This window comes from Castanea sativa, chromosome 3 (assembly GCF_040712315.1).
Source record: "Castanea sativa cultivar Marrone di Chiusa Pesio chromosome 3, ASM4071231v1".
Classification (NCBI taxonomy): Eukaryota; Viridiplantae; Streptophyta; class Magnoliopsida; order Fagales; family Fagaceae; genus Castanea; species Castanea sativa.
Genome location: NC_134015.1, coordinates 5,635,151 through 5,705,970, shown reverse-complemented (window position 1 = coordinate 5,705,970; position 70,820 = coordinate 5,635,151). Strand labels below are relative to the sequence as shown.

At 33.8% G+C, this 70,820-nt stretch overlaps 7 protein-coding genes, 1 long non-coding RNA gene and 1 pseudogene across 10 annotated transcripts in view; 4 read left to right on the top strand and 5 right to left on the bottom strand.

The window, feature by feature from the left end:
• Window positions 1-4,415, bottom strand: part of LOC142626908 (uncharacterized) — a 6,807-nt gene extending 2,392 nt beyond the window's left edge. For both annotated transcript variants that reach the window (XR_012842685.1, XM_075800629.1), the window contains exons 1-5: window positions 3,139-4,415; window positions 2,518-2,670; window positions 2,263-2,304; window positions 1,969-2,049; window positions 1,745-1,864 (exon numbers count right to left, since the gene is read on the bottom strand). Coding sequence is in view for 1 of the 2 variants with exons in the window: in XM_075800629.1 (XP_075656744.1) it covers window positions 1,745-1,864; window positions 1,969-2,049; window positions 2,263-2,304; window positions 2,518-2,670; window positions 3,139-4,284 (1,542 nt within the window). In the remaining variant the exon portion in view is untranslated. The remainder of the gene's footprint in view (window positions 1-1,744; window positions 1,865-1,968; window positions 2,050-2,262; window positions 2,305-2,517; window positions 2,671-3,138) is intronic.
• Window positions 4,416-17,129: 12,714 nt separating this feature from the next.
• LOC142629544 (calmodulin-binding protein 60 B) lies at window positions 17,130-20,851 on the top strand. The gene is made up of 8 exons (XM_075803552.1): window positions 17,130-17,442; window positions 17,560-17,626; window positions 18,363-18,415; window positions 18,735-19,225; window positions 19,423-19,583; window positions 19,688-19,891; window positions 19,974-20,145; window positions 20,336-20,851. The coding sequence occupies exons 1-8, from the start codon at window positions 17,363-17,365 to the stop codon at window positions 20,791-20,793; spliced, it is 1,686 nt and encodes a 561-aa protein (XP_075659667.1). The 5' UTR covers window positions 17,130-17,362; the 3' UTR covers window positions 20,794-20,851.
• A 160-nt stretch (window positions 20,852-21,011) lies between these two features.
• LOC142629545 (uncharacterized) lies at window positions 21,012-22,588 on the bottom strand. 2 transcript variants are annotated; one of them, XR_012843076.1, is made up of 2 exons: window positions 22,278-22,588; window positions 21,012-21,299 (listed from the first exon to the last, which is right to left on the bottom strand). It is a non-coding gene; the product is annotated as an uncharacterized LOC142629545 (long non-coding RNA). The 2 variants fall into 2 exon arrangements; XR_012843075.1 differs by having other exon boundaries at window positions 22,288-22,588.
• Window positions 22,589-28,854: 6,266 nt separating this feature from the next.
• Window positions 28,855-30,378, top strand: LOC142628268 (uncharacterized). Its single transcript, XM_075802343.1, has 5 exons — window positions 28,855-29,272; window positions 29,367-29,457; window positions 29,560-29,630; window positions 29,778-29,834; window positions 29,920-30,378. Exons 1-5 carry the CDS (start codon window positions 29,153-29,155, stop codon window positions 30,085-30,087), a joined length of 507 nt encoding a protein of 168 aa, XP_075658458.1. The 5' UTR covers window positions 28,855-29,152; the 3' UTR covers window positions 30,088-30,378.
• Window positions 30,379-38,065: 7,687 nt separating this feature from the next.
• On the top strand, window positions 38,066-44,475 carry LOC142627811 (importin subunit alpha-1a-like). The gene is made up of 11 exons (XM_075801709.1): window positions 38,066-38,459; window positions 40,832-40,928; window positions 41,014-41,105; window positions 41,196-41,327; window positions 41,454-41,639; window positions 41,816-41,979; window positions 42,086-42,164; window positions 42,885-43,013; window positions 43,167-43,294; window positions 43,380-43,754; window positions 43,927-44,475. The coding sequence occupies exons 1-10, from the start codon at window positions 38,208-38,210 to the stop codon at window positions 43,750-43,752; spliced, it is 1,632 nt and encodes a 543-aa protein (XP_075657824.1). The 5' UTR covers window positions 38,066-38,207; the 3' UTR covers window positions 43,753-43,754; window positions 43,927-44,475.
• Window positions 44,476-50,812: 6,337 nt separating this feature from the next.
• LOC142629955 (GATA transcription factor 15-like) lies at window positions 50,813-52,640 on the top strand. Its single transcript, XM_075804013.1, has 3 exons — window positions 50,813-51,015; window positions 51,185-51,283; window positions 52,035-52,640. Exons 1-3 carry the CDS (start codon window positions 50,989-50,991, stop codon window positions 52,386-52,388), a joined length of 480 nt encoding a protein of 159 aa, XP_075660128.1. The 5' UTR covers window positions 50,813-50,988; the 3' UTR covers window positions 52,389-52,640.
• Window positions 52,641-54,024: 1,384 nt separating this feature from the next.
• On the bottom strand, window positions 54,025-54,832 carry LOC142628381 (putative BTB/POZ domain-containing protein At5g13600; annotated as a pseudogene).
• Window positions 54,833-56,647: 1,815 nt separating this feature from the next.
• LOC142628380 (uncharacterized) lies at window positions 56,648-58,281 on the bottom strand. Its single transcript, XM_075802492.1, has 2 exons — window positions 57,810-58,281; window positions 56,648-57,315 (listed from the first exon to the last, which is right to left on the bottom strand). The coding sequence occupies exons 1-2, from the start codon at window positions 58,279-58,281 to the stop codon at window positions 56,648-56,650; spliced, it is 1,140 nt and encodes a 379-aa protein (XP_075658607.1).
• A 6,964-nt stretch (window positions 58,282-65,245) lies between these two features.
• Window positions 65,246-69,449, bottom strand: LOC142628252 (uncharacterized). The gene is made up of 2 exons (XM_075802320.1): window positions 69,134-69,449; window positions 65,246-66,825 (listed from the first exon to the last, which is right to left on the bottom strand). The coding sequence occupies exon 2, from the start codon at window positions 66,823-66,825 to the stop codon at window positions 65,332-65,334; it is 1,494 nt and encodes a 497-aa protein (XP_075658435.1). The 5' UTR covers window positions 69,134-69,449; the 3' UTR covers window positions 65,246-65,331.
• Between the last annotated feature and the right edge of the window lie 1,371 nt (window positions 69,450-70,820).

Below are 70,820 nucleotides of genomic sequence, written 5' to 3'. Positions count from 1 at the left end.
CATCCATTCTTATGAGAGAATGAGGTGTCACAATGGTATACCTATATCTATGTAACACATAGAACTAATAAAGTGTAATGACAGTGTCCAAGAAAAAGCAGACTTTGTGTGATAAGATGGATTTCACCAAGTAGTTCATCACTGGCAAAAAACAGAAACTCCATATTTCACCCTGAAACCATAAAAACTAGAGAGAGAAAGAGAGCAAAGGAGGGAGCACTTACATACCTATTCTCTTTCTTTATTTCCCACCACGGTATGTGTAACTCATCATCTTGAGAAGTTTCAATAGTATTTTCTGTGGGGAGGGTTAGTGAATGGTGTCAAGATTCATTTGGTAAACTAGAAGACTGTATGTGAGCCAATCCGATATGATTGTTTGGGAATTTGAAGCCTTGTACATTTTAATAATGCATTGTTGGGGAACTGGCTTTGGTGGTATGCCACTGAAACTAATTCTTTATAGAGAAGTGTTATGGCTACGAAGTATGGGTGTATATTGGGTGACTGGACTCCCTGTGTGCTTAAGGGACCATATGGAGTGTTCCTTTGGAAGTATATTAAAAAAGGGTGGGGAGGCTTTTATGGTATGTCAAGTTTGGTTTGGGTGATGGTCCTAGAGTTCGTTTCCGGCTTATGGTGTGGAGATACGATCCTGAAGGATGCTTTTCCGATGTTGTACCATATAGCCAGAAATAAGGAGGCGTTCATGGCAGAAAATACGAATTGGAATTCTGGGGTTCTTCAATGGGATATTTTGTTCACTAGATCTGTTAATAATTGGGAGGTTGGGATTTTGCAATCATTTCTTTGTCTTCCGTATTCCTTTAAAGTTACAAGGGCTAAGGAAGACCACATGTTTGGGACCCCTACTAGGGGTGGTTTATTTGAGCTTAAGTCCTACTATGAAGCTCTTATTACAGGTCACTCCCCTTATTTTTTGTGTAAAACCATTTGGAAGGATAAGATTCCTTCTAAGGTAGCTTTTTTCACATGGCCTGCAGTTCGGGGACAAATTCTTACCATAAAGAATCTTCAGAAGCAGAATAGATGCCTTGTTGATTGGTGTTGAATGTGTAAGCACAGTGGGGAGACCACCGACTGTATGTTGCTTCATTGTGACATTGCACACGATCTATGGTCTATGGTGTTTTTTCTTTTAGTGTGGATTGAATTATGCCGAAAAGGGTGGTGGAGTTGATGGAGTGCTGGAAGGGGGGGCTTTGGTAACCATCATTCTATTGATGTGTGGGGAGCCATGCCTTATTGGGTTATGTTGATCATTTGGAAGGAGAGGAGTCTTCGTACTTTTGATTGGATTGAGTGTTTGTCTGTGTAGCTAAAATTGTATCTTTTACAATTATTTTTCTACCTTAGATGATTTTTTAGATTTATGTAGTTTTAGTTGAAACTTTGTTGCATCCTTGGTACACTTCCTGTGTACTTGGGATCACTTTCGTTTAACTTTCAATAATGCATTATTACTTAACATAAAAATAAAATAAAAAATAAAAGAAAAAAGAAGAACAGCAAAACAATCTGCAACATAAGCTTTATGTGACGATTCACTTCCCATTCATAACCAGATTTATTTTACTCCACTTTTTATGTTCTAAATTGGTGCTTTCTAAGAGCAGAAAAACAACTCATTCCATAAGCTTCATAGAATAGACCTTATCAAGCAACTTCTCATTAGACTACAAAACTAAATGATTAGCTAGGTGGCATTCAGACTGGCACATACCAACTTGAAACCTTCATGTGAAATTGAAAAGACCATTTCTTGAATGTTAATGCATTGATGCTGCTGCAATGCTACAGAAATTCGTACAATTGCACAAAGAGATCGAAATTTCCGCTTTACCTGAAAATAATAGAAGAAAAAGGTAGGGAGGAATGTAAACTGTTCTTTCCTGCATAGGACTAGGAAAAATGACTATAATTAACTGAATATATAGAGTGAGATACCTCGTTAGTGAATGCTATTAAAGAAGCATGATCAGATTTTGGGAATTTCTTTCTGTGATGTCTTGCGAGTAGAGCCATTAACTGCAGATGTACTAATCATTATCATTACAGAGTCTATTTATTCCTTAAGGATTAAGGCTCAGCTGAGTTGAGTTTGAGTACAAACATGGACCTATATCAATTCCAATCCACCCTTCACCACCAGAGGCAAGGCCCAGGGGTAGCACAAAGAACACTAAAAATATGCATCATTAAGGACAGAGCAGAACTAATAGTAATAGATGGTCAACATACCTTGACCTCCTCAGTACTATAACCATAAAGATGACCACCATCCTAAGGAAAAGATAAAAATGATCAAAGATTAATAAACAGAAGAATAATTTTATTTATGCCATACAAGATACTGAAATGTTTTAGAGATGACAAATTGTCAACTTTCAAAGATCTCAAAGCATATATGATTTCTTCAATAGCCATCTAAAGTCTCTCATTTGCATGTATGCAAGACTATCATGGAACACGAAACTAAAGGACGAAAAGGCATACCATGATTATTCGATAAGTCTGCTTATGGTAACCCTTTTTTCCCATGAAAAGCCCAACACTGTGAAGCAAACAGGCAGCTTCAAGGTATTCAAGATCCCTTTCATTCAAGGAGGCAGCAATCTCTTCACATTCTCTCAAGCCTTCAAAAATCACCTGGACAATCATTTAGTTAATATCATTGGATGTCTTTAAGCAGTTCTATATCATAATGTCTATGAAAAACCGTATAAATGTTATGTATCTCACTAGGTTCAACTTCTTGAATTGTAAATCAAATCCTAATGTGCAAAAATAAGTACAAGACACATGGTAATCACCACAATCTCATTAGGTTCAATAAGTACAACCAAAAAAAAAAAAAAGGAGATTTAGAGCTTTTAGTTAAAAGCTCTACAATTTCCTGTTCATGCTTTATAAATCCATAACTTTAAAGCACTATTCACTGTAATTTGCCAAAAGCTCAAAATGCTATAGCTCTTTTCAGTTAAGCTTCTCCAACTTAAAAGCCTTACAACTAAAGTTTTACTACCTACAGCAATACCAAACAGGCGTTATACCTGGTATAACATAGATTTCAGCAAGTACCTCATAAAGAAACAAAAACAAGAAAATTCAGTATACCTTTGCAATGCCAGCACACTGAGCAGCTACTCTCATGCTCTTCTTGCTATTAAACCTCATTGCAAGCTGCACAACGGACCTCCACCTCACATTGGCATTCAAATCATAACCACCATACACCTTACCCAAACTCTCAGCAATAACACCCTCCCCTAATGCATACCCAGAAACCTCCATATCCTCAATCCCAATCACCTCAAATATCTCCTCCAACAACACAGCCCCAGCCACAATAAACTCTGACCGCCTATTAAAGAACTTATCTCTCCTTGCCTTCTCTCCCTCCCTCCCATCACATAACCTCTCAACCACACCCCTCAATTCCCTTCTACTAAACCTCCAATGCCTCTTCCACTCCTCAAACAAAACCACATCGTCATTCTCAAACATTTCACTTTTAGCATATCCATAAAACACTGCCTTCTCAACTGCACGAATTGTACCAGAACACCCTACTACCATCTCAACCCCCCCAAACTCCTTGATTCTCTCAACCACCCCAGATTCTTCTATAACCAACCTAATAAACTCCCTCATGTCCCCAACATTATGATCGCCATGTTTCACAAACTTTTCAGTTAAATTCACATGCCCCAACTTCAATGAAGCCCCAAAACAAACTTTCCCTCCCTTCCCAACAACAAACTCAGTGGACCCACCTCCAATATCTATAACCAACACCAATTTCTCATAAACAAGTGGCAGAAACTGAAGCACACCCTTGTACACAAGCCTGGCTTCCTCTTCACCGGACAAAACCTCAACTTCAAGACCAACCTTTTCCTTGACACACTCAACAAGTTCATTCCCATTTGTTGCCTCACGTATTGCAGCAGTGGCAACACAACGAGTGTGGTCAGGAATTACTTGGTGGGAAAGCAAAAGGTTTTGGAAGTTTTGGAGGGTTTGGAGGGCTAGGAGGTGGGATTGGTTGGAGATAGCAAAAGGGTTTGTTGGGGTTGAGTTAAGGCCAAGGAGGACAGGTTCTTTGCGGTGGTTCAGTGTGAGGAATTGGCCAGATGGGTTGGCACGAACTATGAGAAGCTTGAAGGAGTTCGTGCCCATATCTATGGACGCAAAGAGAGAAGAGGGTGGTGGTGAATTTGGACGAGTGGTGGCCATGTCTTTGTTATGAATCAAACTCATCAAAGTGATGCTTGTTGAGGTTTTACAAACTTTATAAAGGAAGAGATTTGCTTGCAAAAGAGTTCAGAAAGGTTGCAACTTTGATGTGAAAACGTTATCTTTTCTCTTACATGTTATACAACTGAAATAATACTAAGATCGTGTGGCAAATTATGATTGGAGCAAGATTACTTAGGAATCAAATGTTTTGATCCCAAAAAACATTATATCTTTTTTTTTCAGAGTTGGAAACTAGTGGAATCTATTACTAATGTTTTAGATTTTTTGAGGAAACACGATTTCTATCTGTTTAAGGAAACATGAATCCTAGTATCAGTCAGTGATGTGATGCAAGCAGCAAAGACACAATGCAAGAAACGAGTTTATACAAACTGTACGTACGTACATACATAAAGTGTCGGTGCGGAGGTTTGGGCAGTGAGAGAAGATGGCAATGGGCATCAACCTCTGCGTTTCTTTTAGATTTGCAAGCTGTGGAAATTGAATTCGATGCAAAATTTGGTTGTTGATTCTAACATACTGCGATTGTGGAATCAACCATTTTTGTTTATTTATTTCGTATTAATAGGAAAACTATAGAATATACTACGGACCCACTATTATTAAGGGGAAAAGAGAGAGAGGAGATTTAAAAATATATATATATATATATATATTTATATATATACAATGACAAATATTTATGAATTTTAATCCTCACATTTTATATAATTAGTGAGTGATGTCACAGTTTCTCATTAAAATAAAAGAAAATTCTTAAAAAAAAAAAGTATAAGCCAAACCCAGAAATAAATTAAAATATGATTTTAAAATTTTTTCTAGCTCAATCTATGTAAAACGGTGGTGATTTTTTTTTTTTGGGTTGGAATTGGCTTGATCATAAAATGTAGATTTTTCTATTTTTACAATTTTTCTAATTTAAATTTAAAAATTGATATGTTATTACCGCGCACTTTTGATGCGATGATCACTCCACAAATATAACTGTTTGTAAGATGTGAGGGGTATAGGCCGGGGTTCAAGTCTCTAAGAGAGAGTCTTATACACATATACATCTGGATTAAGCTAGTGTAGAAATTCTATCTTGTATTAAAGAAAAAATTCTTCTAAAATTTGTATTCTACCCATTAATCATATTTATTGCTACATTAATGTTTTTTTAACAATTTTATTCTAAAACTTGAATATTTGCTCATGATACCACATATAAATTAATAGGCCAGATTAGCTGATCTAAATTTTCTGCAACAGAATGGACTTTGCTGCAATATCTTCTTAGTGTCCCACTTGATTGTAAAATCTGTTTGGCAGTAGCTAACTTGGCAACTCAGATGCTAATGAACTATTGCTGGTTTAATACAGCTTTTTGTAACCTTTTGTAACTTGGTTATCTCCCTTTTATGGTATAAAAAAAAAAAAACATATAAGGCTGCGTTTGTTTCAATGTAAAATATTTTTCGAGTGTAAAATATTTTCAGGTGAAAATATTTTTGGGAAAAGAAAATATTTTCAAGTGTTTGGCTGCATTATGAAAATTGTTTTAGAAAATGTTTTTAGGCGTTTGGTTGCATTCTAAAAACCCAAATTTCTACTAGTTTCTTACATTTTCTCAGCTTCTAAACAAATTTTATAATGGAAAATTTCAGTATATATTGTTAACAAAACATAAATTCATTAGCTCCATTCATTTACAAGCTGAACTCGGTCAAACTGAGAGGGGGGGGGGAAGAAAAAGTGAGAGATTGAGGGAAAGAGAGATAGATCGGGAAAGAGATGGAGATCGGGTCAATGAGATTGATCTTCAGCGGCGGCGACGAGATCGGTATTGGGTGGGTTGAGAACAAGATCGGTCTTGGGTGGTGACGACAAGAATGAGATGCAAGGCTCCGATCTAGATGGCGGCGATGTTGAGCAAGGAGGGAGAAGAAGAGTTGAGGAAGAAGAGAGAAAAAAGAGCAAGCTTGGCCGGCGCGTGATCTAGGCGGTGGGGGCGGCACGATCTAGGCTAGCCGGAGCTTGGCTAAGGTGAGCTTGGAGATGGGTTTGGACCGTGTGAGGAGTGTGCTTGAGCTCTCTCTCTTCAAGTGTGGTTTCCAGAAAATTATTTTACGCTTTTAGTGGCTTATTTTATGGTCAATGGGTTGCTGAATTTTCGTTTGACCGTATTTTTTGTGGATACCAAACACACACAAGGGTGTGAAACAGTTTCCTAAAAGCATTTTCATGTGAAACAAACGCAGCCTAAATTAACATAAACACCATTTTGTCATCTTTTCTATAAAGATAGGTTCCATTGGCAATAACAATGCAAATAATGGTGGAGGAGTTAATGCTAACAAGGAATAGATAATAATGTTAAAAATGTTAGATTATAAGTTTATGACAGTTGTCATATAGTGCAAAGAGGGAGAAATTATTAGCACCTGATCCACCCAAGTAGTCCCAATCAATAATAAAAGGACACCTATCTAAAATAATGCTGACTCGACTTCCTAAATGGCAAAGCAAAAACCAGCCCATGTTAGATTTAACCACCTAAATTTAACTCTAGTTAAAAAGAATTAAGCAGAAAAACACAAATAAATTTAACCTAGCAAAGATTGATGTCAAGTTTTGAATCAAAGATTGCAATTGTTATATTCGGTTATGGGTTTGCCGTGAGCTTTGAGCATTGGTTCTAATGTGATATTGTGATGTACTTTTGAGGTTTGGAATATTTGCTTTAATTTGGAATTGTAATGTTTTTGATTTATTAGAAGGTTGGGGTATTTGCAGAAATTAGTACTTAGTAGGTTAGTATTTGCAACTGATTTGTGTTTGAGGGGTTGATTTTGTTTTGGTGTTTGGAATTTTGAATGTCATTGTAAATTTTGCTTGTTTTTATAATAAAATTTCTCTTTTATCCAAACAAATAGGAAAAAGTTTGTCAATGATATGTATTGCCTGTAAAATGCTTTTAACAGTGTAGTAAGTTGTGCCTGGTTATTACCTTAGCCGTATTCAAAATGGATTAATTGAATTGGGGTTCTAGGGATTAAAGATAGTGTGTTGTAAATGAATAAGCTCCCTGCAAATTATCCTATTTTGATGGATTCAATGGAACAAGGTGCTCGTTCATCTTAAAAATTAAAAAATAACTATAATAAAAACACTGTTATAGCAATGAAAACACCGTAGCATTAAAGTCATACATAAAGAATAAGGCTAGTGAATTGATTTGGCATTACAAATATTACACTCACTTCAATAACCTGTTATACAATGGGTATGATTCAAATTAAAATACCTGTGAAAGAAATTAATATACCCTACCCAATTAAACACCACAACACAAGTTCAAAAAAAAAAAAAACATTGCTTACAAGCATTATTTGAAGAGAAAATATTTTTCGTTAGTATTGGTTCTATACAATTGAATGAGTAACAATGTCGAAGAATACAATATCTTATTAGATTATGAGGAAACATAACAAAATAAAAGGTGGAAAAATGTATGTACAGAACATTTCCTTTCACAAAATTCTAAATAGACCTATTTTCATTGCCTTCAAAATACAAAAGACTTTCACTCCTCCGATCATCAATACAAACTTGATTAACCTTCTATTTCATTGCCTTCCAATACACTAATATTTCTTGTAACTTTCACTACAATCATCAATCCAAACTTGAGTAATCTTCTGATCTTGCCGAAAAATCACCAGTAAGTCGCAAGCACTCCTCTCACCAAAGCAACACCTGCAAAAGATGAAAAAAGAGGACCTAAAAGATAGCACCGGTGTGGTGCCAGCCAAAAACCCTCTGAAAGTCAAGTTAGAGCTTTATTCTTCAGTCCTAGAATGCCAGAGTTGAGATAATCGTGCGTACCTTGATACTAGGGTTTCTGGGGTATTTATATTGGCGTAAAATTTCCTTTCCCTTTAGGATTCTACTTCCTTCTTGAGCCCTTTTCCATATAGGAGTCTTCTTATTATGGTCGAACGTGTAATGCAAGAATTCCAGGCGTACACGCTTGTGTGGAGATAAAGCAAAGTCAAGTCAAACACATCATGTGGCAAATAGCTATGGATTTACAATTAATTAAATAACAGACGGGTACTCAATAATCGGAACCGTCGTATACGTATAGCCACGGTATTAATCCGTCTACACCAATTCCGTCCACCTAGGACGGAGGAAAGATCCGTCTTATATTTTTCATCCTCTTCATCTTCTAACTTGAATACTTTTCAAAAATCTTCAAATATCGAATCACTCTTGTTTAGGATTAATTGTCCAAACCCATTTGAGTTAGCATCCTGCACAATTAGAAAGAAAGACATTTTCAATTATTATTGGCAAAGTGATAACCGTTGATACAAATAAACAAACAAAACTAATAAAGAAAGGCATACAAAAAATAATAATTGAGAGTAAATATCAATTTGGGATACACAATAAAACATATGGGGTAGATATATATCAAGGTCTAGCATTACATATACAGGACTGATTCAACAATCCACTTATCTATACACCGCTGGATATAAAATGATGAGTCCTTGAGGGAGATTAGACACAGATTTGGTAAGATCAAATTTAACAAAGGGTAGCACATTACAAACATTGTCATAATGACACCCAGGGTTAAACATTCATATATTTCCTCTTCTATTATAATTCTATGGGATTTTGTTACAATAACTTACCACAAAAACCATGCTAGTGCTTTACTCAAAAGTCCATTATATAATTGATCACTTGCTTATGGTGGATTTCTTGTTGGGTTCAGTCTATGCATTAGACAGAAGTCATAGAACACTAAGCTAACAACTGGGGCAAGGCAAATATGCCGTATCTAACTATATAAGAGTTAATTTCATTTTCTACTTTGTTTCACATTTTAGGTTTTTATCAAATAGCTAGAGGGCGTCATATTTATAAATCAAATTAAGAGAACGAAACCACATATATCTAAGAGTTTCTTGTACTAATTTTTCATTGTGGACTTTTCAAATAGCTAGAGGGCACTAACATATAAACTAGATAGAGAAAAAAACATAACACGATCATAACTAGATAGAGAGAAAATACAAGAAGAAAAAGATGAATAAGCCTTTGTAGGATACCTAGACGAGCCATGCTTAGTTGCAATGGTAGTATTTGGATAACCATCTCAACCAATCTGACAAAGCAAGTAATGAGATGATTTGTATTTGTGAAATTTAGTTCAAAATGATCAAAATAAGTAAAATGAATTTGGGTGTAAAAACTTCAAACAGTATGTAATTTGGGTTTAACAAGAGTTTGGTTTTTTCTTTGCCATTTAGGAAGCTGAGTCCGCATTGTTTTAACATATGACATTTTATTATTGGTTGGGAGATCAGTTATCCTCTCAAAAATGTTAATAATTTCTCACAAAAAGAAGTTTCTTTGGAATTTGAATTTGATTGTCTTCTTCATTCACCCATCATTATTCAACCGTTATTTTCTCATCTTTATTGAACTGTTATTTTCTATTATTTCCGATAGAAACGCATTATGTTCAAATTCTTTCTCTCTTAACTATTGAATTATTGGAAAAGAAGAGCATAATTTAATAGATCCTTACATTACCTTAACACAATTTTATTCCCATGACTCCCCATTCCAATGTTACTGAAAGGTTACATTACCTTAACACAAATTTAAAATTTTCAATTCATGAAGGATTCGTTCTGTCTTTGTCTTGATCTTGGCAATGACACCATTGCCAAGGTTTATTATTCAAAAATTAAGAACAAACCCTAGAGAATTGATACAAAACAAAAACAAAAACAAAAATTAGGCTTTTAGGGTTTTCATTTAAAAGGAAAACAAATTTAAAAAGCAAAGTAGTGAGAATGAGACTATGAGGGTGTTTGGATTCAGATTATATTTGCTGCGTTCACGTTTTGCTTTTTTTTTTTTGTTTCTGCTGCAGCTGTGGGGGATATTTGTGCAGTGCGCGTACTGTGCGCACACTGTGCTCGTACTGTGCGCACACTGTTCACGTACTTTTTATCAAATTTTTTTATTAAAAATGAGTCCCGCATTGCTATTCACACATTTAAAAATTATTTTGCTACAGTGTTTTCAATTTTTAGCAATAAGTTCTATCCAAACGGACCCTATGAGAGTCATAGGGACAGGCTAAAATAATTGAGCGATGGATAAGAGATTCAAGCTTCAAAATGCCTCAAAGTTTTGTGAGTGTGAGCATTCTCTTTCATATGAGTAATAGTGTAAAATTGCATTTTAACCAGCACATTAAGCATGCATTTTCAAGCTTTTTTCTCTCTCATTCGTTTGAAGGGTTGCCAACGCCAAGAGCATTCAAATTCTATATTACCCATGTGTGTGCATGATGTGATTTTCATTAAATTCTGATTGAAACAAGATCATTTTAATGTTACTTTATTACTGACATAATTTTTTTTTTTAACACCATACCATCTCAACAATAATGAAAAGATTATGAAAAACTTTACGTCTTGAAAATAAATGCAATGTAGTTTTTATTTTTTTCAATAATTTAACTATAATCATAAGAAGCTAAGAATATATTACATTTAATAGGCATAAAAAATAAAAGTAGTCATATGAATAAATACAGACACTTTTTTTTTTTGTCAGAGAAAGATATTGAAAATGAAGGGAGGAAAAAGAATTCAAGAAAGTTACTTACATTATTAAGTACTAGTGGATATTCCGTGCAATGCATTACTACATTATAAGTTTATATGAAAATAGTTTGGTATATTCACATATATTTTCTAACTAAGCCGTGCATTGCACGAGGCATGGTACTAGTATATCATAAAAATTTATAAGAAAATTACTAATAGTCCATTTTTAATTGATGGGGAGAAAGGAGGACTAGATTAGAGTAAATAAGAATAGGTCCAAAATTAACCTATTTTTAGCCAATTATACTCTATTCCCCTTCACTTTTCCTCTCTTCCTCCTCAATCCAAACAGACCCTAAAATTAACAGTTAATAAGAGTGTAGCCACTTTTCACAGGAAGAAAATAGCTACGATTTCTAAAATTCAACTTTTATTATATTATCATATTAGTATATGATATATCTTTTATAATAAAACTTAGTAAAAAAAATTTTAATTTTTTTAAAGACATTTAAAAGATGAAGTAGTTCACCTTAATAAAAAGTCTGGCTAGGTATTCTATTAATATCTTGGATTATGCTGTATGAATGAAAGTGTTTTACCACTTTTTCATTCTATACTTCTAGCTGATATAATTAGTTCTTTCTAACAAAGTCGTCAGTTTTTTTTTTTTCCCCCGAAAAGTTCACATTAACAAAAAGTTAGAAACTAAGTCTATAAATACCTTTCGGACGCAATGGATGTGTTTATAGAGGCTAGAAGTTGTCGAGGCGAAAATGCGTGGCCATTGTAAAATATTTTTGCAAAGAGCGTTATGAACTGTTATATAGAAGCGACAATACTCTGTTTTATCGCCGTAAAAATTCTCGGAAGTAAATTTCAAGGGACATTCCGTTTTGTTATCTTTATTGTCGCCGTAAAAATATTGCTTTGAACTTTGAAGCATCAAATGACTAGTCTCAGGCTCTCAAGTTATTTGGGCTCTCGCTCTCTCGCCCACTGCTAAAAGCCCAACATCACTGTTTATTGGCGCATATGAATATAGGCAGAATATTGCTTTAATTTTTTATAATAAAATTTGTCTAGGATTCAATGTTCAAAATTGTTAAAGTTATTACCACAAATAACTTTAACAGTGCTCCAAAATGTTTTTTTTTTTAAAAATTAAATTAAAAGAATATTATGCCAATTCACCTTTATTAAATTTCCTCTAATTATGCGAAAATTATCTCCTGCTTCTTTTGCATACAACATACCCCTCCAAATTATTACTATCAGGTAAAATGTTTGTGTTAATTTGTTTTTTTTTTTAAAAAATTATTTGATTAGAACCTTTTTAAAGTTTTTTTTTTTTTTAGGTACAAGTAAAAATGTATTTTTATTCAATTTAATTTTCAAGCAAAATAAAAACCAAGAAAAAAAACTTAACACGCTAGAAAAGTACAATCTTCTGAATCTTTGTATTAAATCAAACATCACAAGAGATGGGGAAAAATCAACCACTAAACATTAAACAGAGAAGTGTTAGTAACAAACTTTTTTTTTTTTTTTTGGGTTTGATAAGTAGTGACAAAAAATCATGATTTGCAATTTGTAGAACTTCTACACATAATAGGAATATATGAATCTTATCTCATGTTATATAAGAGCATTGGTATAAGGTGTGTTAAATGTTAAATTTTTGGTATTTGACACACCAAAAACCAACCCTCATGAGATGTGTCAAATGCCAAAAATATTTGGCATTTGCTATAGTATAGTTCTATCTATGGCACGGGTCGGTCATATGTTCTATTTGTTTTTTTTGTGTATTTTTTAATCACCTTTCTCTCTCCTCTAGTAAGATATCTTTACTTCTTTCTCTCACAACCACTCATCCTCTCACCCTCATACTCTCTCTCTTTCACAGCCACTCATCATCTCACCGCCAGACTCATTCTCTCACCCCTTGAATATTGACTGAATGCCTCTAATAAAGCAAGAACAATATATTAACAAAATAATAAAATATAAATAAAGTGGTAAAAAAAATGGAATATGTGATATATAGTGATATGTTAAAATAAAAAAAAGTACATTTTTGATATGACAAAATAGTTTTTTTTTTCTTTTACAATACTTGATGTTAGGGGCGAAATAAGAATTTTTGTTTGGAGGGGCCAAGAACGAACTATCGTATTAGTTTATAATTCAAGAAAAACTCAAAGTATCACATTCGTACGTATATATACACATACATACATACATATATATATATGTATGTATGCATATATATATATATCTTTGTACATTAGTTTTTATATTTTTAAGTCATAAAATTTTAATTCCAAGGTAAAATATATTTATTTATTTATTGTATACAAAATTTATATATCTACAAGATTATCTTTTTGAAAACTTTACATCTTTCTAAACTCTACATAATATACACAAATTTTTTAATTTGTTATAGACATGTATTACACATATTCAAGATTGGTTTTTCCAAATGTCAAATACAAAGACAATTTGAGTAGAAGCCAATATAGAATTCAAAATAGCAAATAAAACCTATCAATTGGGTAAAATAAATTAAAGGAAAGAAAATAAAATCATAAACCATAAGATAAATAAATAGAAATGAAAAATGAGAGGAGGAGTTTTATACCTCTCAAAAAAAATCTATGGTGACTAGCCTGTTAATTTTGCTAGAGAACACTATGTTACCAATACCATTTTTACTTTGGCCTCTTTTAAAGGGTATTGGTAACCAAAGATAGATATTGAAGAGAGCTTAAGCTAATGATGAGAGATTTTTTGGGTGGCTAGTAAGGAAAATGAAGTTAAAAAAAGTGGTAGTGAAGGTGATGAAGTTTCTAAAGGAATCTATTGCTAAAAAAAATAAAACTAACCTCTTACTAACTTGTTGGGACTTAGGAGGGGGATGGAGAAAGTTTTACAAAATTTAGTCTTATTGGGAGGGGGACAAGGACAAATCATAGGTGGGGGATCCAATATTTTTGGTTTGGGGGGCTTAAGTCTTAAAAAACTAAATTTTGTCTCAAATTTTACCTATTAAAAATCATGTTTTAGTAATTTTGGGGGGCTTTGTCCCCACTACGTTGCACTTAGTTCTGCCCCTTGCTTGATGCTAGTGCTCTAACTCTACCTGTCCACTTCTCATGATGTAGTTTTTATTTTAAAAAACGTGTTTAAAAGAAAAGAAAAAATGTTTGCCATTTTTAATTATTGGAGTCTAGTTAAGTGAGTCTTGTACGCACCAAGCATCTCACACACACATTTGTTTAGTTGACCATGATTAAATTGAAGTTCTTAATCACAAACAAAAGCATTGAAAAGTAATTTATTTTTTATTTTTTTTAATGTTAGGTGAAAATACAAAGGCTAGATTATACTAAAAGCCATGGAATTGGTCGAATGTAAGTCCTACAATATAATATATACAAACTCATACTATATGACATTGCTCAAACTCTCATCTTATATAACTCTGTCTCTATATATGTTCCTTCATCTCATGTAATTTTGATTTTAAACATGTTCAAAAGAAAAGAAAAAATGTTGGCCATTTCAACTATTGGAGCTTTGTAAGTGAGTCTCGTACGCACCAAGCATCACACACACTTTTCTTTTCTTTTAATCACATGATTAATTGAACTTATTAAACACAAACATAAGCATTGAAAACTATTAAAAATTAAAAAGAAAATGTTAGGGGAAGTTTTACAAGGGCTAGATAAAACTTTTTTTTAATTATCAAAAAAATAAAACAAAATAAAACTTTTTTTTTTAGAAACATGGCTTGATAAAACTTAAAACCATGGAATTGGTCGTATCAGTCGATTTGACGACGGTCACGACACTATCTTTATTCGTTTGGAATATATTTTTTATTAGATTTAAGAACTATTATAATATGGAATTAGAAAAAGTTTATAAAAAAATAATAATAGTAATACTTTGGGTTCTGACTAGACTGTATACTTCTGTTTAGTGAGGTTTGAAAGTTTTCCAATCTTTGGGGAAAAAGTAAAAGCAAAAAATAAAAATAATGGAAAAGAGAAGTTGAAGCATTTTCCTGGAAAAACTGGGTTTGTGGAAAAACTGTTTGGTGCTGGAAACTTCATGGAAGGAACATGTAATCCCCAGCACGCCTAGTGACCATAAGATGATGAGTATTGACTAAAAACACCAAAAATTATAGCCAGAAAGTTATAACTCAACCAGTACGATCTTTTTGATCAGGACCTTTCACCGAAATTTAAAGCGTAGCCAATTCTTCTTTGCTTTCCCATTAAAGAAAACCCATTTCTTTATAGGTTGGAGAGACAAAGATAGTGACAAACTATAGCAACCTGAAAGATCTTGAAGTAAACCTACCATTCAATGGTTATAAACTTGCACATGTTCATTAATGATTATGTGCATCTGCATCATGCACCTACTATAAACTTTTTTTTATTTGCTCTCTATATAGAATTTGATAGACAGAATAGGGAGGGGGAATTGAATCCTGAACGTTTTCATTAGATAAATAAATGTCAGTTGAACTACAAGACTTTTGGTTTTGCGTATATATATTTATATAAAAGTTCTATTCTTAGTGGTTTTAGTGAAAATAAAGAGAAAATTAACATAAAGATTTATACAGTTTAATGGTATGCCTATATCCATAAGAATGGACGGCTGAAAATTCTATAACGAGAGAAATATGAGTTTACAACGAATTTGGTACATTAAATTTCACTATATACCCTTACCAACGCCCCCATAATATATTAATATGCCATAGCAAAACAAACCTAAATAAAAAAGTCCAAAAATTTTATGACCATTGACCACATAAAAAAATACAATTTTTGCTACAATTATTCACGGGACAAACTGTGATTGTAAGTAGTAAAAAAAAAAAACCGATTAGTCCATATTAAATTGACAAGTAGCCAACTAGAATCTATCACGACTCAAATAGTTTTTTTTTTTTGGAGAAGAAACGTACTTAGAATATGAATGTGTAATAACTTATGACTTTTAATATGGTATTAAAATTACTCATAAAACACACGTTAACCTATGGGTTCCACTCCTACCTATGGGGCCTGTAAACTAGAGACACATGTTACTTTCTCATTAAAAAGACACTTAACTTTCTGCACTTAAATTCCAATGACATTGCAAAGAATTTCACTTGAAACTGCGTTGTTTTAAGTTCAATCATAAATATTGCTTTCGAAGTGTAACTTTGTTTGAACTGTAGAGTGTCCAATTTCTTTGCCGTCAGGCCCGTCACACTCTACAAACTACAAATAAACGCGTATCTAATATCTATGTTTTCTATATAGAATTTTTGTCACCATTTAATTACAAGTACGCGTCAGTTCACCGTGTTTTCTTGCTCTCTCTTTGTCTGAAAAATCATACATTAATCTGTAGCATCTTTTAGCATCATGGTTTATACGGTTAATGTACTTTTCAATCATTACGCGGTTGTTTTGTTTTTTTTAGTTAGAATAATACCAAAGTTATAGAATAATAACGGTGTGTTTTTTTTTCGATAAACAGAATAATACCAAAGTGTTAGAATCTCCAACTTTGTACCTTTTAATGATCAAACTCTCATTCTGTTCAAAGCTGATGCTACTCTGTAGACTTTAGTTTCCTAAGAAAATTTGAAACCATATCAAGCAATGTTACAATTAACATCAATTTTCACCATAGTTGAATTGCAAGTTTTTAATGGTTTTTATCTTGACTCATCTTTAAGAAAATTTGAAACTACATCGATAATAAGCAAGCTATCGTACACAACAATTTTCACAATAGTTTAATTTTTTAGCGATAATTATAATATGCTGCTAACTTTGTAACTCGAACCCTTCCTTCCCTAAACTTCCAAGCACTTTGTGCATAGGGGAGTAATTGACAAGTTTTTAATAGTTTTCATCTCTACTCATCACTAATATTATTTAACTTGTGAGTTAAGGATGTGAAATTTTTATCATTTTTTTTTATAATGTTTATAGACTTTCTCCATGAATAATTTAATATAAACCTTTCTTGTTGATTTAATCTTTTCAAGGGATAAAATCGCCTTGACTTTTAAGGATTATACCGCGTCACTTACAAAGTTTGAATTTTTTTTTTTAAATGAAACTTCCTTGTACCTTCCCTCTATGGTTAGTCTGGTGTATAAATAGAATGGCTTGTTGAAGGTTTTTTGGTTACTCTTGTGCTCTTAACTGTTAGGCTTTAATAGTATGATTAATCTAGTGTTTTTAATAAATACCGTAGCACTTTCAGTTTTTGTGCTACTCTTGGGTTTTTGAGTTTTATGGTTTGAGAATATGTCAATCTAGTTTTGTTGTAAACACCATAGTTCTTTCAGTTTCTGGGTTGCTCTTGGGTTTTTGAGTTTGTGCTTTTAGAAGTTGAGTCTTAATTGATCGTCTTTGATGGTGGAGAAGAGGCGTCTTAACGGGAAGGGCGGTGATGACTTTGAAAGGTCCAAGCGCAGACAAGCACTCCAGGCTTGGTTGGTTTAGTTTTATTTATTTATTTTATGATGTGGATGTTTTGGCGTTTGTGTTTGTTGCTTTTCTCAATGTTTTACTGGTTTCTGAATGTGGGTTTTGTGTGTTCTTTTGTGCAGTGCTTTCAAAAATATCATCACTGAGCTGCTGAATGGAAACTTCTTGGAACCTTTTCTTAGGAATCTGGTAAGTTGATTCTGTGTCATAAACTTGTATATTTGCATAGGTGTTGTTTGTCTTTATTTTTCTTAGCTAACCTCAACTTTAGTGCTCAAATATGAGATATCAGCTTTAGCTACCATGCCTCGTATAATTTTTTGTTTTCCTTTCCTCTCAACGTTTTGATGGTGTACGGTTTCTCGGTATTAACTTCTTTGGTTGCATAGCTTTATTGACTGATACAAGACTCTTTTTGACTGGAAGTTTGATTTCATAGGCTAGTTGGTGATTGGTCTCGATGATTATTTATCTTGACTATTTGATAGTCATCTTTCTTTACCATACATGTCATGACTTATGATGGGTTAGCCATGTCTATACAATATCTTAAAAAGGATTAGTAACAGTTGAAACTTGCCAAAATTGTTTATGTAACTTAATCGCTTCAAAGGCACCTGGTGTGAGTGAAACTCAACACAAGCTAAAATTCATTCAATTCTCACTCAATTGTGACATTACTTTTACTGTATTGCATAGATGCATCCCCAGATTTTAATTGTACATGCAAAATAAGTTAAACTGTGCTAATATCAGCAGGATTAGATAGTTCGGATTTTCTTTCATTCACTAAAACGTATTTGAAATATTCTTCTGGTTGTCAATATGGTGTTGAAAATTTGGAATTGCTGATATTCATTGAGATATTAAAGTGCTTTTACTTTCATATCTCTTGAGTTCCTGATACCCTATATGTGTCAAATAGGTGCGAGAGGAGGTGCAACAAGCCTTTCTACCAGTACTTCAACCATCTCTAAGGTCAGTTCTTTGACTCGATTGTTTTCTTGAATATTTATGCCACACACACTTGGTCTCTCTGATATCAGGTGAAATCAAGATTGATACAAACGATCTTTCTCACTCTGACCAGATGAATATGGTTGAGTACCATCAGTATCTTAAAGGTTTGCTGTTCCCTTAACATGAAGTATCAGTATGCTTCATGTTGTCACAGTTTGCGCCCCCTAATATGCAGTATAACCCAAATTTAAACTGCTTTTTCCCACCAGATGACTAGATTTTCACTATTTTTATCCACACAAACAGTCCAACATTGGCTTTTTGTGTTTTGTTGCAGACCCTCATGTCATCAGGCTGGAACATCTGGAGTGAGGAGCTTGCAGTTGCGCTTTGTCAATAAATTGTCATCAAAAATATATACAAACAATACTATAAAAGCTGAAGACAGTACACCCATTCAAATTGAACTGTTTGATACTAGCTCCAGGACTAGAGTCAAATCTGGTCAGCTTTCTTCAATAAAGATTCGTATTGTTGTACTCAATGGTGATTTCCCTTTCGATGAAGAAAAGGACTGGTCTGAGCAGGAATTCAATGCCAAAGTTTTACAGGAAAGAGAGGGTAAAAGGCCATTGTTATATGGGGATGCGACCGTGACCTTGAAAGAAGGTGTTGGTTCCATTGGTGACATCATTTTTACTGACAATTCAAGCTGGATGAGAAGTAGAAAGTTTAGATTAGGAGCAATTGTGCAAAAGCCTCATACTGAAGTAGGAATTAGGGAAGGTCGAAGTGAACCTTTCATGGTGAAAGATCACCGTGGAGAAAGTAAGTCACAAGAGCTTAACTTCAGCTCCTTTTGATCTTTAATAGTAGAGGCATAATTATTACATTTCTTGAAGTAGTTCATACTTATACTATTTGGTCTCTAGTGGATATTCTAGTATGCTTCTATTATGCTTGATATCACTAACATCTTTACCATAACTAGATGTATGAGACTGATAAGCAATCACTTTGTTCAGCAAATCAGAAACACTATCCTCCATCTTTGAGTGATGAGATATGGCGGTTGAAGACAGTAGGAAAAGACGGTGCATTCCATCAGCGATTGGCATCTCACAAAATTACAACTGTTAAGGACTTACTGCGGAAATATGTAATCAATCCATCTGAATTACGCAAAGTAAGAGACTTCTCTGTGTTTGGATTATAGTTCCTAAGCACTTACAGTAGTTAAAACAATTTTTTTTTTCTTAGCTAAACTAACTTTCTGCCACGGAAATGTAGATATTTGGTAGGATCTCAGATGGGACATGGGACGCAATCATAGGACATGCTATGACCTGTAATAAAGATGATGGAATGAATTATATTTACCAGATAGCTGGAGAAAGTGTTGGTCTGTTATTCAATTCCATCTACCAGGTTGTAGCAGCTACATTCAATGGACAAGAATACTGTCCTCTGGATTCACTCAACTTTCATCAGAAGGTATGCATTAATATTCTTTGAGTGCAGTTATCCATTAGTTAGAAACTGATCACCTTCCCTGTACTTCCTTTTTAAATGGCAGCAATTGGTGGAAAATCTGAAGCAGCATGCTTATGAAAATGAGAATGGTATCGTTCCCTTCAATGCAGCACCAATAGCTAGGTTTCTAATGCCCTCAGCAGGTCTGCAAGCTGAGCCATTTATTGTTCCAGAACAAGGATCGCAACAATTTGGCTTCTCAGTCACACATCAAGGTACTAAAAACTTGTGTCATGTATCCATATCCCAAACTGTTTATAAGTATTATTCTTCTCATTTCTTTCCATTGGCTAATTGTATCATATACTACCTTTTAATCTACCAGGTTCAATTCTCTTTTTTTTTTTTTTTTGGTAATTATGTTTCTAGTTTTTCCCAAGTAGCTAACAGTCTATATTTCTGCAGATCAACCAGAAACATTGCTGGGTTTTAACCATTCAGAAAACCATGCAGCTGAATGTAGCTATCAATTAGAAGATTCTTTAGTACAGAATAATCATGCAATGCCAAGGAACAGCCCAGGGATGGAGGACTATTTTCCTGGACTCAGCAATGCAGGATATGGTTGGCCAACAAGTGCTTTAGAGATGCAAGATTTTACAAATGGTCTTCTAGCAGGAAATGGCATAGCTCCATTTATAACATGGGGGCCGCAAAATGGTTTGTTCCTTGCTCCAGGCAATGAAGCAGATGTTGAAAATCCTCTTTTTCCCAATTCAGGTGTACATATTCTAAGCACTAGAAAGCCAAAGGCATCTTGGTGTAAGATTCGGGCTGCTGTCAAGTGGGGGTCAGTTAGGAGGGGAGTGGCAGCTAGAAGAATGCAAGGCTACTGTATAAGTACTAGTTTAGGTCGTTACTAGGCTCAAATTGTTAAGCAGGTTTCTCATTAGGAATTCTTTCCTAAAAAAAAAAGAAAAAGGAGGCAAGCTTCTCCTATAATTGTTAAGCTTAGTTTGCAAAGTCCCTCTTTTCTAGCACTATTGTCGTTCCCTTCCATATCAAGTGTAATGAAGGGTTCAAGTACTAGCGTGCTGCATTTTCCTTTTCTGTGCCATTATGTACATGGTAATAAGTGGTCTTTGTAAAAATGGTTTTCCTGTCTAAAAAGTAAATGTAAATGTTATATGAAGCAATTTTTAGGACATTACTTTACATTTTGTCTTTGGAGAAGCAATCAGAGCTAAGCTAAGTGGGTAAATAGTGCGTTTAAGATATAGATTATGTACTTACTTATTCAGCCATGCTGCTTTGGCTTCCATTACACTTGATGCCACCATCGTTAGAGCTCATTTTAATGTCACTTCCTCCCAAATTTCATAGATGCAGGAGCCTTGTGCAATGGGTACAACCTTTTTTTTCCTCCCTCCTATATCCATTCATTGAGAGCTTTGATACATTAGATTTAAACAAGTAATGGAGTCAGTTGAATCCTAATTGAAAAGATATCATAGTTTAATTGAGATAAGGGATGAATCCCAAGCAAAACATGCAATAGCACACAAAATTGCAGAGATAATACTGTAATGGATGACAACCAGTGAAATAAGCAGCAAATTAACAAATTATCTACCCCATTAAGTATAATCACAGATTAAATAAAAAGAGAGTCCAATAATCCAAAATTGTTCTACATTCAAATATGAAAATCTATGCATCAACAAAATGCAACAGACACAAACCAGTGAATATAGCATATTATTGTATAAATGTTACTTATTGCCCAAGTGCTCTTAGCAGCCTCATTTTTTTTTTTTTTTTTTTTTGAATTGGCAATGAAAAAGACCTTAATCAGGCCAAGATTGACAAAGAGTTCCAAGAAATTTTCAATTTTCTTTTTCTTTTTGCATTTTGGTGGGAACCAAAAGAATCCAAGCTAATGAGCACTGACTTGTGGCAGGCTTATTTAAGTTATCCTCAACTACCAAATCCTGCTAAACTTTCACTGCACAGTGCAAACCTCACCACCCCAGAGCTCAACTTGATGCAAATCATACAAAAAAAAGAAAAGAAAAAAGGACTTGTGTTTCTTGGATTATCAATGTAATTTTTCTCAGTAAGATATTGTGTCATTCTTCAGTAATTACTTTGAAATGATAAAAATAAAACACCCCCCTTTCAATGTTCATAGAAAAAAATAATGACAACAATCTTCCACCTACTGAAAATTACATTTTCATGTTGATCTACCTTGAATAAACACTCATGTAACTGTTTCACACACACACACACAAAGTTAATGGCCACTGCCCTCACCTTAAAACAAACCATCTAATCACAAGTCATACACCTACAAAAACCAAAGAGAGAGAGAGAGAGAGAGAGAGAGAGAGAGAGAGAGATCTACATGAACCAACCTAAGAACTGAGAAGACCCATCAAGCATGGATTAAACAGACTTCCCTGGCTAGCAAGGTATCACACACACACACACCCCCATGAACACTCTCTGGCTCACACGGTTGGTGGCACTAAGGTTCCTTTCCAAAACTTTCTCAAAACTGTGAACGAGCTTAGTTGAACTGAGCTGGAGATGAATTTTCGTGGTGGTGTTGTAACTGGTGTTGGTCATGGTGGATCATGTGACCTGTCTTTCTGTATGTCTGTAATAGTGGTGTTTTTTTTTTTTTTTTTGATAATTTTTTTTTGTTGGGGTGTCATTGACAAACCAAGAGGGAGAGACCCAAGTACACTTTTTTTTTTTTGGATAAACTACCCAAGTACACTTTTTTTGATAAATTTTAGGATACTTTTATTTTACTTTATACTATTCAAAATTTTCACTTTGATTATCCTTGTTTGATTTTGTTTTCGAATTGATCATACCGTCTATTTCTATAAGTAAATAAGTAAAGTGACATTGATTAACACATTGATATTGCCTGTAGTTTACCCGTAAACTAACGGAAATAATCTCATTCAAATAGCTGTTCATGCCATGGAGTACAAATAATACGAATTTCAATTATTAGAAACATAATTAGAGTGTAGAATAATGCTTATTTAAAGTTAACCCAGTTTTCTTTTTTCTTTTCTTTTTTTAATTGGAAAGTGTAGGGAGATAGTTTGTAAAAGCCCAAATAACAGATTTGCAATTTTGGGTCATGGGCTATAAGAGGCCTAACACGTAACCTCCGGATGAAAACCTCTACAAAGAACATATACCTCGTGAATTAAAGAGGTGCATCATTATCCGTCCGATGATAAATTACCGTGGTAAAATATCTTTACCGAGCTAACAGTATCAGCTTAAGTTCCAAACCTCTTTGAAATAACCTCTAAATAAATGAGGCTATCTAAGGACTCTAAAACTTCCAGATAAATTTACAATAATCTGTCAAACACACTTGCATTTAATACTGAATAACTGATTAGGATAAGACATGAAGTCCCAAAAGTCTCTATTTATCCAAACGATGAGGAAAGAAGAGCCCAATACTCCAATGGGACAAAGGGCTGTCCAGTTGAATGAGGACATCTCATGCTAGAGAAGAAAAATGAGCAAATACAATAGAGGATAAAAATGATCCTTTTATACCAAAAAAAAAAAGGATAAGGATGAAAAAGAAGAGGAAGGTGAAGTATAAAAGGAAAGAAGTCTTTAGAAAGAGGGAAATTTTTTTCCAGATTTTTAGAGAAATGAAAAGAGAGATACACGGTGAGAATTGTAATGAGAAAAACTTGATGAATAAAGCTTTGATCCTATATTATTCAGGAAATTGTTTGGTTCTTACTCAAATCTCTCATTGTGGATTATTACAAACTCATGATATAAATTAATCGTGATCATAAGCCCAGATTAATCAAAGTTTAGTTTCGTGCTTCCACGTAAAGTTAACCTAGTTTGACTGTTTGAGTGCCTAAAGAGTTTAAAACATAGCGTCTACGTACGTGTACAATCCATTATAAACCTAAAATAAAATCTGTAGTGGATTAATTGGAGCTGGATTTTAATTGAAGAGAAAGTGCTTATAATAATGGATCTTGATGCATGATTGCATTCTCGAATCTTTTTTTTTTTTTTTGAAACCTACGTTAAATTTTAATCCAACTGACAACAGTTTTTTACTGCTGTTAGACCATAGTTTTCAAAGATAAACTAGTACAAAATTAATCCAACGTGAGTTTAATCATTGCAATCAAGGACTACTTGAATAATTTGTGTCATCATGGTTGGTTTGTGTCCAATGAAATTGTGGATAGAACATTAGTTGAATTGAATGCACTTCATTTGTTAAAAGATGTACTTATAGCACGCTCACAATGTGTTCATTCCTCCTAAGTCATCGAATCCAAATTGATTTCATATGAGACCAAAATATAAGCCATCCAATTTGCTAACAATGCCATCGTTGTTGGAATTTGGAAAAGGACCCATAATTCTTTTTTTAATAGATGGATTAGTTGAATTGATTGGAAGAAAGAGAGTCTTGTGTCCTCCCACTCACTTTTGATAAACCATATTAACAAATCAGTCTACTAATTTTTGGTCAATACCTAGATAGCAACCTTTTTATATAACTTATGGCAAAAGACAAGGATAAAAGCAAAATTCCAAAAAGAAAAAGTGGAGGCTGCTTTCAAAAAATATATATTGTCATTCAAGATCTATCAAAACGCACAATTGAGTGTCTTGTGTCAAACAGATACATATGTGTCCATACTTGATACAGTAAAGAAATTATTAAATAGAAAAAAGATATTCAGAATGATTACAAATATTTTATTTTAGAAAAAAATTACTATAGCATGGCCTATTTTCACATTGAGATTTATTGAAATAATGGTCTTTAAATGTTTGTATAAAGAGAAGTGTTACATCTATAATATTTTTACAACAAATTCTAAGTGGTAAGTTGTTATTAGTTTTCATTTGAATCTACTGTTAAAATTACTTTTTTATTTACCATTAACAACCTGTCACATAAAATTTATTGTGAAAATGTGGTATACATGTAGCATTTCTATTGTATAAAAGATATTCTCACTTGAGAAAAACTTATATCCTTTTCCATTGATACTTCCTTGAAACTTGGGCTAGGCCTCTTCGCAAGCTTGGGTTGTTGGGTAGGCCCCTTGAAACATGGTCCTTATCTTGGTATACTCTATGGTTATGGATCCCTTTATGTTTTGATTCCTGTGTTGAGATTCTTTGGCCCAACACTTAACTTGGGCCCGTAAATATTTGGGCTTATTACCAAGTTAATGTGGCCCAATGTATGAAAGTATTGTCAAAATTAAAAAAGGAAAACGAAAAAGAAATTATAAAATAATACATTAATATAGTCTTCCATTAATGAAAACAACGATTTTAATTAAGAAAGTTATTTTTGTTCAATAGTTGCCTACTTTATCTTTACATTTGGATTGGCCAAAGTAATACGGAGTAGACTAACCCTAACTTTCAAAAGTTAGCAATGTTATTTATTTATTTGCTTATTTTAGAATCAAAAGGTTCCAACATTTCCAACGTTGATTTTTTCCCCCCCAATGTTTGATCTATCTATTAAATTATGAATCTTAAATTATAGTGTTTATGAACAGTTTTTTGTCTTAATTTTTTCTACAAATAAAATGATATTTAGTTTTTTATTATTTTAAAATAAGCTTTAAGTTTCACACTATATATTTAATTGTAGAGCAATGTTTATTATACACACTCTTATACACACATAAAAAAAGCAACTAAACTGTGACTTGAAGTCATAAAAAAGCAATTGAAAGTGTAACTTGAAAATCCTGACTTAAGTCACTGTTCAATTGTTTTTTCGTGTGTGCGTAACAATGTGTATAATAGCTTTTATCTTTTATATATAAATTACTAAAAATTATTCTTTTTTTAATAAATACCATGCAAATAAGTTGTTTTTAAATGCATTCTAGTATCAACCATAGTATAAGATTCCATTTTCCATTTTTATAGTTGGGTAATTTTATTATTATTATTATTATTTTAAAATCTAAAATATGAAAAATGATACATTATATAAACCAAATTTAGGTTTTTTTTTTTTGGGTAAACCAAATTTAGGTTATGCTCAGTACAAAATACCCTACTTTAGTTTTGTCATATAATCTCATCCCAAACTTAACAACGTTATATATATAAAATAATAAACCAAAAACAAAAAACCTGACACTAGAAGTATCTTGTCAGGAAAAATAAAATGAAATAAAATAAAACCCAAGCCAAAGTCAATAAAATTATATAAACAAAAGGTAAAATGTGTAGTACTTATCATCTTAACTACCCCAAAGAAAAAATAAAATCATACACCAATGCCGCACCATGGTAATCCACAAAAGTCTAGTGTTAATTTCACTCCTCGCAAAGAAAATATACCCGGAGTCTAAAATGTTTTGAACATTCTGTCTACACATAGTTTCTGTTATTCATTTTTCTCCTCTCTCGCTTTGATTAGAGACTAAGTTTGAGATTATCAGTTTAAGGATCAAATTGGTCAGTTTTGAAAAATTAAGGACTTGACTTACATTAGCTCAAACCTCAAGATGTTAACTGTGTTTTACCTAAAAAATTAATTAAAATATGTACTTTTTCTGTCTCAATTTGTTTGTCCTTTATTCCATTTTGAGATGTCTCAAAATATTATCATATTTTTAAAATTAAAAACCATCAATTTACTAATGTATCTATTATATCCCTACAATTTAGTTCTATAGCTGCATTTCCAATATTCTTTTTTGGTTATGTTTTCCCAGTTCTGCTTCTCTTCCTCTGTTCCTTGCTTCTCAAATTGATAACAGTGGTTGGTATTAGCAAAAACAATGGGCGCATTAGAGTTGATTGAAGCTTCTCTAGCTCTTCTTTGTTGGTTGACAAGGATTTGTCATGTGAGTAAACCAAGGTCGACAGTTGGAATCCCCACCAATAGAACATCTAAGTCTTTGTTGTCCCATCATTATGGATATAATTGGTTTAAAACTTCTTTGCCATTGATGATTAGTTCTTAAGCAATTCCCTGTAGCGTCTCTGCCTTGTTTGGAGAGGTAGATTTTGAGGGTGGGTTGCAGTATGAACTATGTATACTTAAGAGCAAAAGGTTTTTTTGTACTTGTAATTGAGTTTTGAAATGTGAAAATTTCATTTTTTAAGTTTGAATCCCTGTTGTGTTTTGTACTCACAAATATATAGAAAATAAAACTCTATATTCCATGCCTTACATTTTAAAAATATAGATGGTAAAAAATTTAGGTGTTTCACATGTAAAATAATGAGTAATGCTACCGATATAAACTATTTTACAATATTTTTTCAAACTGTTGACGTAGTTTTAGCATTTTCCAAATAGTTATTATAAGTAAAAATGTGATGTTAGTGATGGGTCCATATTAGAACTCATAAGAATTTGTCGCATCAGCAGTTTGTAAAAATGTTATAAATAGTTTGTGTTTGTAGTACTACTCTAAAATGATTTACATATTACTTATTAATAGTTTTTATATTTGAATTTATATTGTTTTTCAATGCAATGACAAGATATTAGGGTAAGGTTAACATTGTTTAACATAATCTTTCCAAAACTTTGTAACATAATTCCTCCAAAATCTGGTAAAAAAGAGCTTTGTGCAGTTAACATGAATATAATAACAATAAATTATTATTTATATTTAAAAATTGACATATTAATTTTTCTATAAACAAAAGTAAAATGTGTAGTACCTTTCATATTAACTCCCCCAAAGAAAAAAAAAATCACACACCAATGGCACACGATTGTAATCCACTAAAGTCCAGTCTTAATTCCACTCCTTGCAGAGAAAATATCCCAATAGTCTAAAATGTCTTGAACATGCTGTCTAAACATAGTTTCTGTTTCTCATTTTTCTCTACTCTCACGATGATTAGAAACCAAGTTTGAGTTTATCAATTTAAGGATCAAGTTGGTTAGTTCTAAAAAATTGTGGACTTGACTTACATTAGCTCAAACCTCAAGGTGTTAACTGTATTTTACCCAAAAAAAATTAATTAAAATTTTGACATATTAAATTTTTTGTTTATAAACATAAGTAAGAAATCATACACCAATGACAAGCCAAATATAAAATTCACAAAAGTCCAATGCTAATTCCCTAACAAAGAAAATATCCTAGGAATCAAAAAGTCTCACCAACTTTCTCTTTAGATTATAATTTTCGTTACTCATTTCTCTTCTCTCTCATGCTAATCAAAGACCAAGTAGTTTGGATTTATCAGTTTAATGATCAAGTTGATCAGTTAAACAAAAAAAAAAAACTCCAACCTAACTAACATTAACCTAAATCTCAAAATGTTAACGGTATTTTATCCAAAAATTTAATTAAATTTTGTACTACATTTAAAAATGGTCATATAGTAAAATGTGCAGGAGTAGTTCTCAATTATCATAATTAAGTGTTAGTTTGAGTAAGGATGGAAAATGAAAATTATTTCACTATTCAGTTTTTTTCTTCTATTATTTATGGGTTTTATTACGCTTTTTGATACTATTCATAAACTCTATTGTACTATTTTAACTAATTTTTACCTTTATCTAAGTACTTTCAGCAATAATTTTTCAGTTTTAGTAAAATAAACAGTATCCAAACATACCTTTAAGTGTGTGTTTAGTAAAAATTATTTTTGCCAACTTATTTTACTATTCAGCTTATTTTTGTTAATATTCATAACCTCACTAAACTTTTTATACTATTTATATATGTCCCATTATATTATTTCAACTAAATTTTAACTTTATCTTCGATACTTTTAATAAAAAAATTTAGTTTTAGCAAAATAATCGGGTACCAAACATATCTTTTTAAATAAAATAAATAAAAATAAAAATAAAAAAAACCAATGGCTTGCCGTCGTAAATTCACAGAAGTCGAGTGCTAATTCCGCTCCATCACAAATGAAAATATCCCGGGCTGAGTCTAAAATCTCTCGAAGTTTCTTTCCTAACGTATTTTTACTCTTCTCTCCCTTCCAACACAAATTCCTCGTCTCATCCTAGATATTTTCTTCTCTCTCTAAAGCCACCTCTCTCTCTCTCTCTCTCTCTCTCTTTAAAACTCACCACCTTTGCTTTTTTTTCTTTCTTGTTCTTCTTCTCTCTATGGTTTAAATCACTCTACAACACACCACACCAATTTTTTTTTTTTTTTTTTTTATCTTTAAGAGATTCGTTAATTCGGTTACTTTTTCGGTTGTAAAAGTTATTCGGGTATTCGTGGATCCGGGTTAATGGATCGGGAAGGAGGAGGATCCAACGGTGGATCTTCCTTCTCGTACTACTCCGTCCTCGGAATTCGCAAAGAAGCTTCCTCCTCCGATGTCCGCTCCGCCTATCGTAAACTCGCTCTGGTCAGTCACCCCCCCCTTGAAACGCCACCGTTTTCTTTCCCTCCCCAAAACGCCGTCGTTTTCGTTTTTTGATTTTTTTTGTTGTTTTTTTTAGAAGTGGCACCCGGACAGGTGGGCAAGGAACTCCGGCGCGGCGACTGCGGAGGCAAAGCGGCGGTTTCAGCAAATCCAAGAGGCTTACTCCGGTAACTTTATCATTACCCTCAAAAAAAAAAAGAAACGGCGTCGTTTAAATTCCCGTTATAATGTGCTGACGTGGAGATTTAACGGACGTTAAATTGTAACAGTGTTATCCGACGAGGCAAAGAGGTCAATGTACGACGCGGGACTCTACAATCCTCTGGAGGACGAAGACGAAGTACGTATCTTTTTTGTTTCTAGTTTTATTTTTTTGTTTTCGGTAAAACGATGTCGTTTGGTCTTGTTCGCGGTAAATGATTGCCTTGGAAATATCATTAAACTTTATTATGTTTACCTTTTTGCCCATGATTTTTTTTTTTTTCAGGATTTTTGTGATTTTATGCAAGAGATGTTGTCCATGATGAACAACGTGAAGGACGAGGTAGTATTTACTTATTTATATTTATAAAAATTAAATGTGTGTTTTTTTTAAGGGTATAATGGTAATTTTGGGGGTTTAATAATAGGGGGACAGTTTTGAAGACCTACAGAGGATGTTTAAGGAGATGGTCGGTGGAGATGGGATGGCGACGATGATGGGGCTTGACATCAACGAGGATCCGACGGTCACGAAGAAGGCACGTGTCAGTCAATCGAAGGGTAACGCGGCAAAGCGCAGCAACTCTCGCTGTTAGTGCAATGTACTGGATCATAAGGGATCCTAAATTCCAAATTCTAAAATTCCAAATTCTAAAATTCCAAATTCATCCCCCTTTCAATTATGTATTAATTTTAGTGTTAAGATCTCATTGTGTTTGGGAAATATTTTAGGGGGTTTAGTTTAGGGGTGTTATTTAATTTACTTTGGTTGTTTTAGGAATCTTAATTTAAAAAAAAAAAAAACAAAAAACAAAGAAAGTGAAGTTGGGATGGAACATGTGGGTGTTTTTTTTTTTTAAATAAATGAAACTTTGCTTTTCATTTTATTATGAATCTTGAGATGGGATTTGTTTTTTTGTATTATCTTAGTCTCTTTCTTATTGATGTATCCAAAATTGGTGATAAAGCAAGCATATTTTTATGTGGGGTTGTTTTGGAATTGTCAAAAATGGCATATATTGAGATGTAAAATGTGATATGTGATAAAAAAAATGACCACTTGTCTAATTATGTGGCATTTAATTTTGTACGTGTAGGGACATGTAGACACTTGTGGGTTTTGCACCATACAAAACTAACGTGACACATAATAATGGGCCATCTAATATTTGGTGGGGCCATATTATGTGTACGATAATTGATCAGTGTTCGGTGACAAAGTTGAAGGGTGTGCAATTTCACGTTTTTTTAAGTCTAGGAATCTAGGCTAGAATTTTGTCTGGTTTAGTTTAGTGTTATTTTTCAATGTTAAATAGTAAGGGAATCAGGCTTGATTTACTTAATTGTGTGATCATAGTAGTCGCAAATTATGCACATGCAATTCTTAAACATGGTAGTAGCCTTGAGAGTCATCGATGTCTAAATCTTGAAAGTTTTTAACATGGCTTTTGAGATTGCCCTTGGGCAAAGGAATTTTTGATAAAACGGGTACATGAAAATTTGATTAATAAATTTTCCAATTCTTTTCAAATATGCCTTGGAATATTTTATTTGTTTATTGAATTTGGCAACTTCAGCTTTCTAGAAATATTAGGTTATTCAATCCTTCTTCTAAAACACTTAACTAGCTTATCTATAAAACTTTACATTTAGCTACAAAATTTTATCATCTTGCATATCATAGAAAAACAAAAAGATACAAAAATCACTAAAATAATATATTGGCATCCTTCTTTTGTTACTTTAAATACATATGATAGTTTTAAATATAATCCTAGTTGAATAGGAGGTGGAGGTGTATTAAGAGACAGTAAGGAAAGATGGATAAAAAGTTTTTCAATTTACATTAGCATTGCCTCAAATAATATTGCAAAAATTTGGGCGGTTAGATATGGTTTAAAAATGGCCTCAGAATTAGGGCATTAACATATAAACTTTGAAATTGATTTTCAAATTCTCCTTAATTGGCTAACATATGGTGATCTAGCCTCATATTTTTCTATTTTAATTTGGGATGGAAGGATGTTGCTGGGTCAAGAATGGACTATCTTGCCTCGTCATGTTTTTTGGAAAGCAAATGGCGTGGCAGATGAACTAGTAAAGAGGGGACGGGAGCACCAATGTAGTGTTAAAAAATATAATGAATGTCTAAATTTTGTTTAAGTAAAATATGTGCGGGATACTTTGCAACTAGGCACTTCTCACAAGGGTCTAATGGTCAACACTTGTAACAGTACTCTTTAGTTAATAAATAAATTTTTTTATCAAAATAATAATAATAATAATGATGATGGTAGAATTTTCAAAGTTTATTGTATTTTATGTAAAATAATGCCACTTCAATAAAATTGTGTCGGCTGCATAATTCCTAAAGGATTTGATTAAGTTCTTCTTTGCCTCACGATTTCCAAAGCTAAAATTAAAAAATAAATAGATAATTCTTTCACGATTTGGCAGTACTAATAAAATGAACAAAACTATTAATTAGCAAAAAAATATAAAATGAACAAAACTTAAATAGATAAATAAAAAACAAGCAAACAGAGATGATATTCATATTTCCAAATGTTATCATGCTCAGAAGTGACTTGATTGATTACACTCTTAGCGCGTGATAATTATTTCATAAATATAAAGTTCAAGTTTGAATTCTGTATACACTTAAAACAAACTATCTTGAATTAAAAATAATAATAAAAAAGTGAATTGATTAAGCATCAACTACATTAATATAGAATCAGTTCTGTTGGATAATTGTTACACTTACGTGTCCCCACAGCTTTTCTGGGTACTCTATTTTTAGTTTGTTTTCAATCAAATCATGGTTTGTAGGCTACTAGAAAAATATCATAGTTTTGTGGACCATGAAAAACGTTAGAATATTAAAGTATGCTTTCGGCAAGATATTAGTTGGACAGAAAAGCTTATAGAGGGCCGCAAAGATTTTTTGACCTGAAGGCTTTTGTTTGTGACAGAGTTGTGTCAGAATCAAAGGCTTCTAGTTCATGCTTAGATAGATATTTTGTCTGGTTTCTCTTGTCTTCAATTAATAAAGACTGGTTGTTGGGTCCTCTGTGACTGTGTGTGTTAGGTGTGGTGTGGTGTGGTGTGGTGTGGCTGGGCTTGAAAGGTGTGTATGACAAATCAAAGGGAATTTTTAGTGTTGTGAGGCTGCAATTTGCTCAACTTTGCAAGTTGCAAAAGCAGCATTTGTATTTTTTTGGTGGTGGTGCTTGGAAGTGATGACATTTCAAAGTTTCTTCTACCTCTCTTTGCTTAGTTTACCTAAGTTTGCTTTCTTGGGCCTGGGCTTAAACCATAAACTGCTTATTGTTGTCCTCTTTATCTCTTAACTGGATCGTTTATAATTTGCTCTTTTTTTGTTGCTTATGTGTGTGTTCAGGATTCTTGGAATATTTAACTGTTCCTCATATGTGTATAGTGCTCACATCTCACACAGATCTAATAATTACAAAGAACAATTTCTTGGAGTGACTAAAGGTGTTGTTTAGAAAAATTGAACCTAAGATCTCGTCGATTAAATAAAACTTAATAACCACTAGACTAACCCTTAAAAGTTTTAATTTATTCATAGTAAGAGGTATCCACTTGGAACCATGCATGGTTGTATCTAATTTAAGCAAGAAAGAGTTTTTCTTATCTTTGGGTGAACTTTCAGCTTACCTCGATCTCAAATCTTTGGTTCATAAAATTTGTTCGAGTCTTTTAGGCAAATTCATATCTTAAAATACTTTGCTTTGAGGTCTCATGATGAAAAAACTTGGCAATCTTGCTTGTTACTTTGTTAGTTCCTTTTTAACCAAGAAGGCAAGAATTTCTTTTTAATTGAGAACGTGAAAAACAAGGGGGTGTTTGGTTTCGTTGTTTAAATAATATAATACGTATTTTCACAATATTTTTTTATCTATATGTATTTTCATTACACTTAAACAACGTTATTTGAACAACATTACTAAATAATATTATACGTATTTTTATATATTTTAAACAAACAATGTTATTAGAGTAACATTTTCCAAATGACATCATTTTAAATTCTGTGGTACTATAATCACTTTTATTTTATCAACTATAAATTATAAAATAGATTCTCTTTGTTTCAAAATAGATAGAGAATATCATTTTCCGCTTCTTATAGACGACTGTTTGGACTCGGATGAATTGTAAAAGAGTACATGTTTACACTCCGAATCACTTGTGTTTCAATGGGCTGGGCTTAGTTGGCAGAGAAAGTAATTTGTAGATCTATACTTTTCCCCTTGTCGGCAAATGGAGTGGGTTTGGGTAAGGCCTAGCTGGTTGGTTTCGTTGTAATTTGACTAAGTTATGGCCTTCGTAAATTCTGAAACCCCACTAGTTTCCACAGTTTACTATTTGGGCCCAGGCTAGTAATGTAACTATTGTCAACTTAGCTAATTTAAATTTCCTCTACTCTTATTCTCACTCCAATAAATTTATATATAGATGGAAAGTACTACGACAAGACAACAATAATAAAATTATGCCCAAAAATAAAAAATTACAAAGAAAGAACAATAAATCTGATGATGGTGTCAAATTAGTAGGATGAGTGCTTCGAACTTCAACAGCATTTGAATAACCTGGAAATAAAAAAAGAAACTATTGAAGATGACTAGGGTGAACTGGCTGAAGATCCTCCAACGGTTAAGTCAGATTTTCTCTAGAGTGTATAGCAAGTGAATGAATAGTAAAATACACCTTGGTTAGATGAAGTGTGGTCTATTTTATAGAGAGTTTGAAGTGAGTCTACTTGTTAGATTCTAATAACATCGTGAGAGATGTGTGGATTTAGTGGAGAGAGTAGAGTAAATTTCAGGGAATTCAACCCACGTCTCAAAATAGTGCAACAGTTTTGGTTTGTAAAGAACTCCTTAGAATTTACTAAGTGTTTGTTGCTCGTCTACACCTTCTCTAGACGGCTAACATTTCTCTAGACAACCAATATCTCTTTGGACAACCAGTATCTTTTTGGTTGACTAGTAATCTCTCAATGACCTTTTTTCTTTTCATTTTTAATATTTGTGATGCGTCCTTCTCCTTTCTCCTTTCTAAAGATCCTCTTGGATGAGCCTTGTTCTTGCGGATGACTCATATAGACAATAAACACTTTTTAATTACCCATCAAAATCTATATGCAAAATAAATTTCACAAATTTTATCATGTTCATATTTAAGTTTCTCAACAAAATAAAAAACTCAGTCCTTTGTCCAAATTTCTTAAACAAAAATTTCTCATTTTCCCTTAATTGTTATGTTTTGCTTCAAACTTGTTTTAATGATTTGTGAAAAACGCACATTTGTTTTATAGATTTCTTAATGTATCATATAAAAAAGCTCAAAATGCGCCAAAAAAAAAAAACAAAGAGAGAGGGTAGCAGAATATCATAAAGAAAAAAAAAAAAAAAAAAGAGATTAAAAAAACCCCTAAAAATAATTTGATACTTTGAGTTCAAATTATTGAATGTGATGGTGGATTACTTCCTGCATGACTTGATCATGTCTCTGAGTGTTGTAGATTCATAAACGAATTGTTGTGCTGTGTGTAATGGAAGCTTTCTTTAAATCTATTTCTTTTAAAGAGATACAGGGTGTTTGGTACCACAACTTAAATAACAATTTTCAGTTTTTAAACAACATTACACGTATTATTACACGTATTATTACACACTTTTTCACCTATACGTATTTCCAAAAAATACGAACAACATTACTAAACGGGCCCTAAGAATATATTTTTATTATTAAGGGTCAAAGACTTTAACAACGATTTAGAACCGTCCCTCTAAGAATAGTTCAAAAGTGGGGAGAAAAACTAGTAATAACGAGTTTTGATTCATTTGTCAAAGATAAAACAGTAAAAAAAGTTGGCCGATTACATGATTATTATGGGTGGGCGAGAGGGGTAAGCCCATTCCTTGAACAATTTGGGCCCCTCTTTTTAGGGTGGCCCTGGCCCAAAGCAAGCCCATGTTAGCCAAGGTTGTAAGGAAGCATCCCAGGAAAGGAACATCACCTCGGTGAGATTCCCACGAGAACTTGTACAAGCCCAGAGCTCAATGTAGTGTCTTGGGAGAATCTGCTTGTCGAACATAAGATTTAGTGTCAGGTGCAAGTTACTAATGGTCGCCTCGATAGCAGAAAAGTGGGCCCCCATTCTTGACGCTTGGTTAGACATGCTCGCACAGCAACTGAGACTCATGACGCCACTCAGACCCTAAGAATGGAGGGGCCTACGGACATTTAAAATATTCCCTCTTCATCGTAGGCCCACTAAAGCAAGCCTATAAAAAGGAACTGAAGGGAGTGAAAACGGTTTGGAACATAAATTGGGGGAGAGATACATGAGAAAAAGTGAAAACATAGTTTGGGGTTCAGAGGTCTTGCTCGGATCTCAAGCGGGTAACTGTGTGGTCGAGAAATCTCCTTGGCTGGGCCTAATTTAAAGCAATCTAACTACAAACTAGGACAGGGTACGATTTTCCATTGAAAAAACCACTGTATGGGTCTCCCATTGTAGGTTATTCCCAATCCATAACACAAATAAATTTAGGGTCCAAATCCCAGAGAGCCCAAGGATTTTATTTGGAGTAAAAGTTGTCACAATTACATAAGGAAATAATTTTTCTATTTTGTGGTTGTGCTGTCTTTGTAACTTCAGAACAATATTTTGTTGAGGGGATTATGAAGATGAACTTGCATGATTTATGAAGGAGAAGATGCCCTTCAACCATGAAGTAAGAGATTCACCTTTCTATAGTATGTTAAATGCTAACTAGGATCAACGGAATTAAAGCACAACATGGAATTGAATTTGACACTCTTTATGTCTTTAAAACAATAAATCAATTTATGAATTATCTAGTACATGTTAGTGATCGATTATTGTAGGAAAGAGGGTTTCACTAAAAATTTTTTTTAAAAAAAACTATAGGAAAGAGGGTGAAACAAATTATTTTCTAAAAGTTTGAAAGGTTTAAAATGACTTAACCGTGCATTTTAAAATATTTTATAAAATATTATACTGTTATTAACTTGTTATTAATTTCCTCCAGTATTACAGTTTTTATCATTGTAAAAATCGTAATATTTTTATTTTAGTTGTATTTTATAGACGAAATAAAAATACAAAGGGAATGGTGTAGTGATTTGGTCATATTATATGTGTTTACAAATTTAAAATTGCATGAAATACTGATTGATATAGATAGACATTTTTATATATGTTTAATAATACAAATATCATTTTGATAAAATAAAGATAAAATATTATTTTATTATTTATTTACATTTTTTTTATTGTGGGTTATTAATTGTTTTTACCTGGCCTTGTTTCAATTGCTACAAAACAATGAAATTTGAGCACAAATACCATATTTCAAATCAATTGTTTCTCACATTAATTTTTTTTTTAAATTACCTCAAATTTTAATTACACTTAAATAATTAATATAACAAGTGAATTTATTTGTCATATTATTAATCTTTTTAATTACAACTTGGGTTTGAGCTTTATTGACGAGCAAAATGAATGAATATAAACAAGTTGTTTTCGAGTTGAGTTTGAGTTTTTCGTAAATGACTTGGTCTACTTACAACATTAGAGAATTATTGTAAATCCATTATTGGATCATATTTTCTTTTTATACTATTCATGCTTGTAAAATTTCAAAACAATCTCAAATCAATAATTGTATTATCTATCAAACATTAAATTTAATGTTTATTAATTTTAAAGTTATGCAAAAAATGACCGAATAGTAAATAACATCAATCGATATGCAATTTGTTATATATGTCAATAATATAAAGAACCTGTAATCCTACAGGTTGTCAAATAAATCAATTATTTTTTTTAAATTTTTTCCATAAAAGGTTTTTAAAAATAATTTCTAAACCAAATAAGGCATTCATTAGCTTTTTCATTTTTTTTTCATTTTAATCACATGATTAAATTTCCAATATGAGCAACGAGGGTAATGTGAGTATAGGACTAACTTGAACAGATGAGTATAAAATTAAATCAAATGGTATTCACTCATTTATTTTCTCTGATCTCACGCTCATTTATGAGAAGATGGAAAAAACAAAAAGAGTAATGTTAGATCCACAATAATTTTATAACAAATTTTAGGTGACAGTTTATTGACATTACTTTTTTTACTCATTAATATTTAATAATAGTTTACAAACAACAATTTGTTATGAAATTATTTTAAAAATATATTATGGATGTAATAATTAAAAAAAAAAAAAAACAAAGAATAGCAAAATCCAGAAATGATGAAACGACGTCGTGTAAACACCACCTCCCAATATACTAACAGCCAACTAAGTCCAACCAGTCCATCCTTTTTTGTCCATCCAAAAAAACAAAGAAAAGAAAAAAAAAGTCACTTTTCTAAGTTTTCTTTCAATTCTTTTCGTTTCCTTCAAAATTCAAAACCCCCGTCACTGAGTGGCACCCTCCGTAAATACCCGCCGATCCAAGCCCCAATATCTATCTATATATATACATAATACTCCCGAACTTTCATTTCTCTCTCAGACTCTCAAATCCCTCTCCCCCCCTCTCTCTCTCTCTCTCTCTCTCATCAAAACCCAATTTTATAAAACTTCAGTTTAAATTTTTTTTGACTCTCTCTCTCTCTCTCTTTTTCAAAACAAAAAAAAAACGATGTCGTTGAGGCCGAGTGCACGAACGGAGGTGCGGCGGAACAGGTACAAGGTGGCGGTGGACGCGGAGGAGGGGCGGCGGAGGAGGGAAGACAACATGGTGGAGATCCGCAAGTCGCGAAGAGAAGAGAGTCTCTTGAAGAAGCGTCGCGAAGGTCTCCAACAGCTCTCCTCCGGCGCCGCGCAAAACCAGCTGCAACAACCGTTGCTCGGCTCTTCTTTTCAATCCTCCGCCACCGGTCTCGAAAAGAAAGTACTGTCCCTACCTCTCTCTCTCTCTCTAGCTTTACGTCGTTTTTATTCTGTTCGGTTTTAGTTTTGATCGTCGTTTTGGAATTTGATATACATAATTGAAATGAAAGAGAGGTTCGCGATCATTATTATTATTATTTTTTTGCTTTAATTTAGGGTTTATTGAAGTTCGATTGGATTGTTTATTGGTCATTTGTTTTGGTTGTAAATTGTAATGAGTTTTCGCTAGGGGAATTAGGGTTCTCAGCTGGATGATAATTTGTTGAGATCGTGTTATTGATGTCATTTTGGTTTTCTTATGTATATGAAATGGAAATGTGGTTAAATGGAATTTTTGCTTTAATTTAGGCTTTATTTTGGTTGTGATCGTCGTTTTGGAATTTTTTATTTTATGTTGATTATTGTTATTTTTTCTTTAATTTAGGGTTTGATTGGAGCTGAGGGGTTTGTTGAAGTTCGGTTGGATTGTTTATTGTTCATTTCTTGTGATTGTAATGAGTTTTCGATAGGGGAGTTAGGGTTTTTAGCTGGATTATGTTTTGTTGATGTCATTTTGGTTTTTTATATATAATCAAGCAGCGCAACACGGTTCTAATTGACTAAGCCCCATGCCCCTCCAAGGAGGGAGTTTGAAAAGGAAAAGAGGTTAAATGGAATTTTTGCTTTAATTTGTGGTTTGATTGGAGCTGGGGGGTTTATTGAAGTTCGATTGGATTGTTTATTGTTCATTTGTTATGGTTGTAATGAGTTTTCGATAGGGGAATTAGGGATTTCAGCCGGATGTTGTTTTGTTGAGATCGTGTTATTGATGTCATTTTGGTTTTTTATATATATGAAAAGGAAAAGAGGTTAAATGAATTTTTTGCTTTAATTTAGGGTTTTATTGGAGCTGGAGGGTTTATTGAAGTTCGATTGGATTGATTTTTGTTCATTTGTTATGATTGTAATGAGTTTTCGATTGGAGAGTTAGGGTTTTTAGTTGGATCATATTTTGTTGAGATCATGCTATTGATGTCATTTTGGTTTTTTATATATATGAAAAGGAAAAGAGGTTAAATGAATTTTTTGCTTTAATTTAGGGTTTGATTGGAGCTGAAAGGTTTATTGAAGTTTGATTGGATTGCTTATTGTTCAGTTGTTATGGTTGTAACGAGTTTTCAATAGGGGAATTAGGGTTTTAGCTGGATGCTGTTTTGGTTGGGATTTGTTGTTTTTGGTATCAATGAATTTTGTTGGAGAATCAGGGTTTGATTGAAGCTAAAGGGTTTATTGAAGTTCGATTGGATGGGTTTAGTTCAAATCTTATGGGTTTTGACTGGTTTTGGATGGGTGAATGAGGAGTTTTAGAATAATTTAATTTGGTTTTGATGGGTTCTTTGTTAGGGAATAAATTGTTGGGTTGTCTATTAGTATTTTTATATTTGTTTTATTACTGTTAATTTTTTGTTTGATTAAAGGTTTTGATGGGATTTGCATTTAATTTGGGGTTCAATTGGAATTCGATTGGTTTTGAAGTGCTTGAGCTTATTTTTGGGTGGGAGAATAGGGATTGGTTGGATCTTATATTGGTGAACAAGCTGGATAATGTTCTGGTTATGTAAAATCTGATGAGATTTTGTTTAATTTATGTAGTTTTTGATGAATGACTTTGCTCAGGGAACTATGATTTGTTTGGGACCTCTAACAGTGTTATAGCTGTATATTGTTTTTGTAACATCAATACTTTTCTATTGTTTTAGTTCATTTACTTTCGTTTTGATAGGTTTTGGGTGGATTGTCTATTGTTGTTCTAGCAGGATGTTGTTTGGGGCATTGTAGAGGTTTTGATGGAATTTAGTTTAATTAGATTGGTTTTTTAGTGTTTTAGCTCAGTTTCTATGATTTTGAAGGATTTGGTTAGGTTTATCGGCTTTGTAGCTGGAAATTTTTTTGCCAGTCTTTGTAGAGGTCTCTATGGAATTTCCTTTAAATTATGGTCCGGTTGTACTGGTTTTAGTTCATCTGCTATTGCTTCAATGGGTTTTGATTTGGAGTTCGGGTTTGGTTGGCTCATCTATTCATTTTATTTTATTTTTCAAAATTGTTTTAGTTACATTGAAGGTTTCAGTGGAATTTACTTGAATTTAGAGTTTGATCAGATTGGTTACTGGTGATTTAGTTGGATTGGTTATATTGAATGCATAAGATTGCTCCTACCATGCTTGTCCTTAAAAAAAGATCAGATCAAAACAACTTGCTTTTACTGAAGTTCTCTAATCATGGATTTGCTATGCAAATTGTTTAACATTTTACTGATTTGGAATTGCTCTGGTGTTAGTTCTTGGTATTATTGGTGATTATCATGCTAATTATGGTTGAATTGTTCAAGTGCAGTTAGAACATCTACCATCCATGGTTGCGGGAGTGTGGAGTGATGATAGTAATCTGCAGCTTGAGGCAACTACTCAGTTCAGGAAATTGCTTTCAATTGGTAAGAAATTTTGATCTCTCTAGTCTAATGCATCTGTTGTACACATATATTTGTTTCAGTTATTCACCTTTTTTTTCTTTGGCAGAGCGCAGCCCTCCAATTGAGGAAGTGATACAGTCAGGCGTTGTTCCTCGCTTTGTTGAGTTTCTCATGAGGGAGGACTACCCACAGCTTCAGGTCTATTGCATGCTGTCTATTATCTGATGGTTTTTTTTAGATGTATGTGACCATGAATTTAACATTGTTATTGCTTGAAACTTTTTATAGTTTGAGGCAGCCTGGGCTCTCACTAACATTGCTTCTGGGACATCTGAGAACACTAAAGTGGTAATTGATCATGGGGCTGTCCCAATCTTTGTCAAACTTCTTGGTTCTCCTAGTGATGATGTTCGCGAGCAGGTATGAATGTGATTTAGGTGCTTAAACTAGCTCTTTAGTACTTTTTGCACTATTTTATGAAGTTAATCAAGTTGGCATTTTTAAGGAAAATGACTTGACCCCCACCTATATCTTTTGGATGTCCAGGCTGTGTGGGCATTGGGAAATGTTGCTGGTGATTCCCCTAGATGTCGTGACCTTGTCCTAGGCAATGGGGCTTTGCTTCCATTGCTGGCACAGTTGAATGAGCATGCCAAGCTTTCTATGCTGAGAAATGCTACCTGGACACTGTCAAATTTTTGCCGAGGCAAGCCTCAGCCTCCTTTCGATCAGGTTGGTTATCTTGGATGCTTTTTGAAACTTAACAAATTATGAAACTGTGGGTGATGCTGCCTAGGCTTTTAATTAGTCTAAAATCTAAAATAATATTGTGGGGTTGCAGTTTTTGAAAACTTGCCTTCATCAACCATTGTGATGTTATATATTATGCTGTATTGTTTACTGCACAGGTTAAGCCTGCACTCCCAGCTCTTGCACGCCTTATTCATTCAAATGATGAAGAAGTCTTAACTGATGCTTGCTGGGCACTCTCATATCTTTCTGATGGTACAAATGACAAAATTCAAGCTGTCATTGAAGCGGGTGTTTGTCCTCGGCTTGTTGAGCTTTTATTGTGAGTTCTTAGATCTGCAACCTTATTGAGTCGTACTTACTTTGTGGTGGGATGTGTAAACCTCTATATTATGCACTCAATTATAAAATTTCTTGCCATTTTTCAGCCACCCATCTCCTTCTGTGCTCATTCCTGCTCTTCGTACGGTTGGAAATATTGTTACTGGAGATGATATGCAGACTCAGGTATTAGGAAGTTGTGCAGCTTGGAATAATAAAATATGGGCTATATTGTTTTTTTTCCAAGTATATGTAGTCATTAGATTTAGGTACATGATCTTCCCTAATTTTTTTATTATGTCACGTGCTTGTAAATGGAGTGATGTATTCATGTATGCACTCAGGATTTGTCTGTGGGCAACTATTCTTGGTCTGTGATTTTTTTTTTTTTTTTTGGTTTTGGTGTGGCCAGCTTTTGTAATGCATTAGATCAGACAATGGTTTTGTCCTCTTCTGAATTTTCGTGGTGTACTTACGAGGCCTGTACAAAGAAATAGACTTGGGCAGTAGGGCTGGACATTATCCTTTTTTTTTTTGTTTTTCTTTAAAATATATTTTCTCTCATTCCACAGTCATAGACACGCATGCAAATTGTGCTTTTTGAAGGTTGTGGTTGGATTTGAATTTCAAATAAAGGGATTTGAAGAACAATTACTTGTATAAATTTAACAGCACATGATGATAAGAACTTTGAGGATTTTCTTAAATAAACACTTGAGATATTATGGATTTGAATTGACACCTATAAAAAAATTTGATGGATTTGAAATGACATCTTACACGTGGTCACTTGAAATCCACTTATTAATAAAGCTCAAATCCTTCAATCAATAGAAAAAAATTTGTCATTTCATACCCTATTCGTTTGGTATCACTTTCAACTAATGAGGTGTTGTTGCTGTTCAGGTTATTATCAACCACAATGCTCTTCCATGCCTATTAAACCTGTTGACCAATAATTATAAAAAGAGCATTAAGAAGGAAGCTTGTTGGACTATTTCAAATATCACTGCTGGCAATAAGGAGCAGATTCAGGTAACCTATAGATTTAAGCTATTCCAACATGATTTAATCCGTTTTTCTCTCTATTTGTTATTATGCTCGTCTTAGTTTCGTGAAATTTGGATCCAAATACACAATTTCTCTTCAACTGTGACCATAAAGTGGGGTCTTTATTGCTTGTTGCAGGCTGTTATTGCGGCTGATATAATTGCCCCCCTTGTTAATTTGCTTCAAAATGCTGAGTTTGATATTAGGAAAGAGGCTGCATGGGCAATCTCAAATGCCACATCTGGTGGTTCTCCTGAACAAATCAAGTACGAAAAATCTTGTTTCATTGTCCTAGTTTGCCTTTAGATAAGTGTTTGGTCTGCAGATATTATATTTCTTTGTTGGTCACAGGTACCTGGTAAATCAAGGGTGTATCAAGCCCTTGTGTGATCTTCTCATCTGCCCCGATCCAAGGATTGTCACAGTTTGTTTGGAAGGGCTTGAAAACATATTGAAGGTAGGGGAAGCTGATAAGAACTCGGGCAGTACTGGAGATGTAAATCTATATGCTCAAATGATTGATGATGCGGAGGGGCTAGAGAAAATTGAGAATCTTCAGAGTCATGACAATACTGAGATTTATGAGAAGGCTGTGAAGATTCTTGAGACATATTGGTTGGAGGAAGATGATGAGACAATGCCAGGTGATGCTGCCCAGTCTACGTTCAACTTTGGAGGGAGCGAAGTTCCTTCTGTTCCTTCAGGTGGATTCAAATTCGACTGAAGGTATCTTTATACTATTTCTCTCATGTCTTGTGTTTTATTTTTTTTCAATTAGCTTTTGTTCTGGTTAGTGTGCAATTAAATTTCTGGAGTTAACTATCTGAACTTTGCTTGCATGGCTTCTCTATGTTTTGTAATTGATGCTCTTAACATATTTTCTTTTAAAATATCGCAGTATTTGGTGGCGAGGGATTAGTTGGGGTCAGGTCAGGTGTCTTGTCGTGTTTGGGTCCTCTTTGGTCCAGTCTGGTGCATGATTTATGGGGGTGCTGGACTGGCACAAGTGTCGGTAATGGCTGGATTAAGATGTTGAGGGATACTTGGATTGGTTATATGACAGAACTAGAATTTGTTGCTGCAACAAAGTTGAGGAGCCAGAGTTCTCTTTTTGGGGAATTGTTATTCCAGGTGATTGGGCTCTCCCATGAAGTCAATGTTGAGTCTCATAAGTTGTTTCATTTGTTCTATTTGCCATAGAACGGAGTCGGAGTCTGTCAGTTGCGGGGTGATTTTTGTTCTACCAAATTCACTCTATAGACACTTGTAGTTATGAGGGATACTGGATTTTTATGTTCATTGTATGTTGTGATGATTTTTTCTCCCCCTTTGAGTCGAAAATGTATTTGCCTAGGGTATACCGTTTACTGGTTTGACATGAAAAGTTGTCTAAAACTCATTGAAGGAAAAGAGTTTCTTAATATTTATTGATATCAGAGTTCTAGTCTGCCTCCTTTCGTTTGTACTGCACTTTACTTTGCTATAAAGGTTATATGTTAATAAATTTTGTATGAACTGTGAATTTTTTCCTTTTCCCCTTGAAGGCATTAGATTAATTATGTTAACCTCTGTTGTTGACACAAGATTTGCTAAATGAAATATGATCTCTTCATCTTTGCATGTAGCTAAATTATCGAAGTATATTCTTCAAAATTTTGACGGAGCATTTAGTTCCCAAGTTGCTGTAGTGTAGGAACAAGCTTTAGAAGGTGTTAGGTTTGATTAAAAAGTTATTTCAGTTTGATTTTGAATTAATTCTGATATTTATTTTTTTGGGTTGATCATTTGATTGTTGAAGGACCTTGCTATTTTATCAAGTTTGAAAACATTAAAATAAAAATCCAAAATTAATTTTAATGTTTATAATGGGTCTAGTTTAGGTTTGTGGTATTTACTATTACCCAAGCACGGTATAAGGTATTCATTATATTCTTCAAGAATCCAACGAAAAGAAAATGTCATCTGGTTGTACGGTATTCCAAAATTGCAACTATTTGCTTATTGATCCTCTATGTTCCACAAGTACAGTTATTTTTTCTTCGCTAATTAAAATTTATTTATTTTTTAAACGGATTCCTTTCTTACTTTTTGAACTTTTGTGATTACTGGTTATCGTGCTTGTTTTTATGAGGACCTGGTAAGGCTGGAGGAGGTTGGTTAATCTGATAATCGCATGGAAAGTGGATTAAAGGGACTCTTCATATTTTCGTAGGTATAATACAATCAATGCTGTCTCATAACTCATAACTCTAGGCTTAGTTGGACACTGTTTTTGTTCAATTATTAACTTTTTGTTTCTTAAAGATATTATCAATTATTACAAATAGCTCTTGAGAAATTTCTCGACAATGTGCTCTGTTCTAAATGGTTGAATTGTTATGTTTTCTATAATAGACTAAGTAGTAAAGAGAGGAGGACATCAATATTTTGCTTTTGTAATCCATGACAATCCTCTCGAATATATGGGGTGGTCGAGGGATACAAATCAAATAACTGTCTCAAACTCATCCGAAATATCAAAAGCAAACAGTATTAAACATAGTAGCAGGGAGTGTTCGAATAAAATAAACTAATAAAAGTCGTTAATAATTGTGTTCTCTCCAAAACAATCATGGCATCCATCTTAAAAAGTTTACCAGCTACATGCGGATTCTTTGTTAAAAAAAATAGTACCTGAGCAATCAGTACAATTATGTGTGTGTTACTTTGCTATCTAATCCAGTCGTAACCAATGACTCTGCCATGAGAGATAAATTATGCTGTTAGGGAATGAAATAGATGTATATTGAAGTCTACAATGTTCGAGTCATTCCTCAAGTTACCCCATAAGCAGATTGGACTTGGAGCTAAGAACTTTTCCTCTATAGCTACTCCTATAACTTGTTTGAGTGATGTCATTAGGCTTTGAAATTATTATTATTATTATTTATAAGTCAAACATGGACTCATAATAAATTATTGAAGAAAATCATATTTTAAGTTATTAATAAATCTGCACACAAAAATGGTCATAATTTTTTATAGACTCAGGTACACTTTTGACAATTAAAGATTGAATTTATTTATTTTTGGATCATTTTCATTTCGAAATTTTAATTTGGCTCTTCATTTTTATTTTGTTTTCATATTGGTCTTGATGCCTTGGGTTGGGTCGTGGTTTAGATTAGTAGTTTTTCAGCCCATTTGACCAACCCGATCCAATATATATATATATATATATATATATATATATATATGCTTCTTTTATTACCCATATTTTGATTTTTAAGTTTGATTTAATTTGGTATTTTGATAAATTATTTTGATGAATTTTTAATATAATTTAAGCATATTATGTGAATTGCATTAATTACTTTAAAAAATGTTTAAATAGTAGAAAGCCCAAAGCATGAAATATGTAAGTACAAGACCAAACCCAAACTAGGTGGGTTGGGTTGGATTTTACACAATGATTTGTATTAGGTTGGAAATTTCTCAATCTAACTTTGCGAGGCTGAGTTGAAAGAATAACCCTCCAAAGTCTAAACCATTAGTAATCTGGTGACACTTGTATTTTATGTGTGACATGCTTGTGGATGCTATTTATTTGATGCTTAACATTCATATTATCGAAAGTATCAAATGACATAACCAATATGAAAACGGGATCAAATATAAAGGTATAAAATAAAAATTGTGAAAAATAAAATGCTACAATAAAAATAATGCAAAAATTTAAAGGATAAAAAGTGTAATTTATTTTTTTAAACATAATTATTGAAATGAGATAATTTAATTAGCATTAATAAAGTTTTTGAGGTTCAGCATTAATAAATTTAATGTAAATAAATAGTTCATATAAAAATGATATAAAGCTAAACTTAACCTATTAACTTTTTTCTTTAATTGGGGGATCAGCATTAGTCCTTATTTGTTTCTCAACAAAAAAAATAAAGCATTAGTCTTTGGTTTTTTCTTTTTGGCTTGTGTTAACGTGCGGTCTCGTTAACAATAATTTTTGTTAAATTTTTTTGCAATTTTTTTTTTCAATTTTATAAATATTTTTGTCTTTTTATTTTATTTTTTTATTCTGTAAGCTTAACTTTTTTTTAAAATTTTTTTTATTACGTAGGATCAGGGAACCTTGACAAACGCGCGCTTGTTAACAGTAAAAAAAAAAAAACATTTTCTGACTTTCCTTTCTTTTCATTTTTTTTTTTGCTAAATGATTTTCCTTTCTTTTTAATCACAAAAATAGGAACCGATCATATAAGCATAAATTATTCTGTCCACATCCTTGGTACATGAGAAGCGAACAGAGATATAATTTCATGCATGATTTCATGTTATCGAGGAAAGTCTCAGCTTTTCTCCTCTAAGCACACTCACACACTGTCTAGTGACAGCCAGGGTGAGACCGAGAGAGAGATTTCAAGGCACTTCTTTTGATGGGCATTGGGACTTAATTGGTCTGTATTATGGGGAAGTGAAAAGCAGCCTATTGACCAACCTGATTTGCTTCATTAGAGATTGAGCCTCATACCAGACCAAAACCTCTTTTTCAGGCCTAAATTTATAGTTTTGCAACGCATTGTGGTGTTCTATTTTGAGCATGATGTAATTAAAATATGATTAATATGTGTACACAATCTTTTTTACACTTAAAAACTTATTTAAATCATCGACTATGAATGTTAGTCTTGTTAGATACAATTATTTTTAGATCGACCCAACACTATCAATCACTCATAGTCCACTATTTTCAACAGGAAAATATTGTTCCCAAGCATTACAGTTAAAATATTGGGAAGCCAAAAGAGTTTTGGTTTATTGTTGTCCTCTTTTGGAACGGTTAAGGTCCTTTAACTCTTGTCAACCAATGCAAAAGAAAGCTTTCTTTCTTATTCATTCTGTTACCTCTACTCTATCAGCTAGTCACGTTTTGTCCCTATTGTTTTTGAATAGGAAATATGTTTTCACAATTTAGGCTTAAGTGTAATGATTTGAATAGACCATCGACCCAATTAGCACAATACAAATTTTATTTACCATTTTTTTATGTTCACTTTATATTATACCAATTACCATTTGTTATGTCTCTGATTTTTTTTTTAATTTTCATTTTAAATATTAGTTATTTTATAAGAAAAATAAAAAGGATAAAGAAAAAAAAATTGGCTCCAAACTGGTTTGTAATTATCTTGTTCTAGCTTATGATGTGGCAAATAAAGAGACTGTGTGCTACATGATTTTTTTAACAAGTCATGTAATTTGTTCTAATAATACACATAAATAGTCTTATAAATCGCATGTAATGAATTGGAAAATCGGCTTGGAGCCAAACTTCGTCCAAAAAATACATAACTAGTTGTGATTTGTTTAGAAAAAAATGGAACACAAAAAGTGGCACAAATGATTTATATTCTCCTTAGCATGAGTCAAATTGTAGGTTCGAATCTATCCAAATCATGTTATTTTACTAATGATAGCAAAAAAACGAAAGAAAGAAAAGTTCAAATATAAATAGGATCATATTTGAAGTGTATTTGTTAAGATTGATTTTATTATTATTACAATCTATTAACATTTTATAGTGAGTCAGATTATATTTAGTTAAAAAAGTATTTATTTATTTACTTTTGTTACTTCTAATATAGTGGGACTTGCTTAATTCCTCCTTAACGAGTTTATCTGAGTACTTATTAACATATTCTTATATAAAAGAAAGAATCTATATTTTTGTATAAGAATGACACACTATATCTTTACATCAATATACATCCCTTTTTTAATTGTCAAATCAGAAATATCACACTACATTTTGTTGTCGAAATTATATAAGAAGCTCAAAATTTATGCACAATGCTTTAGGTGCTGCACTTTAAGAGTTTGATCAATGCAACCATATTTGAATTATTGAAAAAATTGAGCTGCTGTACTTAATTATGTGTTTGAATTTAATTATACAAATTTAAATTTGAGATTGTAAAATGAGGGTATATCAGTATATGCTCATAAATTATCAAAAAAAAAAAAAAACTAGCACGACTGGTATTTGAAAAACAAAACAAAAAAAACCTGCTATTACAATTGACATTATTAGAAGACAATTGCCTAAGATTGGAAGTTGCCCATTTATTATTGAATCAGATATGTAGGCATGGAATCCACCTTGGGTATTTGCACATATGCATAGGGGAGAGAGCTCAAGAGTTAAGACCATAACGCAATCTCTTTTTCAGGGCCTTTTGCTAGACAATAAGAATGCGGTGCTCTATTAACTATATAGTGTATATTATCCACCAAAAACAAATACAGTACTAAAAAAAGAGTATGGCTGAAGTGAGCTTTGGTGGTCCATAAAGGTTTGGAGGCTTTTTGTCTGATCGCAAAGACAAAGGAAGATGGTGTGTATTGGTGTACTAGAGACTAGAGCTTTGTCTTCCATTGTGTAACCCTGATAATCTGGCCACATTTTGTCCATTTTTTTTCTGCATCATTCCCTTTTTTTGTCCCTACTTTATCCACTACCTCACCCAAAAAAAGGTTCTTGGGATATAGCTGGTCACACGGTTTCTTTTAGTTCTTGCACATCCTATCATTGCATTGCAACGCTTAATTTTTCTTTTCCTATATCCTAATTTTGCAACCATTGTTGGTTCTGTGAACTTTTGAGACTAAAGAAGGATCACATATTGTATTTATCCATGAAAAACCTTTTCTATTAAACCATTTAGAGTGTTGTAAATTTATCAAATATATTATATAACTAACCCTATTGTTCAGTGGTCTCATCAAGACTTGTCAGGCTGGGATAAAGAGTAAGACAATATTTAAACAAATCGAGCTTATTCTTTAGGCAAGGCAATATACAAACGGTTCTTATTAATTGTCTTCATATTGATAGATGTTATTCTCAAGTGTAACATTCATGGTTTAAAAATGTGGAACCATTAACATTTCTCTCATTTTTCTTGGCCAAAGACCCATAAATTAACACTAAGCTAGGAATGAAATCCCAAATCAAACGCAAACTAGAGTTGGATATATCATTGAGCTACAAAACCTATTTGTTATTATAAAATCAATTTGTAATGTCCATGTTTTCTTATAAAGTTTCCCCAAAAGTGTAAAATTCATGGTTTTGAAGTGTGGAGCTATTAACATTTCCTTATAAAATCTTTTGGGGCCGAAAGGGTTGTGAAATGTGTTTTTAATACTATGTTTCTTTCTCAATTCCACTCCCAAAAATGTTTGTTACTCTCTACAAAAAAGAAGAAGAAGAAGAAGAAACTCCAAACTTATCAGTAGCAACAAGAAACCATATTGTTATATAAAACATTTCAGCCGTCTGGGGTTTTCCAACACAATCATATATCCATCCATAGCTTAAAAAATCAAAACAATAAACATTAAATTTTATTCTTATTAGAATCAAATTTCATAAAAGCAATACAATACAATACAATAACCATGAGCCCCATATTACATTATGTGTACGGTTCTGCAGTGCAGCCATTGCTGATACTGATAGTGACACAATATATTATTACCCACCATACACTCGTGCATGCTGACACGTGGTCCCCACAGGCCCACACCTCACAGAAAATTTGGCGGTGTGCCCTGTGCTACCACCAAAAGTATTTGCCAAACCAAGGCCATTTTAGTCATTTCCTCAACCCCACAAAAAATAAACCCTTGCCTTAGGGTTTTTGAGCATGTCCACTGAACCCTCTCTCTCTAAAACCCATTTTGTCTCTCTCATTTGCATGTAGGTCCTATTTAGTATCTCTCTCTATCCTGGTTTTTGGGTATAATTCCTTTTTGGGTTTTGGGCTTTCTTTTTTTGGTTTTATGAGTTCCTCTGTTTCTCTCTGTTTTCTCTCTGTTTTTTCAAGAAATGATTTGGGTTTTCTCACACTTGTTATAGAGCTTGTATCACTGTAACCTTCAAAACCCTCTACTCTCTTTCTCTCTGATGTGCATGATGGATCTTAGTGAAAAGGTGAGTTTTTGAATATAGAGTGACTAGAAAGCTTGTTTCTTTGCTTTTTCTGCATTTGAAAAAAGAAAAAGAAAAAAAAGAGAACTGTAATTTTTTTTTGCTTTCTGTATGGGTTTGTTTGGCATTAAAGATGGTAACATCTGCTAATGTTGGTGTTATTATTATTCAGGAATCATTGTCTGTGGAAGTGATTGAGAACAAGAAGTGCTGTACTGTTTGCAAGACCACAAAGACACCCTTGTGGAGAGGTGGGCCAGCTGGGCCCAAGGTGATTTTCCCCACCTCCAAAACCTTTTTGCCTGATTGATGAGTTTTTGATTTTGAGTTGTGGGGTTTTTCTAGTTTTTGATATTTTCAGTCACTATTTCTGTGTGTCACTCATTTCTCCATTTGGGGTTTTTGATTTTGACTCATATGGGTCTTTAGTCTTTTTGGTCACTTCAATTCCTATCAAGCTGGTTATTGTACACTTTTTTTGCTTGAAATATGTTTGACTTGGTTTTATGGTTTGGATCAATGGGTCCCCCTACTGTTTCTCACTTAAAAAATAAAAAAATTATACATGTTATTTTAATATTTTCGAAGTAACTCACTATTCTCATATAATTTTACTCTGATTATTCTGGGTTTATGCTTGTGATTTAAAGGGTTTCTAATTTTATTTCTAGTTTCCTCGGTCATCATTTGGGACTTCACCTTCAGTTTTTGTCGATTTGTGACTTTGATACTTGGGTCTCTCTTTTCTTAGTGACTGATTTATAATTATACTCTTTCTTAAGCCAATCCCCAGGAACCTTTGGCCATTTCAGTATGCCTTCTTTTATACTGATTTCTTATCTGAATTTCTTATTGAATTTTTAACTTTTTAGCCTTCTCAATTTGGTTATTTAGTCTTCTTAGTTAGTAGTTTGTTTGTTTTTTTTTTTTTAACAATCTGAGATTAGTTTTCTTTGTTTGTCATTTTGTGATGCGTGTTTGTGATTTTGGGTAATGGGTCTTTTTGTTTGTTGTTTTTTCAGTCACTGTGTAATGCCTGTGGGATCAGGGACAGAAAGAGGAGGAATTCTATGATGGGTTTGAGTCATGTATCATATAGGAAAAAATATAGATCAAATGCTCGTGCTACTACCACTGCCACCAAATCCAACCCCAATGTCACAACCACATCCACTGCTAAAGCTGTTGGCAATGGTGGCAAAAATCTGAGAGAGTCTTTGAAGACAAAATTAATGGCTTTGGGAAATGATTTCTTGCTGCAAAGGTTACCATCAGTGATGAAGAAACAGAGGTGCCAGAGGAGGAGGAAGTTGAAGGAGGAGGAACAAGCTGCTGTGTGTTTGATGGCATTGTCCTGTGGTTCTGTTTTTGCATAAAGGTGGAAACACACAACAAGATGTTGATAAGATAAAGAGGACCCTAACCACTTACCAGTTACCAGTAACCCCAACCAACAAATATACCTTTTAATATTGTCCTTTTAGCTTACTTTTTTTACTTTTTCTTTGATTAAATGAAATGAAATGAAAGGAAATGGAAATACCCTTGTGTATGTTATTTGGGTTTTTCAAAGATAGAAAAGAAAGAAGGGAATAGTCAAGGAAATTGAGAGATAATTGATAGAATGACATTCCTGTTTTTGGTGACATATCTTAGTAATATTGTACATATACTTAGAAGTAATGATATATGATCCTTTTTTTTGGTTGTATCACGTATGTACCATTTGCTCTGGTTCATGATTATGATGTTTCTAGATATTGTTGGATGACTTTATAATGGGAAGCTGTCTGCGAGAATTGTCGTAGTATGATCCATCCTAAGCAATAGAGGTGTCCATAAAAAAGCGCTGAAAGATCTGGTTAAAGGATGTTTGAATTTTTTTTTTTTTTTTGGGAAAAAAAAGATGTTTGAATTGCTTCAAGAACTTTTAATTCTTAAAACACTCACTCGAGAGGAATGTTACAGTTACAAATTATTTTATAATATTTTTACACTATTTTTGTCAGTTTAATTTGTGCTTAGTGTTTATGTTATTTTTATTATGTACTATTAATTACACTGAAAAATGTTTGAGTTCCTATATTTATTGAGCCCAAAAATAGAATAACATGATGACCGAAATGTTATAGCAAGGTTTTAAGTCAATGCTACAGGGCATGAGGTCCAATGGTCAATTATATGGGTCAATCTTTATAGGCCTCTATCTTATGAACTCAGATGAAGGCGAATGCCTGGATCTCTCTCAGTTTCAAAGGTTTCAAAGGAATCAAATCTAGCTGTTTCTCTTGGTTCTTAAGACCCACTTCTGAAATTGCAAATGCTTTTATTTGTCAGGTGATAGCACAAGATTTGAAGTTAGTTTTGTTTGATAAAAAAAAAAAAAAAAAAAGGAACTCAAACCTCTTGAATAAAATAAATTTGTAACCAATCTATTTTAGAGATCTTTATTTATTTACCTCTAAAGTCTAGATAATTTATGGAGATGCAATATAACAGCAAATTCTTTTTATTTTTTATTTATTTATAGTAATGCATGCTCATCCCTAAAGGAGTTACTTTGTCTCTTGAGATTTATTTAACTCATTTGATTTAGCTACTAAGGTGAAGGGAATATGAGATAAATGTCACTCTTCCAAAGTACTTGGATTGGGGTTAGAGTGAATGACTAAAGGACTTGAAAGTCAATGGGCCTAATGCATAGTTTTCCACATTTTCTTTAGAGGAGTCTAAAAGAGTTACAACTTACATGGTGTAGCCCATTCCTAGCCAAAAATCCTGAGCCCAAGCTTCTGAATATTGAATTTTTAGGCGTAGTTCAGGCTTGGCCGAGAGGGTACTCAACCACACACTGAGCATATTACTGTATGAAGGATGGTAGGAGTTTGGGCTTGTGGACATTTGTGTTAAGATATTAAAAATTAACCAAGTTTTCAGTCCACTTTACTTCTTCCATATCTCTTATTCTTTGGGCTAAACAGTCATAACCATGACACATATAAGACTCAATAGCTATGCAAGCACATGTGTTTTTTCTTTTAAACCAACTTCAACATTCCATACATTGAGATACATGTCAATGGTTCTATAGAGTATATAGGTTTTATCACACTGCTGATCATCTTTTGGCATTGATTCTGCAAGTGACTAAAAACTTATAGCACTGAGGTTCTCATCCCCTGCAACTAGCATAAGATAACCATCTATAAATCTTCCAATAGCAAATATTTTTGGTGCGGGTTTGCTTGAAAGAAAATAAACATAAGATTCAACCACCCTTATAACAATGCCCACAACATCATTGTCTCCATAATTCTTAACCAAGAGATCTGGAAGATGACACAGCTCCAACATGGAATCAATTCTTTCTAGCATAGGTGTAGAGAAAATTGCAAAAAACTAAAATTTTTGCCACATGGAGCACATTAAACAAGCATTTAGTTGTAACTCTTTGTAATTGTGGGTTTAGATGTTTGGGAGCCAAATTGTGAAGCCCAAAAATGATTCAAGAAAGCATTTTGCACCAATGAGCTCTTCATGATCCTACAAACTGTGATCTCAGCCCTTTACTTTTAATAGTTTGAATGACTTCATTAAATTGATCTATTTAAAGAATTGATACATCTCCAAACCACCAATTATCAAGTTTGTCTTCAAGTTTTGAGTTCACAACATCATTTGCTAAAAAATTCAAGTCTTGTACATAATCATCACCAAAACTAAGTTCTTTTAGATTTATGCAAGTCTTCAAGGAAATTGCTTTTGAGCATCCTTCCATTAGTTGTAACTCCGTAAAAATTAAGTTTGTCTTCAAGTTTTGAATTCATAACATTATTTGCTAGAAAATTCAAGTCCTGTACATAATCATCACCAAAACTAAGTTCTTTTGGATTTATGCAGGCCTTCCAGGCAATTGCTTTTGAGCATCTATCCATGAGTTGTAACTCTGTAAAAATTAAGAAGTTAAGAAAGGCCTCAGCTTTGGACATTAGATTTACTTGGGATTAAGGCTTAGTTGAGTTGATTCAAATATTAAGTAAAAGCAATTAAGATGCAATAGTTAAGGTCTTAAAAATTTTAGTTTGGGATACAAACAATATAACATGGTTTTCAATGCAACAACAAAGGAGAATGAATTCATCCATCTGCCATTTTTGTTTTTCTTTGACTGAATATAAGACACCATATGGAAGCAAACCATCTACATGAGTCAATATTTGTAATGAAGATTCTAAGGGCTTAAAGTCAATTATAAATTTGTCACACAAAGAAAGATTGATTCTTCATCCTTTATTAAGAATAGAGTAATTGAGTGCACTTTGTGCAAATATGAATAAATGGGACTCTTTGCCATAAAAAGATCATGTGTGTGTAACTATAATCACAAGTACACCATTGACATTCCATATAAATGTATGCATTGAGAGTAGGATATCTTGAAAGAGAGAGGTGGGGAGGGGTTTTTTTTTTACCGGTCCTGGTTTCTTCAGCAACCAAGCTGGAAAAATGACACATCTGTTACGCTTCCCACCAGATATTGACCCACAAATGAAATTTACTCTATCAAGACTTTTCCTTCCCACTGTAAGCATATCTTTTCCTAGGATGTCAAACTAATATGTCATTCTTAGTCTGAAGCTTCACTTGTTGTATATTTCTTGTTGCTCACACAAACCTGCACATACATATATATTTTTTTTTTGATAAGTAACGATAAAAATATATTAGAGAAGAACACAGCCCCGTACATAGGAAATGTACTAAAGAGGCAAAAACATCAAGAAACCAAATTACAATGATCAAGCAAAATAGGAAGGGAAAGACAAGAAAAAGATGGTAAAACTAAACACCATTCCAGAAGAGTAAAAAAGAAAAAAGACTTAATCTCAAGAATGGACCGATCGCGACCCTCAAAACTTCTAGAATTCCGTTCCCGCCAGATACACCACATCAAACAGTGCGGCACCATCCTCCAAATCACTATATTGTGATGATGCCTGAAATTGCAAGCCCAACAATCCAATAGATCCACTACCCTTTGCGGCATCACCCAACAAATACCAAACAAGCAAAAGACCATACACCACATCTCAAAAGCTATAGGACAAAGGAAGGAGGAGATGATCAACATTCCCCACACCTTTTACACATAAAACACCACTCAAGGACAACAAAGTGCCTTTTCCGAAGATTATCAATAGTAAGAATCTTGCTTAGAAAGCAGCAGTCCAAGAAAAAGCAACCCGGGGAACCTTCGATTGCCATATCATTTTCCAAGGGAAGGGAGTGGCAAAGGGGGAGGAGAAAGGGAGTGATAATACCCACTCACCACAAAACCACTACCGCCGGCTAGCTTCCAACAAAGCTTGTCGAACCTACACCCCGCACCTTTGTGGAATAGATTAAAGCCATACACGAATCCAAAGAGTGTGACTCTTGATCATTCACAAAACGGCGAAATTGTAGGTTCCAAAAAATACTCCCATTTGCATAGCACATAACATCGTAGACCGAAGTATCCTTGTCCTACTAATAATGTATAACTGGAAACGCCTCCTTAAGAGGACTATCCCCACACCACACATCAACCCAAAACTTCACACGAGTACCATCACCCACATCATACCGAAGGAACTTAGAAAAATTCAGCCAACCCCTTCGAATGGACTTCCACAAACAAACACCATAAGCCCTGCATTACGCATTTTGTACACCAACCACCCCAGTCATTCCCATACTTCGCCCCAATGACCCTTCTCCAAAGGGCATCATTCTCCTCACCATAACGCCACAACCATTTGGCTAGAAGGGCAGAATTAAACCTTCTCAAGCACCGAATGCCTAGCCCTCCATTCTTCACTGGCCTACAGACCTTAGACCAATTCACTAAATGAAGTTTACGATCGTCACCAATACCATTCCAAAGAAAATTTCTTTGTAATTCCTCCATCCGCTTAGCCACCTTAACTGGGATAGGAAGGAGAGAAAGAAAATAAGTAGGCAAGCTAGAGAGAGTACTCTTAATAAGGGTAACCTTGCCCCCCTTAGATAAATACAATCTCTTCCATCCAGCTAGCCTTCGCTCCATCTTCTCCAAAATAGGATTCCAAACCGTCTTATCTCTAAAGGTAGCACCCAACGGAAGACCTAAATATTTTAGCGGAAGAGTAGACTCTCTACAACCCAAAATCTCCACTAGCTCATGCAGATTAGGCACATCTCCAATTGGAACCAACTCAGACTTACCTAGATTAATTTTTAGCCCTGACACCTCCTCAAATCTAGAAAGAATCCCGCGCAAAGCTATTATATGACTGCTATCGCATCATTAAAAACAAGAGTATCTTCCGGAAACAAAAAATGAGACACAGTCAACAAGGTAACATTTGCTTTCCCCACTGAGATGCCGTAAAACCGTCCCGCCGCCGTAGCAAAGACCCAACATACGGCCCAACGCCTCCATGACAAGATCAAAGAGAAAAGGGGAAAGCGATCACCTTGCCTCGACCTCTAGAACTCCCAAAAAAGTCGAAGTGGCTACCATTGATCAAAATGGAGAATTTAACTGATATACAACACCCGATCCACCTTCTCCACTTGTCCGAAAAACCACATTGCCGCAACAAAAACAAGAGAAACTCCCAATTCACATGGTCGTAAGCTTTCTCGATATCCAAACGCACAATACCCCCGAACCCCCGCCTTCAATCTACCGTCTAAACACTCGAAGCAATAAGGACAATCCAAAAATCCGACGACCTTTCAAGAAGGCGTTCCCCGAGATTCCGAAATAATACCGTGAACCACCCTTCGCATACGATTGGCTAACACCTTAGCAATGATCTTGTACAACCCTCCCACCAAACTAATAGGCCTAAAGTCTTTAACATCCACAAGATCAATTTTCTTGGGAATGAGAGCAAGGAAAGTAGCAATGATACACTTTTCAAACACCGCATGGCCATGAAATTTATGAAACACATCAATAATATCCGTTTTCATCAAACCCCAACAAGACTGAAAAAATGCCATTGTAAAACCATCCGGACCAGGCGCTTTATCACCATTGAAATCTTGGACCACTCTAAAAACTTCATCCTCAATAAAGGGTCTGTCTAGCCAGTTGGCCTCTTCCCTAGAAATGCTGGAAAAGACAACCTCATCCAAGAGAGGTCTGTGGACCTCATTCTCAGAGTATAATTGCCTATAGAAAAGAGAAATGCTCCCCTCAATGATCCCTTGATCTGTGGATAACTCTCCATCCACCATAGCGGCTGGTATGGGGTCGGAAGAGGTGATTTTCGAGGCTGGTATGGGGTATGGGGTCGGAAGAGGTGATTTTAGTTCTCCGACGAGTGTAGCGGCTGGTATGGGGTCGGAAGAGGTGATTTTCGAGGCTGATTCGGTAAAGTCTTCTCAGCAAGCAGTGGGTTCGGAGAAGACAGAACAGCTTTCCACCGTAGCACCACTTGATTTTGGTCCTAGAATTAGTGATTATGTTGGAAATTTGAGTAGAACATGGGGTAATTCCAAAGATTGGATGCTTGAACTTCTGATGGGAGGAAAATAGTTATTCCGCTCTCGCCTTTTCGTTCTCCTATTTCCGTGTCCGACGCGCATGCTTCGAGGGTGTAATCAATCCAGAATGGCTTCTCTTGTTAACGAGGACAAATTGTTAGTCGGGATTCGAGAGTGATGGTGTTGTGGGCTATGTTGACTCCGAGGTTGGGTCGAGGGCAAAGATTGGGACTCGAGGAGGGTTTGTTGAATTGGGACTTTTTAGGTGAACCGCTAGAAGTGGCACCTTCGGGCAATGAATAATCCAGGGGTTATGGAAATCCCCGCAACTGAGGCGATCGAGGAGAGTAGGGGCTACGTGGATGTAGATAATACCAAATTGTCTCAATGGGTAACTAATAGAATTAAAGCTTTCCAAAGATCCGTTGGGACCTCGCCGAGGGTTTTCAAGAACAAGTAATGTGTTGCTCTTAGCTTTAGAAACTCGAAGAAAAAAGAGGATGGTTGATGTAGTCTCACAGAGGAAGATGGTTAAGGCCGGGCATAAAGGACATCGTGAATTAAAGAATTTATTGTGTTCTTTGGGTGAGGAGAATGAGTCGAAAGGAGTAAGAGTGCTGCTAGGGAGCGGGCCGTGGTAGTGCTTAAATGAATCTAAGAATTGTTTCATGGAATGTGAGAGGGGTTGAATGAGCGGATAAGCGTCTTCTGTTAGAAATTTGATCCGTATGTGGAAAGCGGATATTGTTTGTTTGCAAGAAACTAAGATGGAGCTGATTAATAGAGGCGTCATTTGTAGTTTGTGGGGAGGTCAACATGTGGATTGGCTCTACTTAGGCTCTGTGGGTGCTTCAGGTGGGGTGTTATTGATGTGGGACAACAGGGTTGTGGAGAAGGTGGAGGAAGCGGTGGGCCGCTTCGCCCCCCGTAAATTCAAAAATGTGGTGGATCAGTTTGTTTGGGCTTTCACTGGTGTTTATGGACCCAATTGTGATAGAGATAGATGTTTCTTATGGGAGGAGTTATCTGGCGTTTGTAGTTGGTGGGATGTGCCTTGGTGTGTGGGAGGTGATTTTAATGTGGTACGGTTTCCTTCTGAACGTACAAATTGATAGGATTTATTCTTTATATATCAAATCAGGCATGTGATAGACTTAAGCACCGCGCTGGCCTCCTGACTGAGATTGTGTATTGTGTAATATTTGGTTTGAAGTGGTTATGTCATTAAGAAGGTCTGCTTCCTTTTTCCATCTGCTGGCATTTAACATATAGGTGAAAAGCGTGGATAGAATTAAGCCAACACCTTGATGGTATATATGTTCTACCATCTCATCCACTTATAGAGAGACACTAAATCATCTTTCTCCAAGTGTTAACTTTTATATTGCATTAGAGCAAATCACTCAACCAATGAAAAAAAATATCTCATTAAAAAAAAAAAAGTTGTACCAGTCATTAGATAGTTTCATCTTTTCTTCTTCTTATGTGAATATATAATAAGAACCAATCATCATGGGGTTAGGATGATGGTGCAGGTAATAGAGTTGGTTAACTAGGCTTTAGTCTAAAAAGGAAGTGAGAGATGCTTAGAGAAGCTTATAGGTGGACAACACTCTACATAGAACTCATCTCTAACTATTAGCACACAAGGCTAAAGGAAATTCTTATTTATCAACAAAACTGATTTACAATTGGAATTACAGCTATTTATACTACTAGCCACACAAACAGCCAAGCCTTGCTAAGTGGTTACTGCTGTAATTAACTTCTGTAACAGAATTAGTTACAGTTGTATCTATCACCTAATACATGCATGTGTACTAATTATTACAATCAACTAAACTCCAATGAATACACTGATATGTCACTAAAAACATCACCCAATTCAGCTGCAAATGCCCCAGCTGCATTTTCTGCCCTGCTGCTGCATACATGAAATTACTGCTGGCCACTGATTTTGATTGCAATTCAAACTTCATGATGCAGATGCCCTTTAAAAATTGCATATAATCTAATGTACCAAGTTTTAAAAACCAAGAGAGCTTAGAATACGTTTAGGTCCAACAAAGCATTGACCTTGGTTTGATCTTATTACTCACAACAAACATTAAAGACACTTGACTGGTAAAAGACAGACAACCGTTTAGCAAGAATTTGTATGAATAATTCATCAATTCTTAACTTTGATAGGATAAAGGATTGCTAACATATTTGGAACAGTCCCAGAAAAATCCATGCTGCACCCTTCAAAAGAATAGAAGTTCTAACCAATACACCAAGATACAACTCTATTAATCATTAGCAAATAAGAACTTCTTTCAGCAAGAGACAGTCCAAATTCCAGCTGATCAAACAGCCACCACTTTATATGAACGAAAGAGTGCAATTCCCCATGAAAATGCTCACTAACTTTGTGAGACACCCTTAGAGAACCCAAAAATCATATCTCACATGCTCAAATGTCATATCTCAATTTCTATAGCCAATGACATATAAACATCTCAGGGTGTCAATCTCAACATAAATTAGCATGCACCATCTTCTAATATTAGTAGAAAAAGTAACATCCAAAGTGCCCACCACCAAAGTGCCCAAAGGAGGACACCTTGTGTCCAAATCCAATAGGTCACCGTGGTTCAAAACTAAAAACGCAAGACCATATTGGATATCAGGCCTTAAGAATTAAATGGCCACATAATAATCCACATACTATTTCACAAAAGGGAGGAAAAAAGGGTCCCAATATAAATTAGAATAGCATTTTATAGCATGTATGTGATTATGACATGATCTAAGTACCAAGTCATTATAGAATGAGCTAAAATGAGAAGCTCTTCAACTCACTTCAATTTCAAACTTTGAGTAACAAAGGAAAAAATATTAGTTTAGAAATTCAAGGAAATGCGATCTCTGTTTTAACATGAAATGAAGGAATTGGGTGTGAAAAACAAGTGTATAGCGTAGTGTGCAACTGCAAATAGCATTCTTTCCTGACATAAGCGAATAGCATAAAATTTCAAGCATCATATGTGTCAAACAACCATAGTATTACTTTTGAAAGTTATTACTAACAATGTAAATATATACGCACTTCATTCAATTTGATAGTTTTACTAAATACCAAGCGAATCAATGCTAGTAGGCTCATTAATTCATTATGCTCCACAAACCACTTAAGCAAACATACCTCTAATCAAGTTCACCAACATCATATTCAAAATGATTCTTCATTTTCTGGCCTTCTTTGTTAGTATTTACAAAGTTGAGTTGAGACTCCATTATTGAGCGCTCTCTCAATTATTTTTCATCTCATGCCAAGTCTTCTTTTTTGGGTTGTCATTTTTATTTACAATGCCCTTGGTTTCTACTAGCATTCAGAGACCATACCATTTAGTTTATTCTCTAACATTATGAAATTCTGACCCTACAAGATTAATTTTTGCATAGTGGGAATTCCACAAAACGATGACCAAGCTAACTGTAAGATCCTACTAACAGCACAATCTTTGGAGTGCATAGGCAAATGATGACCAATCAAGATGTCATGGCAGATTTTCTGAATGAAGAAGAGGCTTGGAACTCGTTTGTGCAGAATGCAGGAGATCTAGTTTGAGCCAGAATATGTTACTATTATTACAAGAGAAATTACTAGGAAATGTTGTGGTCTGTAAATGGCGATCAAGTCCACGGGTAAGTCCATGAGGAACCAAATGATAAGTGAGCTGTGGAAGAATGTACTCAGCCCACTACAGGGTACTGTACCTCATTATGGGAGCATCAAGAAGAATGCCTACCGGCCAGGCTGCACTAAAATTTACCTATAACTCATTGGCAAGTAAGAATTTTTTAACATTGTTATTTCTTGTACTGTTATCTAACTCCTCTATCTTTAAGGCTTCTATCAAACCACAAACCATCTTCACCATCTAAGCTCTCATAGCATCCAAACTTAAAGAACTCTGCCAAGCAGAAATACTTAAGACAAGAATAGCTCTTGTTCTCCATTATATTTATTCTGATCAACCCCATTACCCAGATCCAGTATAACCTTTTTTCTGTTCTCTCTTCAAAGCATTCTACTTCAAGTGATAATGATCATATTGTTTCCCCTGCTTCTTCCATTATTCACCTAACTCCTCCGTCTTAGACTTTTCAATCAAAGACAAACCCACCTTAAAAGTGCCAACATTCGTAGCCAGATAATGGGCAGTGTATGACTATGACCCATCATTGTTATCCACAAACATCAAACTTGAACAACTGAAAAACTCTAATTGTAGTCTGGATTGTTGCAACATAACAAGAGCTACACTACTATATCAATTTCAATGTTGACACCTTAGGACCTTACTAGTCAGATATATATAATGGAAAACTAAAAGATTACACAATAGCATGCTGTTATCATTTGAAAAAATTAACACAATGCTAAATTACAAAATGTTTTTCAACTAGTGGGCTTTTCATCATGAGTAAGCACAGAGTAAAATCTCAGATGAATTCTACTTAGTGTGTGTTTGGCAAAAATTATTTTTGCCAACTTATTTTACTATTCAGCTTATTTTTGCTACTATTTATGGGCTCCACTGCACTTTTTGATACTATTCATGGGTTTCACTGTACTATTTCAACTAACTTTTACCTTTATCTACAGTACTTTTAGCAAAAAAATTTCAGTTTCAGTAAAATAAGTGAATTCCAAACAGACCCTTATTATGTCTAGTAATAAAAACACTATATAGACACAATGAATATATGAAACAGTACATCATATAACCATACATAACTTTACATTTCACATGTTTTTGAAACTTATATTCTTCATTTCAGGAGTTATTTTGATGAAAACAACTGCACCTCCATTTAAGAGAATTTCTCCACACTTAAGGATGCAATAAGTTGCATTTCGGTAAATTGGCTATTATTTAACAAAAATAGTAGACGTCTTTTAGAAGAAAAGTCCAACCTCACATTTTTACTGGCAATTACTTCTAAGAAATTTCATATACCTTCAGAGAATTTGTAAGTTAGGTATAACCATATAACTAATAATTTTTATTGCAACAAAATAATAGGTAAATTTATCATAAAAATAAAAAAGAAGGAATTTTTGAAGTTATCAGCCTTACTTGGTTGTATATTTATTGATGCAACTTGAGACTAGAGGTCTATAAGACCTTTTGTCAAACTGGTAGGATACCCTCAGAATGAAACACCAGCAAAAACTCCAGAATGGTCATGTCATCAGCAGTAGGCAAATGTTCCAACTCCCAATCACTCATTCACCCATAATCCACTCAAATGTTGTTCAAAACACCCAAACGAACCCACCTAAAGCAGATCAGCCAAAAACCATCACAATTCCACCAAAAAAACAAAAGACAAAACAAAGGAAATCAGAAAAAAAAGAGGGAGAGAGAGAGAAAGAGTGAAACTTATCTCCGGTTGCTGAATTTGAAGGTTGTTTATTATTTTACTAATGAGGCAGCAACTTGGCTTCCATTAGTGAACAACACTAGTGGACAGCCCTAATAACACATTAGGTTTAACAATAAAAAACTAAAGTTCAACTCAATAGGAAAATATAAAAATTAAAATTAAAACCACATTTGTTCTTTCTATAGTAAGCTAAAGGGAAAGCATAAAATCAGATATATGCTTAAGACGGTATTCAAATGCAATGTATGTCTACAATGAATTTTATAGAATCAGGTTCATCCTTTCATGGTTAATGTTTATAGAAGTGAATATGCATGTGGATTTGTGCAACTATGCATGGCAACTACCCGCACACTACATACATCAAAATGGTCACAAATGAGGGATGGTAGCTAACAAGTAGAGGGATGGTACCTAACAAGTAGATATGCTTCTGAACTAATTGGATCATTGGTGCATAAAAATTGGAGGTCCTTTGAGATAAATTTATAAAACTAAAGGTAACCACGCCAGTTCTAACATGGATCAAACTCAACTGATACAACTTTCCCAACTCTGATAGAGAAACAATCCTCAAACATCATAGCTTGATCTATTGCCCATACAACAGAATGGTTCAATTTACAAGTACAGCTCCTAAAACGAAGTAATATATCTCTTCTATGCTGCAACAACAGACTGCTCCAAATCAAACAATCACTTGGAACAGTACTTAGCCTAACTATGAACTCCATCAATAAAACATGAGAAAGAAACATCATAGGAAACGATTCAGGGTATATATGGTCTTTTAAAAGACAAAATATAGGAGTAGATAAGGAAATACTAATCACAGAATCATTAGTAAAATAAAACATAAAACTACATAGGATCAAATCTAGTTGGGAAGTTTAAAATGCATAAATGAATGACTGTTTGTTAAATTCAGAGTTTTTACTCCTAGAGTTGCAGATTTTGACTACAGGATGATTGCAAAAATATATAAAACTAAACTAATGATGTAAGTAATGTCAAGAATAAAATGGAAAGATGACTTATTTGGATATAAACAGAAATTCACACTAACTACCTTAACATAATGTTAGAAAAGGTGAAGGAGACCCATTTTTGACAGCCATAATAACACATTCGATTAAGCAATAAAAAATTAATGCTCCACCCAAAAGGAAAATGTAAAAATTAGAATTAAAACTACATTTGTCCTTTCTATGCACAATAAAAGTGGATATGGAAATTACATGGGGCGCATTGATAGATCAACTCTTTGCAAGGAAGACTACATTTGTGACATGTAGGGTGATCTTTAGTTTCCTCAATGAAAGTAAGGGGGTGTCGGTAACAATCAAATGTTTAAGAGCCTCCTTATTTCTTATTTGGATATTCCCCGAGAATACATTTGGGATGTGCAGGATAAGTGCAATCTACACAGTAGTAGAACCAATAGTTTGGGTTTCGTTCTTCTTCACAAATATCACAATAATATTCACCTGAGTCATCTTCAGCTGCATAATTGAGAGTGAAGGGATGCTCATGTTGTTCGTACCTTGTGGTTTGTGGTAGTGTCGCACATTTAAAGTCAAGTGCAAATTCACAAGTGGTACAACGGAATACGAGATTTCTTTCATAATCACAACTACTGCACCTTTGTTTAAAGCTTGTGTAGGAGAGGATGAGTTGGTGCTTATGACCTTCATGGGTAAGGATTTGTGGGACCAAACTACATTGAACATCAAGATCAAAGTTGCATGACTCACAAGTGTACAAAAAGCCATTACAATCCTGGTAACAGGCTTTACACCAGATATGGTAGGGCGGTTTTCGGAGGGTGAGTGGGTGGCGATGAAGTGGGTTTCGCTTTTTCATTGGTAAATTAGCACAAGATTTATGAAGAAAGAAGCTACAATTGGCACAACTATAAAAAGGAGGGAAAATGGCTCTTATACACCCATCGCATTTTTCATTATTGTGAACCTCCTCATCAGTAAGCTTTAAGTCATGCTCATGACTGAAGTGTTTAATTTCTGTGGCTATTTCAGTTCCGTCCTCTCCCACTTTGATTTTTTTGACTTTGTAAGCTGCCACTGACTCAACAAATTGATCCAGCTCTTCATCTTCGTTCTCCCCATCTTTAAGTTCCAGCAAATTTATGTCCTCCCTGTTTCTCTTGTCTATAGCGCAATTGAGGTGGGCAACGAAATCGCATTTGGAGCAATAATAAAGGCCGTAGCGCGTGTCCACCTTTTGAACACAGAGTTGACAAAATCGGGAGTCGGATTCACGGAGTTCAAAAGAAGAATGGGTGATGTGGAGGGGATGTTTGTGACGTACAACCTTGAGTCTGCGTCGGAAAGAAGTGCAACTTCTATGAATAAAAAAACAGCATGTGGCACAAAGATAGGGCCGGCCCTTGTCTTCTTTGCCGCATATGTCGCAAGTGAACGTGATCCCCTTCCAAAAGGGAGTCAATGGGTGGTCGTGGAATTCAACTTCAAGTTGCAAAACAGCACATTTGATGTGAAGGTTGAAGTCGCAACGGTAACAGCGATAGGTGTATTCTTCCCGAGATTCATTACAGACTTGGCATCTGCTCTTTTCTTTCTCAAGATAACCAGTTTTTTCGTCAAAAAGAATAAGAGGATGTAATGGGTGCAAGGGATGGTGCAACCCAAGAGGTACTTCCGCACATGATTTATGATGCATGTAGGAACTATTGCATTCGAAATTTGGACATAAGTAGGTAGGACCATAAATTGATTCTTGGCACCCACAACAAGTAGCTCCACCTCTGTAGTCTGGAAGGTAGACCAAGGGATGATTTGAATCGCAAAAATGTAGAAGTTGCTGTTGTTGCTCCATCTTATTGTATCACATGCACAGAGTCACAAACAAAATAACATCCAATTTGTTTAGAGAAAAATAAACATGTGACTCAATACATCAGGGCTAGTAAGCTGAATCCAAATCTATATATCATATATAGATGAAAAGAAACAAAGAAATAGAAGTAGGCGTGAGAATTGCTGCCTTTTTAGTTTTGTAAGCATTTTTTTTATTGCTCGATTTTGATTTGAAACACCGATGTTTTTAATTGAAGAAAAGATTGAAGGCTTCTTTTGGTTGGGATCAAACGTTTAGGAAGGAGGAGTGTGTACAGAATTTGGGCGTGAGTGAGAGCAGCACTTGCGCATGAGGTGTTTGATTCTGTGTCTAAGAAGCAAGTAAAGCAGTTTGGATTTTAAATGAAAATTGGATATGGGCCTGATTGTTTAAGAGGCATGAGCGTGGCCCAGGTGGAGATAAATAATTTTATGGTTGTGTCAAAAAACTACTGTTATGAAAGATGTTGAAATCATCTCTTGTAAAGATAGAGGCAATACTTCCTCTAGTTAAAGATATTATTATTATTAAAAAAAAAAATTTGTAGTCTCAAAGTGGAAGGCAATGTTAAACTTAAAAATATGGAGATAGAGACTAATTTTTTGAAATTGTATTTTTTTTTTCTTTTTTTAAATATGATTTTTTTTATTCAGGAAATGCATCTAAAAAGTTAAGAATAAATAAGAAGAATACTTTAACAACAAAAGTTCCATCCATGTCTTTAATTCTTCACCCAATTCTTGAGACTAATTTTCCTCATCTTGCTTAGGGAAATTGAAAGACTTTTTAACTTGTAAGAGTTGTAGGCTATTCTTAGCCAAAAATAATGTGCCTTTCTTGATATTGAACTTTCAAGCGTCCTAAACACCTAACTATAGAAAGGATGGTTAAAGTTTGGGCCCGTGGACATTTGTAATAAGGTGTTTTAAATTAGTGGTGAGTCACATATAGTTTCTCACTCTTTAGGCTAAAAAGTGATGGCCAGTGTAAGGCTCAATTTCTATATATGCACTTAACTTCCTTTCTAACTTCTTATTTTGAAGGGTTTTGACATGTGATAAATCAAAAGATCCAAACAAATTTTACAATATTCAAAAAAAATTATTGATATTGTTTGTTGTGATTGATGTATCATAAAAATGAGTTAATGAGAAAATGATATTGTTTCAATAATAACTTATCACCTTAACAAGTTTTGGAAAAAGGTTGTGAAAACTTTTCTAACTATTCCTCTAAAAAAAATTGTGACATCAATGAAAGAAAGAAAAACTGTTTCCTTAAAAAAAAAAAAAAAAAAAACATCATGCATAATTTTCTTCCTCTCTGGGCAGTTTGGTAAACATTACTTGTTGTGCATTTGTCTTATGATCCTACGTGCCCAACTATCTCAAGCAAGGCATAATCACACAAGATGCTAATGCTTTCCTTTGTAAAGCATATGCAAAGCATAGTATTGACTTTATCAACTAGCTAGTGCAGTACCAAAATTGGTGCCAAAGCCAAAGAGATCTACGTAATTAATGGTGTTGTTAAATTCAAGACAATATATTATGGTGGCCTAGTAAACAAGTAATTATCATCATTTTGATTGCATTGTAATCATTCTTTTGAGCAAGAAACAATCGACATTTTGCCCAATGAACATAAGTACAAGGATTTGATAACATTATATATAGTACTCAGACATGTGATAGTTGAAACATCATGCAATTTGGGCCTTAGACAAAGACTTCCACTTTTACAATTAGTCAATTAATGATTTTTTTTTATGGGAATTAAGGTCAAGAATATTCCTAGCATGCAAAGAATTAAATTGAAACCACTAGACAAATTAGATTTTTTGATCAATAAGTATCTTGATCTTCTTGTGATCTTACATGCGGTCTGCTATACTTTATTGATTCCTTTGGAAGTAATATGATTATCTAGCTTTATAGTTATGAACTTCATTATCTAATACTAAAATTAAAAGTATTCACATTAGTTTGCGCAAAAAATTTTGTTTATTTTAATATAAGAACATACTTTTTTTATTTTACATATTCACTTTTCAAAACACCCTACATCAGATTATTTATTTTATACTATATTTTATTATAATATAAAAATTTTCTTAATTTTTTTAATTATTTATCTTTCTTCATACATAATAATCACCATCTACTCTCTTTTGTTATCCTCGAGATATATAAAGAAAGAATAAAAACTAAATGCAAAATAAGTAATATTAGTGTAAATTTACATAATTATTGTAGCAATGATGTATTTTTACGTAACTTAGCATTACCTGGTGTGGGTGATCATGGAATTCAACTTCATGTGGCAAGCCAAGACATTTGATGTGAAGGTTGAAGTTGCAACGGTAACAGCGATAAGTGTATTCCCTGCGAGACTCTTTACAGACTTGACATTTGCTTTTTTCTTTCTCTTCAAGATAACGAGTTTTTTCGTCAAAAAGAATAAGAGGATGTAATGGGTGCAAGGGATGGTGCAACCCAAGGGGTAGTTCTGCACATAATTTGTGATGACGGTACCAAGGGCATCCACCTTCAGGACAGCAGTAGGTAGGACCAAAAATTGATTCTTGGCACCCACGACAAATCTCTCCACCTCTTTAGTCTTCACGGTAGACCAAGGGATGCTTTGAATCGCAAAAATGTAGAAGTTGCTGTTGTTGCTCCATCTTCTTGTATCACATGCACAGAGTCACAAACAAGATAACATCCAATTTGTTTAGAGAAAAATAAAAACCTGACTCAATACAAAAGGGCTAGTAAGCTGAATCCAAATCTATATATCATATATATATATAGATGAAAAGAAACAAAGAAATAGAAATAGGCGTGAGTATTGCTGCTTTTTCAGTTTTGTAGCATTTTTTTTTATTGCTCGATTTTGATGTGAAACACCGATGTTTTTAATTTAAGAAAAGATTGAAGGCTTCTTTTGGTTGGGATCAGACGTTTAGGAAGGAGGAGAATGTGCAGAATTTGGGCGTGAGTGAGAGCAGCACTTGCACATGAGGTGTTTGATTTTGTGTCTAACAAAAGTAAGTAAAGAAGTTTGGATTTTGAGTGAAAATTGGATTTTGGCCTAATTGTTTAAGAGGCATGGGCGTGGCGCAGGTGGGGATGAATAATATTATGGTTGGGTCAAAAAGCAGTTATGACAGATGATTTCTTCATCCCTTGTAAAAAGATATAGACAATACCATCCGTAATAACTTCCTCTAGCTAAAGATATAAATTATTGTTTTTATATTTTGGAATCTAAAAAGTGGAAGGCAATGTTAAACTCAAAACTATTGAGTTAAAGACGAGTTTTTTTTTTTTTTTTTTTCTTTAAATAAATAAAAAAATTCTGATATTTTTTTATTTAAAGGAAATAAACCTAAAAAGTTAGGAACAAATAATAAGAATGTTTTTACAACAAAATTTTGAACCATGTCTTTAATTCTTCTCCCAATTTTTGAAACTAAAAGTATAATTTGTATTACTTTGTTCCGTTTATGTCAATTCTTAATTTCTTATAATTCATTAAAAAGTATCAAACCCAAATCTAAGTTTTCCTTTGTTCTATATATCAAGTAGAAAGTGCAGCTAAGTTTGCCTTTTTATTCAAATTTTTACTTAGGTCAAGTCAGTTAGTACAACTCAAAACAACAAAGCCAATCCAACAAAATTTTTGACAAAAAAACTAGTAGTAAACAACTAACCATATAGATTTAACGGTAAATGGCAACTTATTATTTTGAAATTTTGCATGTGATTAACTTATAAATAAATATTAAATAAAAGCATGGATCCAATAATATAGTAACATAAACCAAACTATTTCGTGGTAATATCTCACAAAAATATAGTATTAATCCAAGTGCAATAAAAATTTACTACATTTAATATCTATGTGACAAATTTTAAGCAAGCATAGCAACTTATCATTTATGAATAATAATAGAAAAACACGAGTATGTA

Excerpts from the sequence above, each read along its gene's own strand:
- LOC142629544 (XM_075803552.1), top strand. The coding sequence starts at position 17,363 with ATGGTGGAGAAGAGGCGTCTTAACGGGAAGGGCGGTGATGACTTTGAA. Across the intron at positions 17,627-18,362 it reads AACCTTTTCTTAGGAATCTG|GTGCGAGAGGAGGTGCAACA; the intron begins GTAAGTTGATTC and ends TGTGTCAAATAG. Across the intron at positions 19,892-19,973 it reads CACTCAACTTTCATCAGAAG|CAATTGGTGGAAAATCTGAA; the intron begins GTATGCATTAAT and ends TTTAAATGGCAG.
- LOC142628268 (XM_075802343.1), top strand. The coding sequence starts at position 29,153 with ATGGATCGGGAAGGAGGAGGATCCAACGGTGGATCTTCCTTCTCGTAC. Across the intron at positions 29,273-29,366 it reads CCTATCGTAAACTCGCTCTG|AAGTGGCACCCGGACAGGTG; the intron begins GTCAGTCACCCC and ends TGTTTTTTTTAG. Across the intron at positions 29,458-29,559 it reads AATCCAAGAGGCTTACTCCG|TGTTATCCGACGAGGCAAAG; the intron begins GTAACTTTATCA and ends AAATTGTAACAG.
- LOC142627811 (XM_075801709.1), top strand. The coding sequence starts at position 38,208 with ATGTCGTTGAGGCCGAGTGCACGAACGGAGGTGCGGCGGAACAGGTAC. Across the intron at positions 40,929-41,013 it reads CAGGAAATTGCTTTCAATTG|AGCGCAGCCCTCCAATTGAG; the intron begins GTAAGAAATTTT and ends TTTCTTTGGCAG. Across the intron at positions 43,014-43,166 it reads GCAATAAGGAGCAGATTCAG|GCTGTTATTGCGGCTGATAT; the intron begins GTAACCTATAGA and ends TGCTTGTTGCAG.
- LOC142629955 (XM_075804013.1), top strand. The coding sequence starts at position 50,989 with ATGTGCATGATGGATCTTAGTGAAAAG. Across the intron at positions 51,016-51,184 it reads TGATGGATCTTAGTGAAAAG|GAATCATTGTCTGTGGAAGT; the intron begins GTGAGTTTTTGA and ends ATTATTATTCAG. Across the intron at positions 51,284-52,034 it reads GTGGGCCAGCTGGGCCCAAG|TCACTGTGTAATGCCTGTGG; the intron begins GTGATTTTCCCC and ends TTGTTTTTTCAG.
- LOC142628380 (XM_075802492.1), bottom strand. The coding sequence starts at position 58,281 with ATGGTGGATGGAGAGTTATCCACAGATCAAGGGATCATTGAGGGGAGC. Across the intron at positions 57,316-57,809 it reads TATGCGAAGGGTGGTTCACG|CTTTGCGCGGGATTCTTTCT; the intron begins GTATTATTTCGG and ends GTCATATAATAG.
- LOC142628252 (XM_075802320.1), bottom strand. The coding sequence starts at position 66,825 with ATGGAGCAACAACAGCAACTTCTACATTTTTGCGATTCAAATCATCCC.